The following is a 72,089-nucleotide window of genomic DNA, read 5'->3' as shown; positions in this document are numbered from 1 at the left end:
TCAATAGTGTTTGAAGAAAGAGTATGGTTATTAAAAATGAGAATTTAACAGCAAAGAGAATAAAGCAATCAAAGGAAAGAATAGAGTGATCGCAAGCAAGAAATTTGTAGCATAATAAGCGAGATTGCAAATTGAAAAAGAAGCATCGACAAAGTTGGATTAAGCCGTGGTTGCATGCCTGTCGACATATTTGATCATATCTAGAAGACGATCGACCTCTAATATTTCAAAAGTACATACCGTTAAAGAAATTACCAAGAGCACTCGTGGAGAGTGTTGCTAATAGTCCACCATACCTCTCGAAGCCAGTAACAGAAACGAGGAAGGCACAGAGGAATAAGGTACTCCACTGGGTATTTTCCCAATTGAAAATACGTCTGATTCTAACAAGACTGGTTCTGAAGATCGACATAAATCACTTGTCAATAAAGACCAATTCAGAGTATATCAAAACCTATCGCTTTCACCTCATATCCAACTAGTAAAATTATTTGGAGATAACAATAGTCAATTGGAAGTCCGAAAAAGACTTTTGCGGGAGACAATTTTTATTTTAATAAGAAATTCAGCAAAATACCGACATCTTTAATGACGTCCGGAGGACCAACAGTTCCGATTGCAGTTCAAATGGGTGCAGTGGGGGGATCGAACGACTAGCGGCGTGCCATTACCTACTTTTCAGGATTTGCCAGGTGCGGATCCAGATCAATATTTGTCTCAATTCTTGACAGCGTGTGTAGCCAATAATGGCAGAACTGAAGATATTTGGTTAAGATGGCTACCAACGACATTGAAAGACAGAGCATTTGAGTGGTATAACCGCCAACCTGTGGGACAATTTATCAATTGGGAGGCATTAAAAAATACATTTTTAGTCCATTTTTGACCAATTGGTTTTGAAGAGCGTCTTAAAGAAAAATTAATGAAAAGCAGAATGGAATTAAGGGAAGTGGTACAATCATATTATGGTCGCGTAGCAGATATACTTTGAAAATGGCCAAATAACCAAATGCCAAAATCATTTGTATTGTCCATATTGGTTAATAGACTACATCCACTAAAATTGAAGATATTTGTAAAAGAGGCCCAATCAGCCACTATTGCATCATCTCTTGAGCGAGCAAGAGTATGGAAGGAATGTCACTATGACCAGAACTTAACACCTAGAGCCACGATGATTCCATCTCAAAGAGGTTATCAAATGATAAATTGGAATGGCGCATCGGAAGGTTATCTGGAAAGGAATGATTAGGGTACAATTCCATAGGGAATCGTAGATGTCGTTCTACTGGAGGCTATGACACCATCATCATCACATCCGTTGTCGTATTATGTGCTTTCTTGCTCGAGAACGCACCGGGCGTCTCGCTGTAGAAGGTAGTATGGAGATTCACTAATATTCAAACAGTCTATCGGTTTTTGACTGTTGGAATATAAACAACTGCAAGAATACATCGTAAATCTATACGGATGCCCTTCGACTACTCGCCGAAGTCCTTTTTGTCCCAGCCGGTAGGTCTCTAGACGTTACATAGAACCCCGAACAATTCAAACTACTAATCTTTGATATCGCTTTATACTCACGATCTTGTATCCACTGATTGTCTCCTTAGATTAACCCAACAATTTTCATTCACTCCGCATACTCAATCCTATAGACACCCTTTTAATTCTTCATCACAGACGTAACTCGATTTCACAAAACAATCAAGAGTAATCAAACCCACTTCATTAAAAATCCCGATTCACCATTACAACACTGACTTCAGCAACGATTGCCTCAGTCTTCCCAAAACCCTATGAAGAAAAAAAAACCCCAATTCTCTGTCTTTTTTCCCCGCCCGAAGCATAAAGCTAGTTCTCTCGATCCTTCAAAAAACCCTCCAAAAACTTATTCTCTCCTCTCATTTCTTCAATCTTCCGTCTTGGATCTGAAATTGGCTCCCACTGTCAGAGCTTGGATCCAAAATTGGCTCTCGCCGTCAGAGCTTTCTCCTCCATTTTTACCTTTAAGAGATCTTTTTACCAAAAGGCCGTTCTTAGAAAGGCACAAAGGACGAAACAGCCTGAAACGGAATCGGAGCCCCGTAATCAAGACTACATTGAGTCGCCCGACCAATTCAAGTCTAATATTGGGTAAGAGTCCAATAGTAAGACCCGGATATTTTCGTAATTGGATCAAATTGGTCCTTTGCATCAAATTGGTTGAGGCCCGTAGTAAGACAAGGATTTCCTTGTAATTAGAGTGCATTGGGTTGCCTGACCAATTCAGGTCTCATATTGGGTAAGAGGACCCAGATTGGATGTCTTGAAATTGGATCCAATTGGCTCTTCGAACCAAGCTCACCTGTCGTGTGAATTGGTCCTTTCCCTTCCTACTGACTCCCGTTATTGGAATCGAATGGAGCATTTCAGTATGCCTCGGGTGACTGTAACGGGGTGACTGAACCTGGCCACTGAGTATTTGCACTGGAGTTGGTCGTTGCTCCCAATATTCGAGGTAACTGAATACTAATAAAAGCCCCCTTATTTAATATTTTTACGGTATACTCATGTTACAACACGACATCCACCCCCTCTGAACTTGTGCATCCTACGGTATGCACCAATTTATCCAATTGCTGTTTGATTTAGAATATATCCTCTACGTGTTTGTCCAGTTCGTCTTCGTCACCTTCATCATCCAAATCACTTTCATCTTCTTGTTGTATATCTAACTTGCGTAATTCTCCTTCAATATCATATAATCTTTTTCTTTCTTTTCTTTTAAAATTATCAACTTTCTTATACATAATATTTCCATTCTCCAAAATACCAATAAAACTCACATCAAAGGCACCTTCATTTCATGAAAGTACTTCCTCTTTTGTATCTCCATAATCTTGCTTTATAGTGGTACCTCCCCAAAATCCTTAAATCTTTCAACAATCTTTGGCAATGGTTTCTTCCTCAACCTATCTTGATTCCGTTTATGCTTAGGAGGTACTGTTAGAAATTGTACAGCTTCCCTCTCATCTTCGCTACATACCCTTGCATAAGCACAACCATCGTCAAGTACTTTTATTTCCATCCGTATTGCCGTAGTATAAGGTTGTCCTAAAATCAACGGATAAGACGTTGTATCTTGAACAGAGAAATGTTGCTCCATCGCAACATTCCCAATCCGAATTTTGACATCTGGACAAGCTCCATATAATTCGTCCCATGTGTTATTAGCTGCTCGAATTGCCCATCCATATTCCATATCAATTGGCCATTTTTGCTTCTTATAAAGATCTTTAGACATGAGATTTATTTCAGAACTATGGTCGACTAAAGCAACAATTGGTTCTTCTATATCTCCTACTTTTACCAATACCTCAGTAGTTGTCCTTGCCTAATTCTTTCGAGTATAATGGCTCAAAGTTTCTATTTCTTTGTCACTATAATCTTCAAAACGTACTCGTTGATTATACCCATTCTTTTCATTTGTTGGTTGCTTGTAACCAATATCAACCTCTTCTTCATCTTTATATATTCTTGCATGAATAGTATGATTCATTCCAGTTTTGCCCATTAATTACCTTTTTCGCTTAATGCTGTCAATGATAACATCATGAAACTCTTTCTTTGCAATTCCCAAGACTTATTTCAATGTGAATTCCACCTTAGCGTTTAATATACATTCTTCCAACACCCCTTTCAAATTTGTTGCCACTTCAATGTCAGAAAGTAGCTTATAAGCAATTGATTTGCCCTTATCTTTTGTCTCCTTTGTTTTTTCTCCCAATGATGTTGAGGTATCCTTTACAGGCAATTCTTGTGAATCTGCCTCCCGAGCCTTGTCTCCTCGAGTTTGCCTCTTAGAAGAATTTCCTTCTCTCATATCATCAAAATTTCCTCGTCTCTTTTCTTCCATCAAAGCTTCATGTTGGCTCTTAGCAATATATGCATGAACTGAAAGAGACTCAACAGGATCCTCCCAACCTGTTCTACCTCGTATTGTAGCTGCAGTTCTCAATAACGCTTCTCGAGGTAATTTTCCTTCTTGAATTGTAGAAACGGCAGAAGCCCAAAACTCACTAGTTTCCATACTTCCACCAAGGTCATCATCTACTCTAGCACCATAACTTGCACTTTCTCGTGCTACTGTTTCATGCTCTTTTAAGTAATCTTGAACCAATGCTCTCATTCCTCCCTTGCCAAAATTGGTTTGAAGAAGATCTTCCCTATCTTTTAATGCTATCTTCCCATCTTTCCAGCAAATAATTTCTTGCCGTATCATATTATTAAATTCATTGCAATCTTTTCTAGTGTGTGAAGCGTCATCACACCAAATGCATCTTTGTACATATCCTTATTTTGAAACACTCTTCGAATTGTTTGTAGAAGTATTCTCTTCAAGTCTTGCTAATTTGATTTGAAGATCTCGCATTCCTTGTATAATTTCTTCTATCTCCATATCTGCTTTCTTTGATAAGGATGCCGAAGGTTGAACTGTAGGCATTGTTGGTCGTGTTGTACGTACTGGAGCTTTCGGGGCTTGTACTGTTTTCAGAATATTGCTCCTATCCTTCCTCCTTTCTCTTTTTGTAAGCAACCCCACCGTATCTTCAACGTTCTTCCACTTTGTTGTCAATCCTTCATCTTCTTCTTTGTCTTCAAGAAGGAGTTCTAATTTCCCTTCCAATTCTCCATCAGCAGCTTGAAGAAATAGATTAACTGTGTTTGGCACCAATGTCAATTTTTCTACCTTCAATAATTGAGAGTACTGCCTCTCAAATTCCCTTAGTAGCTCTATTGCTTGCAAATTCGTATTGAGCCGTTCAATCCATTCCAGAAACAACTTCTTAGTAACGCGATCAACATCTTCCAAGAAATATTCATCTTTCAATGCATGTGAAAAAACCTCCCATGAATTCCCATAACGATCCGTAATCGATGTAATATGGTCTTTTATCTCCGATATCGTGGTAAATCCAAATAGTTCAACCATTTTCTTCTCAAAAACCCGACTTAATTCCATTTCACGAACATAACATCTTAAATACCTTGAAATATTCCTTCCATCAAATTGATCAATTTTATTAACCACTGCTTGCAATGCTTTGGTTGCCAAAGCTTCTTTTCGATCATTGCTTTGCTGTTGCTGCATTGATAATGAGAAGGCTTGAAACATACTAGCAATAGATGGATCCATGTGCATACCTTGTCCTTTAGAAGAACCTCTACCAGAAACTCCTGCCAAAAATCCTCAAAATTTTTATTTTTGTTTTCCATAAAATAAAAATAAAAATAAAATCAAAAGAAATCAAATACCTTCCACCTCAAGCTTTCACGTCGGGTTCACCACTTATGTCGTATTACGTGCTTTCTTGCTCGAGAACACACCGAGCATCTGGCTATAGAAGGTAGTATGGAGATTCGCTAATATTCAAACAGTCTATCGATTTTTGACTGTTGGAATATAAACAACTGCAAGCATACACCGTAAATCTATACGGATGCCCTTTGACTGCTCGCCGAGGTCCTTTTTGTCCCAGCCGGTAGGTCTCTAGACGTTACACAGAACCCCGAACAATCCAAATTGCTATTCTTTAATACCGCTTTATACTCACGATCTTGTATCCACTGACTGTCTCCTTAGATTAATCTTATAAATTTCATTCACCCCGCATACTCAATCCTATAGACACCTTTTTAATTCTTCAATCACAGACATAATTCGATTTCACAAAACAATCAAGAGTAATCAAACCCACTTCATTAAAAATCCCGATTCACCATTACAACACTGACTTCAGCAACAATTGCCTCAGTCTTCCCAAAACCCTATGAAGAAAAAAAAACCCAATTCTCTGTCTTTTTTTCCCGCCCGAAGCATAAAGCTAGCTCTCTCGATCCTTCAAAAAACCCTCCAAAAACTTATTCTCTCCTCTCATTTCTTCAATCTTCCGTCTTGGATCTGAAATTGGCTCCCACCGTTCGAGCTTGGATCCAAAATTGGCTCTCGCCATCAGAGCTTTCTCCTCCATTTTTACCTTTAAGAGATCCTTTTACCGAAAGGACGTTCCCGGAAAGGCACAAAGGACGGAACAGCCTGAAACGGAATCGGAGCCCCGTAATCGGGACCACATTAAGTCGCCCGACCAATTCAAGTCTCTTATTGGGTAAGAGTCCAGTAGTAAGACCCGGATGTTTCCGTAATTGGATCAAATTGGTCCTTCGCGTCAAATTGGCTGAGGCCCGTAGTAAGACCTGGATTTCCTCGTAATTAGAGTGCATTGGGTTGCCTGACCAATTCAGGTCTCATATTGGATAAGAGGACCTGGATTGGATGTCTTGAAATTGGATCCAATTGACTCTTCGAACCAGGCTCACCCGTCGTGTGAATTGGTCCTTTCCCTTCCTGCTGACTCCCATTATTGGAATCGAACGGAGCATTTCAGTATGCCCCGGGTGACTGTAACGGGGTGACTGAACCTGGCCACTGAGTATTTGCACTGGAGTTGGTCGTTGCTCCCAATATTCGAGGTAACTGAATATTAATAAAAGTCCCCTTACTTTATATTTTCACGGTATACTCGTGTTACAACATATACCATATGCACCTTATTCAGCGTATCAAAAACCAACACCTACGAAGGAATTGCCAAATGCATTGGTATCAAGGGATCCCAATGAGTCATTGTTGTAAACATTGACAAAAAAAATGGATGAAATGGCCGTCAATATGGCCAAAGATAAGGAGAAGAGGCATAAACCAACCAATATGCGTTCCAATGTCTGGTGCAACAATTGTAAGGAGCAAGGTTATTTAGTAACAGAATGTCTTTTACCTCCTCAAATGACTGTACAATGTACCTTTTGCGGGGGCAAGCATATTACCACCAACTATTGGAATTTACAGAAGCAACAACAACTCAGTAACCAAATAATGACTCAACCCACCCAATGGGATGTCAATCAAGTACAAACGAATAATAGGTTTGGCTGGAATGGAAATCGAGCGAATAAACAAAATAGGAATTATTCAAATTTTTTATACTCTGAATTTCACCAAGAAAGTGTATCCAATACTCACGGATTGGCAATGAACTAATCAAGATACTATTAATATCCACCCATGACAAAGCCAATGTGACACTCTACAGTAACAATGGGTCAACCAAGATCCTTTACTCATCCGACATGGAACAGACCTAGCCGTTATATACCAATAGAGACACTCAATATCCCTGAAGGAGTTGGCAGGAGACCACTTCGTTGCTATCGTTGTAGACAAATCAGAAATTATGCGAGTGAATGTCCTAATCCAAGGGCCAGTGATGATTATGCTCCAATATATAGAAATTGTAAGCAGTCTGGTCACACTTATCAGTAGTGCAATGCGCCCTTTAATTATAATAACCAGCACCAGCAAATAAAAACAAGCCAACCAATAGAGGACAAAGGCCTTGTTCAATGAGACGCACCAATACATCGTGTCGAGGTAATAAATGCAGTACTTACAAGAGGCCAACAAAAAGACAAGAATCTAATTCAGGACATGGATGAACCAATCGTAGGAGAGCAAGTAGCGCCGTCCATTGGGCTAAACGAACCAATATCAGTATTCGGACGTATCCCAATATTGAGACCTCAACAGATTGAGGAACCTAATTTGGTTCTACGTGCCAATTTGCCAGGACCATCCAATCCAGGTCTTGTTATAGGCTTCGTACCCAGTATGAGACCTGAATCGATGGCACAACCCAATGAGGTCTCAATTACGGAGGCTTTGGTTCTGTTCCAAGTAGTTCCAATCTATATGCAGTTTTGAAAAATGTCCTATCCGTTGAAAGATCCTCTCGGGGGCGAGAATTCCAAGGAAGCCCTGGCTGCTGTTCCAATTCCAAGTCCAAGGTGGAAGAATATTTTACCTCACAGAGTAAAATCGAAACCAATAAAATGCAAAAGAGCATTGGAAATTACTCTCAATATGGAATCCTATGACATTCTGATGGATTTGGATGTTATTCAGCCTTCAATTCTAATGAAGCAACTTTTGGCTGTAGCACCAAAATGTCAATCTATATTGAATTCAGCGCTAATACAACAAAGATCTCACACTAAAGAAATTCATGAAGTTAGCTTAAACCCAGATCCTGAAGTACTAACAATCGATATATCAATCAATGGCATTTTAATCCAAGGGATATAAGTCGATGGTGGCTCTAGTGTGAATTTAACGAACGCGGATACAATAGAGGACTTGGATCTAAAGCAATTGCTACCTACGACATTAGTCTTGCGAATGGCAGATCATAGTCGGGTAAAGCCAATAGGAATCTTATAAAATATTACCACTGTAATCATGGGATTGACATACAAAATCGATTATATTGTATTTCGATTATAGAGTTTTACATTATTGTATCCCATTTTATTGGGCAGACCTTGGCTTTATCAAGCCAAAGCTAAGAACAATTGAGGTCGAGGTACATTGACAATTGGAAAAGGTCGTGACCAGATTGTTTTACAGATGTATCCGGTACAATATTATGGAGAATCTCAAATGTCAGAATTAGAATTTACATCGGACAATGAGAGTCAATCGATTGAGGAAGATGTCGATGTTATACGTTCACCACAATTTGAGGTAGGACAAAATACTTCAACAGCAAAGGTAGGAGTCTACCAATGTGGAGGTCCCGACAAATATTTACTGCATCAGGAAGATGCGACTAACTCGGATCATACTATTGCCGAATGGATGAACAATTCCGCAGTCAATAGAGTCAGCACATTGGAACTAGATTTGGGTGGTTTCCATATGTCGAATAATACAAGATATTCAAATCAGAGAAGACAATTAAATCAGAGGTTGTTAAAGACCATGTGTGTCAATTTATTAACCTGGGCACCAATGAAATACCACAACTAATTAAAATATATGTCGGTATTATCGGTACAGAATTGGATGCTTGGAAACAATTTTTTGTCCATCACAAATCTGTCTTTGCGTGGTCGTATGCGGATTTGAAAGGGATTCCAGTTGACATGTGTGAACACTAGATTATTTTGGATGAAGATGTTATGCCAATTCATCAAAGACAACACTAGCTTAATCTAAAATATTCCCTTTTAGTGAAAGAGGAATTGGATAAACTTCTCGACGTGGGTTTTATTTATCCTGTTCCGCATAATGTATGGGTGTCACCAATCGTGATGGTACCAAAGAAAAATGGAAAAATCCGAATATGTCAGGATTTCTGGAAACTAAATGCGGCCACCAAGAAAGATTACTTCTTATTACCTTTCACGGACAGTATGGATAACATGTTGTCATTATCACCAGGTAGTAAAAGAATAGGAGTGGGACACCAGTTAAAGTCATTATGTGGTGTTGTTTTGAATTGGCTAGAGTGCCATTTTCTTGTATTTCTTGTATTTTTGATAGTAGTAGTTCCACTTAAGAGTTAACAGTGAGGAGCCGGTCACAAGTGTCGATTGAAGATATTCCAGAATGGATGAATCAGCAGCAAAAATTGGAACTTCGGGATGTCCAGATCTTGAAACTGGAAGCTTAAGTCTGTAAATTGGGAGAGTATAATAAAGATCTATCAAACCAGTTGAGGGAAGAGTCGATGGACTGAAGGAAAAAAAAGAAGATGTGCAATTGGAACTAAATTTGGTCGAACTTACATTCGATAATGTAGCAATTGATTAATTAGATAGGCCAGAGTGATCGCAATTTTTGTAGAGTTTTGTAAGATAATTTTTAGATAGGTATCAATTGAGTGTTTGCGAAGACGCTGCACAGATAGGAGTGGAGCTATGTAGAATAAATATTAATTTATTTTTGAAAGATATTGATAAAATATATTAATAGTCCATATAATAGGAAATTTAGGAAGATGGATGAGTGATTTAGTTCTTAAAAGTGGTTAATTACAAAATTACGATTAGAATCTAAAAAATCGAGAGAAAGTATATAGGAGTTGTAGAAGTTAATTAAGGTGCCAGACTGTGATAGTCATGAGCCAAGGGCCATCGCTGTGATAGTTGTGAGCCGGGGTAAGCTTGGTGCTACCTCTTTATTCTAGTGATTGAAATGAGAATAATTGTGTGCTAAAAGCTGTGAGGGTGCAGTATTACAGTTGGAGATTATGAAGGTAAATATATTGGTAGAAATAGCAGTTATTGGTATGATTGAATTGCTATAAAGAAGAAACCGATAAGGTGAAGGAGGAGATTATAGTTTCCTTGTGTATTCAGATATTGAAAATAGAGACGATATATTTAGGAGGTAATTGATTGTGTGACCCTAACGTGAACGCTTAAGCAACTAGTCATTCCCCATGTTTGAATCCCCCTATACGGGTTTATTCTGGGAGGTTTTTTCCGGAATAAGTAAAACAAGCAATCACAATCACCATCAAAAATAGGTATCCTTTGCCTTTGATTTTAGGACTTCTTGATCAACTCAATCAAGCAAAGATCTATACCAAAATAGATCTATAAAGAGCATACAACTTAGTTCGTATTAAAGAAAGAAATGAATGGAAGACTGCTTTTCAAACTAGGTATGGATATTTTGAATATAATGCCATGCCTTTTGGACTCACGAATGCATTGGCTACTTTTCAACATCTTATGAATGATGTTTTTTGTGAGTTTTTAGATAATTTCATTGTCTACTATTTAGACGACATTCTAATCTACTCTAAGCATACAGAAGAACATGAGCTTCATGTTTGTTGTGTTTTATAGAAACTTAGAGATGCATGATTATATGCCAAGTTAGAAAAGTGTGTATTCCACACTACTCAAGTTGACTTTTTAGGATACATCATCTTCAATGAACGTCTTATGATGGATTCCAAGAAGGTTCAAACTATCGTAGATTGAAAGATTCTAAAAATAGTACAAGATGTGCAATGCTTTTTGAGCTTTGTTAATTACTATCAAATCTTCATCAAGAATTTTTCTCAAGTTGCAGCTCCACTTACATGTTTGAGTTATAAAGACAAACTTGAGTAGAATAAAGAAACAAAAGCATCATTTGATGCTTTAAAGAAGAAATTTATTTCTGCACCAATCTTATATTACGTTGACTTCTCCAAGGTATTTTTTATAGAAACAAACGCGTCGGATTTTACTATAAGTGCTGTGTTGTCATATTTGGGAACAGATAACAAATTCCATCCAATATCTTTCTATTTGAGGAAAATTTCAGCAACGGAGATTAATTATGAAATCCATGACAAAGAGCTCCTTGCAATTGTGGATTCATTTCAAGAATGGCATCATTATGTAGAAAGCACCTCAAGTCCAATTACCGTGTATACAGACCATAAGAACCTTGAATACTTCATGTAAGCACGTGTCTTAAATTGTCGTCAAGCCCATTGGAGCATGTCTTTATCTAGATTCAATTTCAAGATCAATTATCGACCCAAAAAACAACAGGGTCTATTAGACGCTCTTTCTAAATATTCTTATCTTGCACCAAAAGAATGAGATGCATCTTTTGATCAACAAAGATCAATTCTCTTGAAGTCCGAGCATTTCTATCTTCAAGCTATAAAATCAACATTGATTGTTGATTCAACATTTGTGAAGCAAATTCAATCAAGTATGTCCTTTGATCTTGTTGTTCAGGAAATCAAGGATACTTCTTTTAAGTCTCATGATACTTCCAAGTTTGAATTCAAGAATAATCTATTATATTTTGAAGGATGCCTATATGTAATAAAAGGTGAAGCTCGATTACGTATTCTTCAAGCTCATCATGATTTTCTAACAACACGACATTTTGGGTAGAATAAAACTTTGGAATTAATATCCAAGGATTTTTGGTGGCCGCAAATATGGTGCCAATCAAAGATTTTGTACAAACTTGTGATGTCTAATCAAGATCAAAAAGTCCTCGTCATCAACCTTATGGACTTCTTCAACCGTTACCTATTCTAGAACAACCATGGTCTTTTGTTTCTATGGATTTTATCATTGATCTTTCAATCTCAGATTCTTATGACTCTATATTTGTGATAGTAGATTATTTTATTAAGATGGTACATTCTATATCATATATAAAATCTATCACAGGTGAAGAAACAGCTAAGCTTTTCATTGACAATATCTATCGCTATCATGGATTATCAAAGGATATTATATCGGATAGGAAGACTTAATTTGTATTAAGATTTTGAAGAACCCTATTCAAGATTCTAAAGGTAGATATAAAGCTTTCTTCAGCTTTTCATCCTCAAATTGATAGACAAACGAAATGGATAAATCAAGTTCTGGTAGTATTTGAGATGTACCATCAATTATCATCAAGATGATAAGGCAACTCTTTTATCACTGGCAGAGTTTGCATATAATAATTTGGTACATTCTTCTACTCAATAAACACCTTTCTTTATCAATTATGGTTATCATCCACATCTTGATACTTTTGACTTTTCAAAAGTTGATAATCCTACGATGGAAGAATTAGCAAATCGCTTGTCAGAGCTACATACAACAATGAAGAGACACTTAAAGGAAGCTCAAGAACGACAAAAGACCAATGTAGATGCCTATCATAAGAAGCAACCACAATATAATATGAGTAACAAGAAATGGTTACTTTGTTGTAATATCAAGATTACTCATCTTTGTGTTAAATTAAATTATTGTAGGCTGCGACCTTTTCCTATTTGTAAATAAATCAATCTTGTTACCTATCAATTACATCTACCAGAATCTATGAAGATCCACCCTGTATTTCACATATCTCTTTTGGAGCCATATAAGACAGTGAATATTTTGGGAAGAAGACAAATGCCACCTCCTCCTATAGAAGTGGATAATAACCAAGAGTTTGAGATTGAAGAAGTCTTAGACTCAAGGTGGCACCGAAATAGGTTGAATTATCTTGTTCATTGGTGCGGATATTATATTAGTGAATGCACATGGGATCTATCAAAGAATCTTGTAAATGCAGCAAAGAAAGTTGAAGTCTTTCATGAATGACATCCATTAAAATCAAGATAAAGAATAGCAAACCTTTGCTATAAAAGAAATAAGGTCGAAGAAAAATAACATTCTACCTTCTATCTTATATTGTAGCTTCTGTGTGTTTGTAATGAGATAAAGTACGAACAACTAGTAGATTCAACTCAAGAGCTTTCATTTGCAGACTTATTAGACGAGACATTGCGATTGTCACAACCTTCAAGACGACTGAATCGAGATGAAGATCCTCAAAAATGACATGTCCTTCCTTGAATAGATGGCGAGATACAACGTGTTTGGTATCACGACCTTGGAAGAGACATTCGATGTTTAGTGATTTTATTAGAGGTATAAACAACTCCTAATAGTGTTCCAAGTGTTTTATTTGAACGAAGTTATGAAGGCCTCAACAATGACCAAATAATAGGGTGGTCTTCTCGCCCTGGTATGGGACACTATAGATGGTTGAGAGGACCTATTAACCATCTTCAAAGAGAGCAAAGATCGAAGTATATAGCAAATACAATTCGCCACATCTTGGACTTCCTCAATATATGAAGACCACTCCTCATGGAACTAGTCCTTAGAAGGAGCGGTAATATCATAGACATGTACATTTACTTCAATAGTTACTTATATAATTAAGTAGAAGTATGTTAATATTAAATAATTTCATAAAGTCTTCTAGAGAAGCTTCTTAGAAGGTTTATAGATGCAATTTTGACTTTAGATGTATTTGTAGGTTAGAAACTTGGCCAAAAAGCTAACCATGTAATGATAGCTTATGGAACAAGTTATCTCCATGTAGTAGCTTGTGGGACAAGCGAACTACGTGGCGCATACATAGATAACTTACCTTGTAAGATAAGACATGTGGCTAGCAAAGTCAATACATGTTGGAAGTCCTATAGGACATCGCCACGTAGCTCTTAGTTAGATAGTATATATAAAGGCAAGAGTAAAGCCTTCTTCACTCTTATCAATGCCTTTCTAGTCTTAGTCTTGTTTCAAGACTTTCTACTCTTCTTATTTTTGGCAATAGTCATTCTAGTTCTCTTTAGTGATGGAAGAATGTATTAAGGAATCTCTTTTTTTCGAGATTCATGCCCTTGATATTTTGTGCCTTAAAATCTAATTTCAATCCAAGTTCACAATTTACCTTCTCTAGGTATGAATTTTTGATAATTTTAAGTAATTTTATCTTTAATCTATTTTCAACTCTCTTTTAAACATTTCTGTATCAATTTCTTATCTCATTTACTTTTATTTGGCTCATTTATGTTTCTATAAAGTAAATAGAAGTTCCTCCTACAAAAGACAATATTAAGACTAAATTTTTTATTATCTTTTTATAATTATTTTTATTTTTTATTATATCTTTTTACTCGGTTCTTCTATAATAATATCTTTTTTATTTTTATTTTTTATTACATATTTTTACTAGGTTCTTCTATAATAATATCTTTTTTATTTTTATTCTTTATTATAAAATTTTCTTACTTTACAACAACGTGAACCAAATTTTTAGAGCAATATTTGAGATATACCATCAACAATCAATAAGATGATTAGACAACTCTTTTTCATTGAAAAAGTTTTCTTAAAATAACATAATATATTCTTCTATTCAATAAACATCTTTGTTTATTAATTATAGTTATTATCCATAATTCAATGTTTTTGACTTTTCAAAAGTTAATAATCTTATAGCAAAGTTTTGACAAATCATTTATTTGAATTCTATAAAAAAATAAAGGCATAATTAAAAAAAAAAAATTAAGAACAACAAAAGACTAGTGCAGATGCTTGCCACAAGGAAGAGCTTTAATTCCATATTAGAGACAAGGTATGATTACTATATTACAATATCAAGACTAGCAACCTTTGTGATAAGTTGGATTACTATAGGCTTAAACCATTTTCTATTTGTAAATAGATCAATCTTCTTACTTATTGATTACATCTACTAAAGTCTATAAAAATCCATTCTATATTCCATGCATCTCTTTTTGAGCCATATAAGACAGTTAATATCTTAAAAAAAAAGAAAAATGCCACCTCTTCCTATAGAAATAGATAATAATAAAGAATTTAAGATGGAAGAAGTCTTAGACTAAAAGTAGCTCCGAAATAGGTTGGAATATCTTATTCATTGGCACAAATATAATATTAGTGAATGCACATGGGAGTTGGCAAAGAATCTTGTAAATACAATAAAGAAGGTAAATGCTTTTCATCAATAATAATTACCAAAAGCAAAATAAAGAATAGAAAATCTTTGCTATAAAATAAAATAAAATAAAATAAAATTGAGCTTTCAAGATAACATAATCAAGATGAAGATCCTCAAAAACAACATGTTTGTCGTTGAATAGATGGCGGAATATAATGCATTTGGTATTACAACCTTAGAAGAGATTTTTGATCTTTGATGATATTATTAGATATAGAAACGACTTTTGATGGTCTTATAAATATATTATTTTAAAAAAGTTATAAAAGCCTCAATAATAATTAAATAATAAGATGGTCTTCTCACCCTAAAATGAAATGTTATTAATGGCTAAGACAACTTATCAACTACCTTCAAAAAGAAAAAAGATCAAAATATGTAGTAAATGTAATTTGTCGTATTTTAGACTTCATCAACATGTAATCACCATTCATCATAGAACTTGTTCCTAAAAAAAAGGACATAATGTCACTAACATTCATATTTATTCTAATAATTACCTATACAATTAGATAGAAGTAAATTAAAATAAATTAATTAGATGATATCTTATGAAGAAGCTTTGTAGACGTGGCTTTGACTTTACATATGTTTGTAATTGATTAATAGTTTAGAAACTTGATCAACAAGTTAGTCATGTGTTGCACGTGTTGGTTGCTATGGAATAAGCTAACTATATGATGCATATATAAAAAACTTACCTTATAGGTTAAAACATGTGTTTTATAATTTAGACATATGTTAGAGATCCTATAGAATGTCACTATGTAGCTCCTAATTAGATATTATATATGGAGGCAAGAGTAAAACCTTCACTCTTGTCAATGCTTTTTTAGTCTTTAATCTTATTTCAAGACCTTGTAGTTTTTTGGTCTTTGGCAATAGTCATTCAAGTTTAATATTATACCATCTTTGAGTGATTATTTAGTCTTATTGAATAATACAAGAATGACTTGATCTTTTGGTTCTTCAAGATTCATGTCCTTGACATATTGTTAAGTTTAATTAATATTGCATTATTCTTTTATAGTCTCTAATCTATAATATAATATAAAATAAAAAATTATAAAATTAATATTAAAAATAGTAAAGCCTTAAGTTCCAATTTACCTTCTTTATTATTTTAAATGTAAGATTTAATAATGTTTTTTTAAAATGATCAAGAATTTCATAATATACATAATTAATATTACAAAAAAAAATTAATTATTTTAAATATTAAAACACTTAAAATATATAAAAATAGTTGATATAAACTTATTTTTATATTAATTTATCTTTAAATATATTATATAATTCAAAGATTTAATTTGATAATCAAAAATCATATATATTTTTTTCAAATAAAACACTACAGAAATATATCTCATTTTTATCTACAATGTTAACTATGATGTATGGTGGTTATCATCACAAGAGACTTTTTTTAATATATGTTTAAAATCTAAAATATCTTCATTAAGTAAGTATTTAGATAATTTAAATAAATTTTCATATTAATTATAAGTTAGAAGTATAAAAAACATTGCTTAAATATATGCAATTTTAATCAAATCAAGAACTTGTTTTAATTGTATTAATAAAAATATCAAAGATTTAGATTTCAAAATCATTTGTATTTTTTTAATGGTATATAATTTATCATATTACTAGATATCTTATAATAAAAAAATTAACATTATATATATATATATATATATATATATATTTATTTATTTTTGTAAATAGATCTAAATTTAGCTAATAAAGTATAAATAATTCTATTGGTTTTTTATTTAAATTAAATAATATATTCAATTGGTATTTTATTTAGATTATTGTATATTGAATCTTAATTTATTTTAGTATTAATAAATTTATATAATTTTTTTAAATGATTATAAAACAAAAATTAGTTTTAAAAGCACTTCAGACAATCAAATAGAGCGGTACTAGAAAAAAAAGTTCTGAATAAGCAATATAACAGTAAATTTGGCCTATGTCTTGAATATACAAAAGTAAAATGTTAAAAATATAGTTAATAATATTAAATTTTATATGATAGAAATTTGAATATCATATAAATTGCTAAAAAAAATAGTTCAATATTTGTTGCTAGCTTTCTATTTTTGTTAATATGCCATAATATTTTTTTAAAATCAATATAAAATTTTAATAAAATAAATAAATAAACAAATAAAACATAAGTTGTTGTAAAAACATCAAAAGACTTTGTTTAGATCATAGTGGCTAATTGTTTTGAAAAATCAATTATATGAATTGATTAAGATTAGTGGTTGTGAATTAAAAATTACAAATAATTATCATTTATTTAATTTATTTTTTAAATTATTTCTATATGTTTACATATTTTTGAATTATAAATATTTTTTTAACTAAAATTTTAAAACTAATAAATTTTTTAGTCTACAAAATTAGCATGTATTTAAAAGAAATTCATCAAATAAAGAGATTGTTTTTACTTAAACCAATTGATTTAATATGTATTAGACTTACATAAAGCTATTTTTGTTTGGTAGAAAACATTCAAATAGATTAGATATAGCTCTTGGATTAAGGTTTAGTTAGGGTTTATTATCCAAAAGTAAAGAGATTACGGATGGACTCAATTGTTGTTAATAAGTAATAACTTGTTATTTTTTGTTCAAAAGTAGTTACAAGGTAATTAATAAAATTTTGATAATAAGATAATAGTTAAACTTATATATAAGCATATAAAATCAATATACAAGGAGTTAAATTTTGTATATTTTTTGCATCAACCATTAAGTATAATTCGGATATATACAATATACAAGAGTTAAAACATTTAGATAGGGAATCTTTTTTTAAAAAATAGAACAATTTAAGTCAAGTGATTTTTTAAAAAAATAAATAAAACAACATTTGGATTATAGTATGTTAGTAGTAGATAATATTTAAATAAAATCTATATAAGATGAATTTCTTCTAAATTAACAGTTAGCAACTATTTTCATATTATAAAAAAAAACTAAATACAATTGATTCAATGTGGTCTAATAACATTCCATTGCTTTGTTTAGGGTTGTTTTTATAATTTAAAAAGTAAAAATTTAAAATAAAAATCATTTATATTTTTATAAAATAATTTATTCTTCTTTTAGAATGTATAATTTCTTAAATGACTTATTCTTCATAAGATGTTTCTATTCACTTGAAGCATCTTGTTCTTCATTGTATAAATATTTTTATATCAAAAAATATATTATTTGATTTTAATAATCATTTAAGTACATTTAATGACTACAAGTAATAATAGATATAAATATTTTATATTTTTATTTTGAATAATTATATTATTAATAATAATTAATTAATATAAGATAAATATAATTTAAATTTAATATTATTTAATTAAAATATATGAAACTATATTATATATATTTAAATCTAAAATAAAAACCAAAAATTACAAGTATATAATATTAATAATTATTGCCTTCAAATATTTTTTTATAAAACAAACAAAAATTAATTTATCTGATTATAATATATGGTTTTAAAATAAATTTGATAAGAAAATAAGAAGAAACACATTCATATTCAAAAGAATCAAGATTTAGTATGAACTTTTTTATTTTATCATTAAAAATAAGTTCTAAATCCTTAGTAACATGCATTTTTAATGACTAGATGAAATACAATTTATCTATAAGAATATTTTTAGATTGCTTGGTTTTAGGTGTGTTGTATTTGATATATTCCTAAAAATATTGCTACATACTACAAGTCATCTTCTATATTTTATGTAATATGTAAGTTATATGCACCAAGACTTAATAAAAAAAAAAAGTATTATGGTTTTTTTTATTTCTTTAACATGAATGTAAACATCATAGATAGAACCACCATGTGGTCTTTTTTATATAAAATATTCTTCTATCTCTTAATTATTGTCTAAAATATCCTATTCATTGATAAAACTATAAAAGCAAGTCATTTTCTTAAACAAGTTTTCTTCCATCAATATATTATCATCATTGGCATTTTCTTTGTTATCATCTTCCTTAACACTATTACATCTTCATTGTCATAATCACTAAGATGATATTTTACAAGAAAAATAAATTCTTAAGCAACTATGTGTTTTGTCTAGCTCAACTTAAAGGTCTCTATTGCTCTAAATAGGTGTTGTTTTGCTCCAACTACTTTCAATTTAATTAGACATAACACAAGTATTTTTCTAATGTCTTCAAAAACTAAAGTGAGTTTTTTAGTAATTAAATACAAAAAAGGCTCATAACAAATATCTAAATCAGATATTTTAGGAAAAGTTGGAAAAACTAGAGAATAATTAATCTTTTTTGTTCTTGTTGTTTATAAATACAATCTCACAATACAAGTCTTTAAGTAAAGAACAAGTAACACAAGAGTGTAGGTCCATGTTTATGATTGCCTAAGTATGGTATTAGAAACAACCCAAAATGAATCATTAAGTGTAATTGTATGTAATTGCATTCACAGACATCAACATTGGCATTATCAATTAGGAGAATAAGAGGAATTAGGTAGAAGTAAAAATAAGAAAAAAAATCTAAATAATTTTTGTTTGTGAATTTTTTACATAATTTATTCATTGTGTGTTAGTGGCATAAATCACACCCGAATTCTGCAGTATGTTTCATGTGTAAGAATACATTATGTTGTGGATTTAACTTTCCAAAACCACATTGCCAAAGTTCAACAACAATTTTGTTGTGGTCATGATTCTTTTCCTACAAATGAGGACTGATTGAATCCCTTGCTCATAGGCCTCTCCTTTAAATTATAATCATTTATTTTATTCATATAATTATATAATAAAAAGACAAAAAATGGACTTTTGTAGAAGTGGGTTTGGTGAAGGTTGTGGCTGGTCCTGATTGGATGATTCGGGTGAACAGTTATTTGGAAGTTTGAGCTTCAGACAAGAAGGTATAAAAGCTTAAAGCAGGACTATTTTCTATTCACATTTTTTTAATATAAAAGAGTAATTAATTAATTAATTAATTAATTGGTGATTTCTTACTGTCTTCTCATCCCCTTTGGCTCAAATTCATCCGTATTTTCGTACATTCATTCCCACTTCTTCAGTATCACTGTAATGTCATGTTTCTTACTCCCAGCAAAATCAGGCTTGGTCCTGCTTCAATTATTCTGTCCTGAGAGGTATTTGCAAATCCCTCTTTAAACAATGTTTGGTTTTAAGTTATTTTTTAATTCTTTATTTATTTAATTATTTAAAAGTTTTTGGACTTCCTTTCATCTCATTTGAGGCCGGAAATTCTAGGTTTTAAAGCTTATTTCTTCTTTCAAGGGTGAGGCTCTGTCAAGGTTTTTATTCAAATTCCAGTCACTGAACACACAAAACTCTACGTACCCCAAAGTTCAGAAAAGATGAAAATGGTTTTGTTTATTAATTTTTATGATAGGATTCTGTCCATTGTGTGTTTATGCATTCTTTGCCTCCTCACATGCATTTGGATAATTCTTAGCATCAAATCATGAGTTGCCAACTTTGACTATATTGGGCAACACCCCTTAACCATTACATATGGAATTGTCACACTTGACTCATAAAACACAAAGTGTAAAGCGATGAATTTCAATCTATAAAGTTGGTGGATGAGGAAATGACTTGGAATCCTGCATTGTGACAACTATTGTAAAATAAATTTGTTCCATTAACATTTTTGGAAGTGATCCTGAATAGGACATCCAAGAAGTCACTCCAGGAGTGTTTTTATTTTGTCTGTAAAATTTGAAAATTATTTTTGAAAATATTAACATAAAACTATTATATTTCTACACTGTTGGATTTTGAGTTTTTGATTTATATTCAATTTTAAAGCATCAAAAAATGAAAAATGGTGGCTAGGGATACTTCAATGAGAAAGTCTAGATTGTTTTTACAATCTAATTTTCCAGAGTAAATATGTTCTCATGTAAAATTCTAAAAAACCACACATTCAAATACAAACATGTATCAAAATTTGGTTCCATTTGGTTAGATTTGCAATATATATTAACACCTACTCTTTAATCCTCATCCATGAGGTCCTCTATCACCTTCCCATGCTTGTGGTTACACTCAGGGCCTTACAAAAAAAATAAAAAAATAAAAAGGCAGCAACTTCTTATCATAATTTGCATTGGAACAGTAATAGCTGAGCAATTTCCCTGCATTAGAGGTTGTGTGCAGAACAGCAGGGCCACAGCACCAGATTCTGTATGCAACTGCTTGAGCAACTACAAGCACAGCAGTTGCAAAGAGAGACAAAGATGCAAAGGCTTTGCTTGTCATGCACATTTTGCAAAGGATTCTTCCACAGGCCCCACTCAACCCACAATTGCAAATGCAGTTTATGGCCAGATCAGGACAAAATAAAAAGAGAAAGAGCATAATTGTGTACATATAAACATATAAATATATATCGTATTTGTATCATGCATGGATAGAGGGTACCCATCTTTTAAACATATCTGATTTGCCTTTCACTCATGAGCCTTGGATTCAGCATTACAGAACCCAATGCAGAAGATAATAGCTTGAGAGAGAGTGTGTGTATGTTTATTTATTTATTTATTTATTTCCCTGTAGCAAAATGGTGAGAATTTTGATATAAAGCTTATCAAGTATTGTGAGCATAGCCCCAAAGGTGGGGGGCTTCAATGGGAAGCCATGATGTGGAAGCACGCAATAAGCACTTGAGGAATGATGTTGTGTATACAGTTACTTCAGAAATGGGCAATTGGGGGACCGTGGAGAGAGGGTCATGGGAGGAACTCCCGGGGGCCTCTCTAATGGCATGAGTTTTGGGGTTCTTCATTGTTCTCCTCCTCCTCCTCCTCCTCTTCCCTTGTGTAACAGTTGAAAGAAAGTTTCATTGTTTTTCTTATAGTAAGGTGCTCCATCTAAAAATGAGCTTTGGTGGCCATTGTGTTACCACATTGCAGCTTGTGGATGAATGAAAAAAATACATTCATTCAGTATTAATTATGAACATACTCCTCCTCCTCCTCCCTTTCCTTCTTTCTTCAAGTTAAAGTCATGGATCACAGGGCAATATTTGGCAGAATACAATGACTAGTTAAGAAAGACAATTGCAAGAAGATAAGAATATATCATTGGGGTATTGATTTATTTTTTAGTAATATAGGCATGGAAGTTGCACAAGAGCCAATTAGTTGACTACAACCCAAGTAAAACATTCCATTGTCCTGTAAGATAAATGATAAGGAGCAGCAGGAGGAGTGGGCGTACAAACAGGAAACACACAAGGCTTTAGAAAGGTGTCTCCATGGGCCAGGATTTTGAGCCTGTTTGAAGGAAAGAGCAATACCCCCATCATGGAATTGCTTTGTAGTCATGGGCTCAATTTGATTGGGTTCAGAAGAAACAAAAAACTATTGATGAGAGCATCCTGTTACTTTCAGTTTTCCAGTTCTTTTTTCTTATTTTGCCTTCTTCCTGCACTCTCTCTTCATAGTAAGTGGTAAATCAATGTGCCCTTAATGGATTTTGAGCCCCACATGTTAGTGTACTCTATAGTGTGTGTATTTTTATTGATTTATTTATTTATATTTCGATTTGATTATTTTGGAGGAAAAAAAGAGAAAGAATAGTAGTAGTTCCATTTCACAACATTAAATTGAAGAGTGTTTAGATAGTATCTGAGTTCTTAGATAGTAAAGAAAATATGAAGATTGCATTGATCTACAGTCAGAACTTAGTAAATTAAGTTAAATAGAAATTGATCATTTAATGATTAGTGATTCAAGAGGATAAATTATTTATTTTTATTTCTTATTATGCAAATGAAAAATTCAATGAAATGAACTTTTTAGTGCAAAAATACTCCTCATCCCTTCACATGTTAACAAGGATGGAAGGATGGAATCTCACCTTTCACAAAGCCTGACACATAGACTTGGCAAAGAAGTAGTGTACCTCCAAACCATGTCACAAAACAGAGACTACTCAACAATAAATAAGTAATTCATGCATCTTTCTTGATATATGCTAACCTTGATTTAGAAGAAATACAATACAATTCAAACCTCATGCCTCTCTATCTATCTATCTATCTATCTATCTATATATATATAAGAATGGACTGGTGTAAGGGTTCTGGACTTTTGCTAAGCCACTGAACATTTATTTTTACGAGTTTTATTTTTTATTTTTTTTATTAATAAGTTGAATGTATTAATAAAAGAATAGTTAGATTGTGATTTGTTGACGTTTAGTGCTATGTTATCCTGGCAAGGTCATTCAACTTGAGTCTATGTTAAACATGGATGTATTCTCAACTTATTGAAACACATTGACTCCAGAAACAATTTCTTTTTTCCACAAAGATGTTTGTTAACTTTTTGATGTCACTTAGCCCAGAGAATCTAGGTTTGTCTCTTTGCCTTCAACAACTTTGTCACGGCTTTCAACTCACCTGCAAGGCTCCAACATCGCCAGGATATCAAATAAAACTTCTGTGTGTGCAAAGGAGGTGAAATCACACTACTTCAGTTACAAACACAACAAGCGAAGAGTGAAGAAAGGCTCACTCACTTCCCCTCACAGAACACACACATCCACCGCTTCCTCCCTTTTTCGGTAAGTCAAGCTTTTCAAAGCCTCTCATGCAGGTTCCAGGTTCACAATTTCTGAGTCTGTACAGCTCTCCAATTATATATGTTTTATTACAAGGGCAGTAACGACAGACAGATCTAGTCAAACTCTGCTCATGACTCCCTCACTCAAATTCAGCAGAATCAGAACAATAAACCACCCTGCTACTGTAGTACGCTGCAAAATCTTAAAGCTCTTCAAAAAATATCATATCACGTTTAAATACTCAACCATTTTTTATTAAATATACAATAAAAGGAAAAACCCACCTTAATCTCATCATTGGGTCCACACAGATTACAACGACAAAAACAATTCCTCGAACCCCAACTAAACAAACCATATTGTTCTCAACCTAATCATGACCTCCGGGTCCCACACAAGGGGGATCTACTCCGGGTGCTGTTGTTAGTTGTAGCCGTGATTATACGCCAGTGTGAACATGCTTGCTTGTAAGGCAAAGCCCATAGCAAGCTACACACACAACACTAAACCCTCGGAGCAGACAGAGAAAATAGCATCTTTACAAAAAAAGTAAGTAAGACCAAAGCCACGACGTTCGCTACCGCAAAGCCAAAATCTCAAACCCCAAGGCAAACAAGTAAGCAGATGACAGGTGACATATGCCGGGCATGCACCGAGCGCAACGTGGCAGTCTGCAAGCAAGCACCTTATCTGCGTTTCCCGCCATGTATCTGACCTGGCCCCACCACGAAACAAAAAGGGACAATCGTTCAAAGCAAGGATGAAGCTTCCATCGTTCACGTAACATCCATCCATAATCGTTTCCTGAGCTGGACACTTCCAAGTTGACGTGGCAAACCGCCATACGTCGCCCACCCAGTAAAAATCGAGCTGGCGTCGATGAAGTGCGGATGAAGAAGTGAACGAAGGTGAGGATGAAGGCCACGAGGTGGGGGCGGGAGACTTGCGATGGACGACGGAGGGTCGGGACATTTCCCTTTGGCGGCTGCGGGACCTTGGATGGATGGATGGATGATAACATGGGCAACGAGGGGAGTCAGTGTGGGGGGGGGATTGCTTGAGGGATGAGAAATGGGGTTGGGGTTGAGGGGTATGAGCCCGGGTTGTTCCTATTTATCAGTTGTTTAGAGTTAATGCCCTCTGAAGGGATTCCACGTGGCGTAATCTTTAGGGTCATCATATCTGGCGCTGTGGGGGTGGGAATCCCCGAACTGGGCGCGATAACAGGCTCTCTCCGTGGTGATCATGATGGAGGTAAAGGCGGCGCCCTCGGTTTTCGCATGGATGAATGAAATAATTTCGACGATCGTGGCCCATGGATGGATGATATCTTTGCGAAGGTTCGGCTACGTGTCCCCACTTTTTTCCCTCAAATTAAATTTTACTGTGTCAGAGTACTGTGGTTGAAATCAATGAGATTATTATTATTATTATTTTAGATGGGTGAATAGCATTCTGCATTAGTTACAGGAGAGCACATGGAGGCGTTTGATTCCAATTGATTGTAAGTGTTATGCACAATGAGATTTTTGAACCTTGAAAACATTGTTTGAAAGAGATTTTTCCTTCTTGATACAGATAGTTGAGACTCACAATAAATGCCAAAAGAACCAAGAGAGTATTTCATTAGAAACATGATGATTCTACAAAAACTGACAGACAATTTAATATTAAAAAATAAAAAAAAGGAAGACGGCCAATAGGACATCCAAAAAATAAGAAGGTATAGCATTGCAATGGAAGTCATGAAGTAGTACTAATCTAATAGGTATGTATGTATGTGCTTGTCATTATATTTATGATGGTAAAATTGCCATGCATGAAAATTTTCATTGTTAGACAAGAGTTCAAGAGCTAATGTGATGTAAATAATAAAATTATAAATCAGTTTCTTCTCTTGGTTTTAACAAAAAAAATATAAAATAATTTTGCTTTTATACTTCATCTCAAAAAAAAAAAAAAACAAAACAAAACAAAAAAAAAATATTAAAATTATTATTATTATTATTATTATTATTATCCTATCAATTTTCAGTATATATAAGCAAAAAGAATCAAGAAAAAAATATATGAAAGGAGCAATGTTTTCACCCTTCTTGGTAATATTCTACTTTGGACACAAAGGAATAATGAGTCAAAAGAGGACATGTCAAATAGTCCACACTAAATAAATAGCCTGCAAAGAGGGCGATGCGGGGGGCCAAGGGACATGAGAAGATCACCACAGGACATGGCGTGAGCTGGAGCCATTCATTCCCGGAATGGAGCTCAGACATGGTGCATGCGTGGCCTGGGGATGGATGGATGGATGAATGAGTAGATTCAATGAACTTTGGCTGGCATCCCGCGTGGCTTGGAAGCCAGGAAACACGAACACATCCATCCTCCGTACACTGCCCTTGGATGTGGCCAAAAAGGAACAGAGTGTATGCATGCATGGATGGATGAATAGTTGGATGGATGCCGCTGTGGATGGATAAGATACATTGGTTAGTTTACAAACACTGGGTGTTACATAGTTGTGATATGAGTTAGAATTGAACTTCTTTGATATAAAACTATGAGGCAGTGAAACAAGGTGATCACTCTAAATGAAAATGATTTGGTCACTGAAGCATGATCTTGTAACCATAACTAATCAATTTTGGATTTTCTTCTTAGTAATGTTTCTGAAACAATCGTAATCAATTTTTGTAACATCAAAAGAATAAAAATGGACAAGTATGACTGCAAACAACAAAAACGAGGGAAAAAAATGAACACAAAAGGAAAAGGAATAAATAAATAAATAAAATCAAGTCTCTTGAAGTCATCATTTTATATAAAGAGGCTTCAACTCCATTTCAAATTGTTTACTTACTTATGATGAAAGATATGGAATTTTGACTGTAGAACTGTGGATCCCTTGTGGTCAGGGCTAAGATGGTCACCAATTTTCACAAAGAGGCAATAAAAATAATAAAAACAATTAAAACCACTTGCAATTTGCTCAACTATCTTCTACTGTTATGAAGTGGGGAAAATGTCACATTATCTTGTGGTTTTCTTCATTGACATTATCACAAAATAGTGCAACTTCATGTGCATGTTCATATAATGATTATTATCACTTGGACTTTAAATCCCATACTTTTAAACTGTAATAGATGTAGAAAATTTTCAAAAGAAATAATTGGTATAAAATTTAGTATTGCATTATTATTTGAACCATGGAGTTGAGACCAACACAACAAGGCTCAATCTGCAAGGGACCATGCTCTTTGAAGTTCATTGAGGGGCATGCTTGCGTGTGTGAGTCAAAAGCACCACCACCACCTCTGAGGCAGAGAGAAGCACCTCATGTGCACCCCACATCACATTACAATAGCTGCAAACACTTCCTGTTTGCCAAATAAAACGCCGAAAACTATGCTTTCTCGACCTTGTTGGAGAATGTTATGGCAATTGTGATGGGCCACCAAACAATTATAGGCCATTTCTTGCAAGTAAGGTACATGTGTAAGTTATGCAAAATCTTACGTGGCATTCATTCAACCCTACCTCATGAGGAAGAAAAAGGGAGTAAAATAAATAAATAAACCAAAACTCATTCACAAATTGATACATAGAATGGATTCATTGTATCTAGGAATCTATTGTAATTGGACACAAACAAGGTAAAGCAAATGCAGTTGTGTGGATCATTGCAAGAGAAACATTTGTTTGTTTGTTTGTTTGTTTGTTTGTTTGTTTGTCTTTTGTTTTCCCCTTCACATATATAGACATAATTCTTTGATGAGTTGTAATAGACATCATTGTCTAATGACGGAGAAACCCAATTGGGTTTGTTCTTTCAAAGCAATGAAAAAGCATCCATCCTAACCTACTTGACATGGAAGATCCTTCCTTCAAAGCACACAAGGGTTTCGTGTGGAGGCATCTGACCCGAGCTTTGTTGGTTGCAACCATGAAGTGGGTTGCCTATCTGATGGTGTCACCAGAGCTTGACCTCAACCATCCTTCGTGAATATGTGGGGGCTGCTTTTGTGACCTTGACAGCTTGTTTGTTACAACAAGAGTGTATGTGCCCCTACCTTTTGTTCCTATTCTACTGATGGAGATATGATGGATTTCACACATACATGTACCCACGTATACTTCCTTCTCAAGGCAGACTCACTCACTCTCTCTCTCTCACACACACACACACACTCACCTATTTCAGCTCCTTTATGTATTGCAGAAAAGGGCTTCTGACAGTGGGCTCTTTGGTTCCAGAACAGGAACCAAAGCAAACTCTCTCTTTGAGTCGTATTGTGCCTTGACCAAGAACCATAACACACATGTGGTGAAAGAATACAAAGCTTCAACTTTGAGCTCTCTCCATTTCATTGAAGAAAGAGGAGTGGGTCCTTTCTTCTACTTCTTTTTGTTTTGGATGCTGGGTCCTCAACAAAGAACAAGTGGTAGAAGAGCATCATATATGCCTCTCTTGTGAAGAGGTTCAGGGGTTTGAATGTTGTTGGATATATTGTGTCCATCTGGAGTGTGATAAAAAATGAAAAAAATGGAAAAAAAAAAAAAAAAAAAAAAAACTTTGGTTTAGGAACTTTGGAGCCCCTTGTTTTAGAAACAACAATAACAAATATGAAGAAGAAGACAAGCAGCCAACAAATTATTAATGGTTGAATAACTAAGGAAATAGACACTTGCAGTACACACAAAATAAAAACTAAAAAACTCAAAGCACAAGAATCTTTCAATGCTCAAGCATGAAAGTTTCATATTTGAAATTGAATTTCAATGTGTTTGGTGATTCAAATATCAAAATGAGATGATTATTCCTTTTATTTGTAGGTGTAATTAAAATTATTGTCATCACCATCATCATCATTATCGTTTCTTTTGTGTGCAGAAGACAAAAAGCCATTCATTTGTAATGATCAAGAATATGAAGGCACACAATTAAATAATCTCAAAAGGGGGGGGGTCTGATACTTAGAGGAATACTTACCAAGTGTAGAAGAAGAAAAAGAATATGCTTCCAAGTTGGTGTATATGTGAAGCCAAACCCATGATCCCAAGGTACTCATGGCCATGATCACGGACACCATTAAAACACGGGTTAGCAGCTAACTAATTTCCCAATCACACAAATGTTGGGATTAGGTGTGTATTACTCTAAAACTCATGAGACTCACGCAACTTAATCATCAGTTTATTGCAAACCTGCTGGAAGCCCCACACAAGCCTAGCATGGCATGCAAGAGCTTCACAGCTTATTACAGAGAAGAGAACCATGTGACAATAAACTTCACATTTTGAACCATTAGCAATGAAAATTTTCTTATTGCTCTTGATTTCAAGGGTGTAAATCCTTGGAAATCATTATGTTATTTTCTTAGTTCTAATTTAAAATTTATATTTAAAATTTAAAAATACATATAAACAAACAAACAGTAATTACCAATGGGAAGTATGAAGGTTTGTGACACCAGTGTGCCTTGGTGCCACTGACATAATAGTCTTTTTGACATTGTTGATGAGTAGATTTTTTTGTTTTTCCTTCTTCTTCTTCTTTTTACATAGTTTTGAAATATCTTTGAATGTTGCCAATTTGAATGTATAAATAGTATTATTATATCTTTGGTGGGTGTGGGAGTTGGGTTTGGTCCACCCATAAAAGGTGTGGGAGTTGGATTCAGTCACCATCACCAAGGTTTATGGCAATCCTTGCTACCAACTCTATCCCAGCAGGTGGCACTGGAAGGCGCCTTAATTTTGCTTCTTCCTCTTCTCCATATAGAATTCTTGCATATATCTTTAACTCCATAGTTGAAGGGCATCTGTCCCCGTGCACTTAAAACTTATGTTGATTTTGTTTAATTGCCAAGCTTCATGAAGAAATAATATAAGACAATGCTAAACTCTCTGCAGGTTAATTGAGTATGTTCCCTGCCATATAAAAACTTGCAAGTTTTCAGTTATTAACACAAATGGCACATATGTCTCAAATAGCACAATGCAATTATCAATCTGTGGAAGGGTTGTTTTAACTTCTTTAATCTTGTAATCTGAAATCTTATTACAGGAGTTTTGAAAAAGTCTTGTGTTAAAAAAACCAACATTTTCAGGATGGAATGTTTGTTTGTCTATTATATCTAAATATATAAATGAGACAATCTTGATTGATAAATATATTTCATAAGTTGATTGAAAATAGATGCACTCATTATTATTTTTTATTTATTTGTTTTTTACACAGCCAGAGGAGTATACCCAATACATTGATTAGGGTGTGTATGTGTGTTAAGTACAAGGCATAAAGATGCACTCATCTCAAACTCTATATCTAGATCCTCCAACAATGTTTTATTATTATTATTATTATTATTTTATTTTATCAGTTTGTGCTAAATAGTTATTCAACTGTCAATTAATATTTCTTTTATTCTGCTCTAACAGAGAAAGGGAAAAAGAAAAAAAAAGAATGGTGTATATATATATATATATATATATATTCCATCACATATATGACAGATTTGTGGAGTTTCATATCTTTACAATTGTGCAGGACTTTATCCAGAAATAAAAGTATACATCTCATCAATATTTGCATTTGATGCCCATCAATCATTCATACACACTCCCAGGCAGGTCAAATTTGTATAAGATGCCCCTCTCTTTGTTTTCGGAATTTTTTTAAAGAATTAAAATAATTTAACTCATTTATTCCACCTGGTGCATATTGTTTGCATCAAGTAAGGCAAGGCTTGTGGTACCAGACCACAGAATACAAATAAATAAATAAATATATATATATATATATATATATAAAAACGTGCATAGAAGTTCATATGCAGCAATATGTCAATCTCTCTGCCTTGGGGAAAAGGAAGAGTGAGGAGTAAAAGGAAACTACTTGACGATTGTGGAATTTACTTATATATTAGTAGATAAGAGAAGTTGGTGGCACAGACTCTGTTGAGCCTTGTTATGTGTGTGAGAAAGAGCAACCAAGAAAAGAAAAGAAGGGACGCAGCTCTTCCAATCGCATGCACTCCCATGGAGACCAAGTGAGCTGGCAGATGAGTTGGCAAGTGATGAGTGGAACCTTCGAGCATGAGCTGATGTGGCAAGGCAATCTCTTTCCAGTGGAGCTGGGCTTGCTTGGTCATTGTATGCAGGCTGGACACACAGAGACTTTGAACCCATAAATGCGATCCTGAATTCCATTAAGCATCGTTCCTCGAAGTAAAAATATAGGAAAAAAAGATGGTTCTAAGGGCAAAAGAATGAGTAGATCTTCTCCAAGCGTGACAAGAATGTCTCCTAAATAGAGAAGAGAGAATTGTAGTATTTTCATCTGTTGAATGTGTGATTGTGAGGCCCATTTCCCATCGTGGGGTTTCTTTCCTTTTAGGTGTGAGCAGGGCTTGCTGGCCACTGTCTGACTGCCAGGGCATTTGTGCACGTCCAGTTGAGCCAGGCAGGCGGTAGCCAGCAGCTGACAGAAAGGATGCAAATTGACTGATTGGAAGTGCCAACCCAGACACCTCTCTCGGCACACCAAAATACTAGGAAATCCTAAATAACACAAAACAACAATACGAGTAATAACGCTCCCATTCCACACGCCTCCCAATCAACAAAGTGGGTATCACGTTGACCATCTTTTTCCCATTAATACTTAAAAGCTCGTGCATTCCAAAAAGTATTATATACGCATATTTATCTAAACAAACACACAAGCAGTTATACAAATATAAATTTTAATGATCAGAAACAGCTGTAGTTCCTCGGACTAATATTCCTTCTTGATGGGAGAAAAAAGACAAAATGAACCTCCAATGCTGTGCACATGAATGGTGAATATTAAAAATGTGACATTATCAACATTAAAAAATAAACCACAAAAGCCAAGGATCAGAAAATACAAATAAAGAAAGAAGAGATTAATCCTATCTCCACGTCCCTTTGATCCAAATGGGTCAATCTGACTGCATGCAATAGTCAGACCCAATTCCGCATCGTAAGTGAATCTTAATCACCAAGGTTTGTGAGTGGCCTTGGAAATAGGGCAGTGGGAGGAAATATATGGGCGCTGCTGTGAGTAAAGGGCCTGCCGGGTATCTTGCGGCAGTGACAAGGATGAGACATGTGCTAATGACCGACTGGCATCTGGCTTTCCTACAGCTTGCGTCTTTCGTTACCCACCTTCCGACCTACCCACAAGGCCTGCTGCCCACTCAAGACATGCGTTGCGGCTATAAGAAAGGGAGGAGTGAGTGTGTGTGTGGGCTACTACTGCCACTGCTACTGCTACAAGGTACACTTAGAATCCTATGCCTCCACCCTCTAGATTCGATAGCCCTTTTTCCCCACATGCTAGATTTAGCGTTTTGTTTTGTTTGTTTGTTTTTTTTTTTTCAGCTTTCGGGCAAGTCCACGTCGACGCTGGTCTTCTTCCTGAGGGGTCGTGACGGACGTGTCCTTCTGTTTCCTCCTCCCACCTGCTTGCTAGCTCTATCCAGGACATTCTGAATGTGCTGCTGTTTAACTAGAAAGATAAAAGCTACTGTGGACCTCCAATGAAACTTATGCTCACGATTTCACAACCCACCTCCCCTCCATTCCTCCAAGCTTTTGGGAAGGAGAGTAGAATTTCTATTCAATTTTGATGCAGATGGGGACAAGCTCTACGTCGCTCTCTCTCATCCTGGTGATGAAAAACTTGCATGGAACATGTGATGAAAGAAGACCAGACTCATATTACTTGTCAGAGGAATGGATGGAGCTTTTATGCTTATATATATATATATATATATATGTGTGTGTGTGTGTGTGTTGTGTGTAGCTCCAGGCTAGGGACTTGTGTTCATCATCATATTCTCTGCACAAGTAAATAAATTGCACAGTGTCTTTTATTATTATTATTATCTTAAGAGCAGTGTATCTATATTACTTTCTTTTATTCAACATATATTCATTTTTTCATAAGTATTCATACACAATGATTCCAAACTACCTAAAGATGAAACATTTTTTAAGATCAATGAAAACAAAGGGTGTCATCTTCTCATCCCCCCCTCTTAGTTGAGGAGAACCTAACAAAAGCAACATCAAGTCTAAGAGAATAAAAACGTCATTTCAAATAGTTGGACAAAGATTGACAAAAATTGTGGGTAGTGCCGACACACACTGCCATGATCCCACGTGTTGGAAGCACCACACATAGCTCGTTGATGGTGATGCTGGAGCAGGGATGAATTCCAAAACCACATGATATACAAACAAGGAAACAAACATGTCACCTTTCTTAAATACACAAAAAGGGGAGATGCTTAACACAAACTCTAAAGAGGAAGAAGAGTGCATAAGCCTACATCTTATTATGTCCTCTAGTTGAAGTCTCCACAAGTTGGAAAAAAGATTAAACAAAATTAATCAAAATAAAAGGACTGTTCAGATGAATGAGGGTAATTGTTTAGTTGTTGAATTCTTCTCCTGATCCCAACTTCAACATCCTCGTAAGGTTTTTTCATGAATTTTTATTTATACATGAGAGTGGAATCATATTCAACAGATGTACATTTAAAAAATAAAATAAAATAAAATAAAAACACACACACACACACACACACACACTACAAGCATGTTCTGCAAAGTACTCCTCTCTGCTGACCCAATTTTAACACAAACCTTTCAAATCCAGAATTTCATTCATTCAATTTTAAAGAAGTGGATGGATAGATGTAAATAATGTCCATATGCCACTGGGTTCTCATACATGTGAGATGAAGGAAAAACAAAAATAAAATAAAATAAAAAACAACAGAAAAAAAAAACAAACAAACAAACAAAAAACAAAAACAGGAAGGGTGAAGCATCTTCCACCTTGGAGTTTGTAACCACAAGTTATGTCTTTAGGACATTCTTTTGCATCGAGTCCAAGGCAAATTTGAAGCAGTGTGGTACTCCTCCTTGACTGGAGGAATGCAGATACTGCAATCAAACCTCAATCAAAGGGGAACAATTAGTGGCACAAACTCTCACATGATCCACCAACCTTTTAAATATAACACTAAGAATGTACAACATCCAAGGAAAAGATGTGGATCATATGTCATGATCTCAACTCTTTGAGGGTCATGTGAAATTTCCTCCATAGTTTCATAGACAATGGTAATGATCATTATTATTATTATTATTATTTTTTTTTCAAAGCCATTTTATGCAATCAGAAACCTCACTATTACCTTTAAAAGAGCCAGGGACACTTTGGAAAACAGGGCTATAAATACAAGATGGAACACTAGATTTCCACAGCAGTTTTTAAAGTTCATTAACTTGAAGGGAATTGGCAAACCAACTGATGTAGGTATAACACTCAACACATGGTAAATTGCTCCACAATTCACCTCAAGAACTTAGTGGGGTTTTACAATCCTGGATGCTAATGTACTTTACTCCACTTTTTAATCATTGTGGCAGGTATACCTCTTATGTGCCCAATAACATAATAGTGAAAAAACCACACACAGGGATATTGATGGACAAAATCTACCAGGATTCCTCTGTGATGCCATTCATAACAAAAGGCTCCTTCACAGGTTCTCTGTTGTGGGGACCATTTCCAACACTCAATTTTACTTTACGAAGGACACTTTGTGGCTCCAGATGATGCACACTTGTGTTTACGAACACAAGAAGGAACAGAACATAACACAGGAAAGGGAAAAGCAGAAGCAGAAGCAGAAGTACAAGTAGAAGAGACCAAGGTGGAGATCATGCTTATGATGTGGCTTTCTGCAGGAGGAGAGGACTGAATGAGTGTGGTGCCTGAAGCCCACAGCAAAGGCTTGGGGGGGGGGTAGGGAGGGGGGTGGTAAAAGGAAATCCGTGTAAAAAAGCAAGCGATGGAGTAAAATACATGGCAATCAGGAACAACTAAAAAAACAATTTATTTTTTATTCACCTGGATGAAGAGAAAGTGGTGAGGTCACCGGAGGCTTGTAAGTGAATGAACGTGTGGGCTACGGTCGTAGGGCCCACGGAGGAAAGGAAATGACGGCACCACAGCATAGCTGGAACTCGGGCGGGCAGGCAGGCATGGCGGATGATGATGCTTAGTCGGAGGAATTTTCCCGTCCGGTCCGGTCAAGTCCCGGCGGAGTAAGACCACGGCAGCAAACCCCCCCCCCCATTGGGCAGCTAAAGTCCGGGCAGCAGACCCCCTCCCCTCCCCTTCCAGGGGCCATTAGTTGGTGTCTAGGGAGGCGTGTTGGCCGACAAGACGGCTCTACCAGCTTTTGAGCACTCCCCCCCCCCCCCGCGCGGCCCCTTTTATAATCCTCGCCACCTTGCAACCTCTAATCTTCCCCTTTCCTTCAATTGCCCCCTTTCCCTCCTCATCGCACCACCGCGCTTCCCCTCCCCTCCCCTCGCCATCGCCTCCCGTCTCGTCTCGTCCTTCTCTTGCCTCCACCTGCATCTCTACTTAGACACGCGCGCAGGCAGACGCAGGAACGCGCGAACGCACAAGGAAGAAGTGAGCGCATCCTCCTCCAGCAGTCATCATCAGCAGCAGGCTTGCTGAGGCAGTTCTTGCTGGATCGTGGTTGTTGCGCCTAAAGCCCTACGATTCCCCTTTGCTGTTGCTTTCTGCAGGGCTGTGGAGTTTCTGATTGCGGATCAAGACCTTCAGGTACTTGACTGATACTGTTGAGCCATGCGAGAGGGCTCAATCTGTCTCTTTTACGTACATCTTGCATTGGTGATGGATGATGATGTGTGTGTGTGTGTGTGTGTTAGGTGTGTGGTTTTTTGCCTCCAGGGGATGTTCCATGGGAGGGATTGTCCCGTCTGCTCTTCTGTTTTTTTTTTGTAACTTTTTTTTGTTTTTTTGTGTTTTTTTTGTGTTTTGTGTTTTTTTTGTGTTTTTTTGTGTTTTTTTTTGTGTTTTTTTTTTTTTTTTTTTTTTTTTTTTTTTTTTTTTTCTTCTGGTAACTGTGATTGCGGCAGGTTGCGGTGCGAAAGATGAATTGTGGACGGTCTTTTTTTATAAAAAAAATTAGTTTAGTTTTTGAATTTGTTTTTGGATTTTATAGAACCAGTAAGTGTCAGGGTCATTGGTCATGCGTCGATCAGTCTCGGTACTGAACATGAACGATCATGTATTGGAATATTCGTGCCTTTTCGGGACTGGTAAGTGAGAGAAGTCGACTGTGTGTCGTTGCGTTGATGTTTGGAGTTTGATTTTGTCGTTCCTAGCGATGAATTTGAGTTCAAGGTAAATCGAGAGTCTTGCTGTGGAACGGGAGGATCAGGAATGTCTGTCTGAAGTGATTTTGGGTTACATGAAGTCATTGGAGTCATGGAATCATGGGTGGTGTTCCTCTTGATCAGTACTTGAATAACTGTGACTGTAATGCTCAATTTAAGGGCCCTAGATATCTTAGCCAACAAATGTTTTCCCTGCCTGCAATATTCATCTAATTTTTCGTTCCTGTGATTTTCCTGAATTTTTCTGTATTTGACTTCCTTATTAACTGTAGCATCCATGCTCCGGGGTTTCGATCGAGTATCCAGTTCCGCACTGTTGACTCTGCAGTTTCTTTCCTGTTCATGGCATTCTTGTAGCAAGCTTGAGTGATTTTTGACGCATGCTCCGGTTGGCTGCTTTCTGAGCTGTCAAAAAGCGGCTGCTCTCTTGACTTCCCATGTCCGAATCAATTTGCCTTCCAGCGATTCTTTTTGAATTACTCAGCGTTGCTCCAGGGTAATCCACAGATATTTTGAAGCATGACTTCTGTCATACACTGCTTGTGCTAGCTTAGGGCTAGAACCATCTGGAAATCACATCATAGTCTTGGGTTGGTGACATTTTCGGTATAAAACAGTTCTTATTCACTTGACAACGCTGTGAATAGTTTCAGGCAGCGAGTAGTTCCAGTATACACTTGGATCGGTAATGAAGGGTATGTTGTAATCGAATACGTGTCTCTTGGAATCGAGCCGAACTGCAGGTCTCTCGCCGAGATTGAGGAGGTTTTCAGTCTGTTTTTTTCGCCAATCTTCAATCGGGTTCAGGTCTTGTCGCCGTGGTTAACCTAACCTCCCGCTTAGACATGGGATACGACCCAGTGATAATGCGATTTTCAAGTCGGAGTTTATGCTTACACACAAGTTTAGGATGTCAGATGAATGCATCATCAATCGATCTCACATGGAGAGGTTGCAAATGCATTCATCATTTTCAGGTCCCAGGAGTGGGGTCGGCAGCTCTTGGTCAGTGGCGCATGATTACGGGCGGAATTCGGATCTGATATTTTCGTCGATTTTCAATACTTTTAGTAGATCTGTCAGTCATTCTGCGTTTTCCCGGTATTTCTTGTTTTCCGTTATCTTCTTTCCGTTTTCCCACTCTGTCATGAAGTCTGGTGTTATGCACAAGCAACCTCGTGACTCCGAATTCTTTCCCCTCGTCCGCCCCTTTCGATCTGACACAGGATCCAGAGTAGCTAATGACCCAGTACGTATTTCTGAGTTCTGGCACCAGCGTAGTTGCCGGTACACTGTCAAAAATGGAACAGTATGTAGGAGCTTAGGTTGATACTGCTGTACTTCTTTTCAACGCGCGTAGCCGCAGGATCTGCTGTCTGGCCCTTGGGTTGCCCATTAGAGTTGTCTGTAGAGCACTGATTGTCGGTCTTTGACGCGTAGCTTCTGGGCGTGGCAGCGCTGAACTGCTTATCTCGTACCTGAAATGCTTACCTTTCGTACAGCCCAGTGTTAGTCGTCACAGACCGAACACGCTGCCACTCACCCAAGGAATCTTCGTAGTGTACAGTACTTCAGAAGTAACAGCATTTAAGAGTGGTCATGACCAGGGAGCATTGTGAACGAACTTGGAAACTTGCAGGAATCTAGGTGTCGTAGATGTTGCAGATCAGTTCCCGGCGCGTAGTGCGGCGTCGCTCCCGGAAGTTCTGTGAAGTATGCACTCATCCAGTCACTTTCTGACTCACATGGAATTCGCGTACTGGACAAGATGAAGTTGATTTACCACAGCAGGTCCTATGGGCTCAGTTGTTGTAATCGATACTTCTCACATGCTTACCTGTGTTGAGCTGTTGGTGCAATTTTGAAAACGATCTTATAGCCCCGGGATCTGTGCCATCTTCATGCTCTGTTCGCCTTGGTTGGTCTCCAGACTTGCGAGTTAGAGAAAACATTGATTGCTTGTGATTCATCTGCTGGAGTTGTCTCGATTGTTACGCAAGTCCCGATTGTGGCATGAAGCCGCAACATCTTCGGCTGAATCGAAAGCGAGTTCTGATGCTGGCCAAAGCTGAGCAGCCTGCAAGGCTCCGGTAAAGATGGTGTTGTAGGATATGAACACTGACCCGTTCCTCTCGGAGCATCACAGGAAAGTACACATACCGGACATGATGTGCGAGAGTCTCCTTTACAGGCTCTGGGACGCGTTCGACCTTCCTGCTTCCGCGTTCCCACCCACATGAAACCCCTACAAAGCCGGGTCGTAGAGTCCAACTTGGCCAGTCAGAAAGGTTGGGGAAAAGTTACTTTGAAAAGCTTCGTCAAAAGTTTTTGTGAAGTTTCCGCATTCTTTTTCCTGTGCCCTTGCAAGGGTCATGAAAGTAATGTGATTTTGTCTTCGCCAAATTAGACGTCTCCGGGTGGTTCTGTCATCAAAGTGTCTGATTTACTTCGCGCTTATGATAGAGTTATTAATAGCCCCCCGGTAGCTCGGGGTACCTTCCTTGACCGGATGATGACGCAGCTCTAAATCTGTAGGTATTGGTCTGCAGTTTGTCTGCACAGAGGACACTACGATTATAAATGACGAGTACCACTTTCTCCAGAAGCTTTCCTCATTCAATTGTTTGTGTCGCGGAAGTTAATCAATGTGTCTGCTTGCTCTCTGAAAGTTTCTAAAGAGCTTTCTGAATACTACATAGACGCACAGTTACAAGTTGAATTGGATATTTTTGGGAGACAGTCTCGTATGATGATTTGTAGGATTCCCTACATAGGTTTGGCCTCGGGATTAAACGTTTCGTTTGAAACTTGTCGGGTCAGTTGGAGTTTGGGATTCAAGTTTTCTGATCTGATTTTGTGCACGGTCTCTGATGAAGGATGGGTTGATTGGTTTGGTATTGTATCATTCTACAGGTCATTGTTAAGTTGGCAACAGCGTGAGAGTAACTAGCTGACTAGTTGTGTGCTTCTGTTGACAGTTCCCAAGACAGGTCAAAGGGGAGTGATCATATCGAGATGACTCAGCCAACTACCAAAGTTCCAGTAGGCTTTAGGTTCCATCCCACGGACGAAGAACTAGTGGGCTATTACCTTCCTAAGAAAGTCACAGCCCGGAAGATCGACCTTGATCTCATTCGCGACCTAGATCTTTACAAGCTTGAGCCGTGGGATCTTCAAGGTCAGTACAAACTCATTGCAGTTTTTTTTTTGTTTTTGTTTTTTTAAAGCAATTTACTCGTTGAAAGATATCAATAGATTCAGAAGTCAGAACAGAGTATAGGATTTGATCAAAAACCCCACAACCTGACATTGAATTCGACTCTGTTCATCCTCATCTAAACATCCGATGGTCTCTTTCATGGAACAGAGCTCTGCAAGATCCAGGCCGATTCAAATGAGAAGCAAACCGACTACTACTTCTTCAGTCGCAAGGACAAGAAGTATCCAACTGGCAACCGAGCCAACCGTGCTACCACGAAGGGCTTCTGGAAGGCAACCGGGCGGGATAAACCCATCCACACCAAGCTCCAGACTTTGATCGGCATGCGCAAAACCCTCGTGTTCTACCAAGGCCGAGCTCCACATGGCGTTAAGACCGACTGGATCATGCACGAGTTCCGCCTCGATGACGGACCCGGCCGACCGGCGCACGAGGACGGTGGCTGGGTGGTCTGCCGCGTTTTTAAAAAGAACAAAAACCTGAAGCTGAAGTTGCAAGAAAAGGCGGTTTCTTACGAGGAGCAGTTGGGGCTTCCATCGGAGCACATGGGCTCTCCGGACATCCTCTCCGGAGGTGCACGGTTTGCGTATCCTGAACAGACTCGTTACGCCGACCAGCCCCAATACGGGTCCATCAAGCAGGAGATTATCAACCTGGACGAGTATCAGTCGCGTCACTCGGACATGTACGTGAACCAGTTCTCTGCGCAGATGGAAATGCCGACCAAGGTGGAGAACCAGAGCCATTCTATGCCGTCCTCCAGCATTTCGGATCAAGCCCGGTCGTATCTGTGCCGCGTCTTAAGTTTCCGGCGACCAGACGACTATCTGAACTTAAACCCCTACCCCGAGACCCCAGCCAACCCAGAGAATTCCACGGAATACACTGAGCCTCAAACCAGTGGAAGCGGAAGCGATGGCGATACTCACGAAGAGGAGTCAATTCTTGGTAACTTGGACAGCGTGGACTGGAGTGCGTTGTTGCAAGAGCCGACGTCTGGGAAGGACTTGCGGTGCCCTACTCCGGTATCGACAAAGGCCAACGCCGACGACATGACAGCGCTAATTCAGCTCAGACGGCAGAACTCGGATATCTTTTCGTCTCTCGATCTTTGGAATTATGCGCATGTCGCCCAGCAGACGTTGTGAGGCTCCTGGAGCGAACGTGTTCATCGATGATTCAAACACACTGATTCAGGTGGAGTGATCAATCAGCTTGCAAAGGTGACACGTCTTGCTAGCTTAATTGAACTCCACCGCAACCAGCTCTTTGAAATCACTGGTCATGGTGATTCAAAGGGTTGGGGGCATTGTACATGAAGATCGATGTAGCCCTTAGAGGCCGGGGCTTTAGCGAGCGCCGAGTTTGACCGAGAGACAGGGACGATCATATGCAGATAGATCTGTACAGATTCAGTCAGTCGAGCTAGAGATCAGACCATGGAGACCGAGAGCACCTTTCAAACCGCCGCACGTGGATCTCCACTCTGGGATATCTGTGCAGGAACTCAAACTGAAGGGTCTCCATTCTTGTTCGGTGGTCGTATGGAGTACATTGAAGCGGTCATTTGAAATCATTATATGATCAGCGGTCTCTCCTTTAAACTCATGGATAGAATGATTGCGCGCAGGGTGAAGAAAGAGCAGGATACATTGTCATAGTTTCCAGTTGCAGAGTCGAGAGAAGTCTTGCACATAACCCTTGCATTGATAGGTTCAAAGTTGCATTGAGAATGTTCAGGTCGAGTGGGGCGTGGAGTTGTACATGGTTACAGAGTCAGATTGCACACAGGATATTGTGAATAATTTGTACACGGAATTTAAGAGATTATCAGCATCACGCCTCGTGATGTGAGGAGTCATGTTTATTAGCAGCATTTTCCACACATTGTGGAAGTTACATTTGTATCAATATATCATCGATTTCTTATTTCATAATGGATTTACATTTTCCTATTTGTGTGAACTCATGCGTTGTTAGACTTTGTGCAGTTTCAACTGTCTGCAAGAGTGTCGGGGTTATCTTTATTGCAATGTCTGAAGTCTGTGAGCTCTGATGCCATTCGGATGTCGGTTGACATGCATTGATATGGTTCCAGGCACGTAAGTTGTTTCTTCAGTGTCTACTAAACTTTATTGACGTAAGTTTCTAGGGGTGTACTTCTCAGTTTGTTTCTATTCCTTAGATACTTATTTAAATTGAAATCATCCCGAGAAATATGACATACCATTCGTCGAAGACTGGGTAAATCCTACACACAAATCAGGGCCTCTCAGTTGCCTCGCTGTTTTCTGTCCGCACTTCACAGTTTTAATGCTACACGTGAATGTCTGCTTCATTTCAATTGATCGCAGCTTGTATTCCACTAGAAGGTAGTTTCGCTAACTATGCCCTAAACATTCAGTTCTGTAAGATCCGATCGACTCGCGGTCTCTGTAAAACTTTGAACTGAAGTTATATCAAAATAATAAGAGTTATGGAAAAACAAAAACAGCACTCGCAAACAAATTTGAAAATTGTAATGGTGCTGAAGAGGAACATTTTGTTCTTTTCTTCATCGATTCCAAGTTTCCTTTTTATAGTGTTTGTCAAATTTGAACATAAAAAAATAAAATACATATAAAAATATTGCAGGTTTCTCATGTTAAATCACTTCACAATTTTTACATAATTGAAGGCTTGTGCAAAGCATTGGCAGCATTGTTTTCTTCGCCTTCGAATTTTAAAGGATTGAGGTTATGTGAGTTGGTAGAGGGTACTAAGTGTTGGAGATGACAGTCAAAGATAGTGTGTCCAAATCTGAGTTCACATTCTACAATCTTATGCCATGTTCATCGACGGTTGGTTATACTTTTGCAGATGTAGTGGTTAGCTATACCCATTTGAATCTCTTTTGCAGTCATCAAAGTCACTAGCAAACTGGGAGACGCTTCTACTTCACAATATATTAGGGCTTGGAAGCTGTCGATTACCGTTCTTTAATTGACAGCCTCTTGATTTCTCAGGATTGTAATGGAGCTACTCAAGTGTGCCCAGGTAGATCAATTGAATAGAACTACAAACTCAATTATTAAGGCAAGACAAAAAGAAAGCTGGCGTTTGCAACTGTATCTGCATTTTAAATTGCACACACGCATCCATTGTGACCTTGGACTAATTTTGCAGAGGGCAAACTCTGCTCATACTAACTTATTCAAATACACCACGCAGTTTTGATGGGCATGCATATACTAGCATCAAACACATCTTCACGCTTTCCTTGGTTCTACTCTTTGAGGAAGGACCTTGCTAATTCCTTAAGCTTTAAAGCAGACGCATTAAATTTTTTGCTTCAATACCTGCTATCCAGAACATCGTCAGGACATGCAACCAGTCCTAACTCTCAGATTCATCGCAAGATGGACCAGCTGCTGTTGACCCAACTAAGAATCACTCAAAGACCATCCAGTGGCTGCCACGTTGGGAAAAGTCCGTGTGTGAGATTTTGCAAAGAAACTTCTGCGTGAATGACAGGCAATAGACTCGCACGTTAGTATCCAAATTCAGTTGCAAAAGCGGTGGCAATCTATGTTTTTCTTAGACCAACTGAAACTAGGAGGTGGTTCGCTCGAAGCTACCGTCACTAGAAAGCAAGTCGGCACAGCGAGGGTTATCTTGGAGCTTATCATCAGAACATGTCATTTCTTCTGTAAAACGCGTGTATTCCCTGTTGGTGAGAGTTTGCCTGTCCTAGTCTAGCACAAACTCTAGTCCACTTTTACAGTCAATTGTGGGATATGGCTCAGGAGCGTAGAAATTCAAAGAAGAATAGCCGCCTTTGATTGTTAATCACGATTGGCGCCTGTAAGCACCCTTGAGACAGTCTATCAAGAGAGATTTCCTGCTGGAATGTGCAGTTCATGCATGATTGATGGGGCTTTAATAGAACCGAAATTATTCGCCTTTAGCCCAATTCGAGGTGCATGGGCTCTAAACTTTTGCCGTTCATACCGCCGCCTTTGTCATCCTCAGCGCGAGATACTGAATTCACATCCACAGTTGCATCAGCATAGGGGTCGCCGAAAATCAATTCTAAGTCGTCGCTAATTCTGTAGTCTCCTTCGAAGACTGCACAGACGTACAGCACAAAGCCGTTCATTGCAACTCTTCCACACAATTATGTTCACAAAAGATTGTTTTTAATACCAGTTACAAATGATGCGGAGAAGGCGAAAGCTTCCAAAGATTTTATGATTGTTGACGCTTTGCAAGAAGATATGTAACCACTTGCAATACCTTTAGAAGTGCTCCTCTCGATGATAGAAAACCTGATAATCTGGAACAGGAAATGGTTAGGATCACACACCACCGTTGATGGCTAATACGGGCAACAATAATAGGTTCTCAAAAGGAGCAGTCATTAGATTTGCTGTCGACGTACCAAACGCAATTAACGGTAGCGTTGAACGTTCCTCTGGTACCATCCACAACCCTGATGCATGTAGAGCTGTTACCTTGTTTCGGCTCAATTGTTCCCACTAAAAACCATGTCCGATCGCTAGGGGAGATTCAAAGAACTAGCTGCCAAAAGGCAGACCAATGAAGCTCACGCGGACTCATAAGCAGGTGCCAACCGCACTAGTCACCAAGAAGCAAATAGTGCAAATACGCAGTAAAAGCCTACAAAACCGACAAACAGTACAATCAAGCTTTCCTGATTCGATTCTGTCTATGTTTTTGTTGCCTTCCTGTTTTGAAGCGGGCATAGAAGGTTTCCAAGCTCCACTTGCATGACGGAACCTCACAAGGAGCGAAGCTCGAGGGCGGAAGAAAGAGAGCTTGGCTGGCACACTGGCCGCTTTCACCCTCCACCCAGAAGCACGAAAAACAAAAACCTGCGACCTGTTTGTTTGTGACCCTCTCCATGCTTTCATGTGTCCCTTTACTCGACACTCTCCGGGGAGCTTGAAACCTGTGCAGCTGGAGCGGACGCTACCACCATGGCAATGGCGCTGCCCAGGGGCTGCACACGCTTGTGGGATTGTGGACATTGTAACGCCTCTGCAACAAATTCAGGTAGATTCTCAACCAGTCTTCTCTCAGCGAATCGCCAACCAAAATTAGATTTAAAACTCGGTGTTTGTGACTGTTATCTGTTGCGAACCTCCACCAGCCATTAATGACTCATCCTACAATCTATTTCAAGCCACCATTTCGAAGCATCGACAGATATTCACTTGAAGCTTTCTGCAAAACCACAACACAGTTCAGCCTGGAATGCGATTCTTCACGTAATGAGCCTTTTCAGTTGGAGACACTCCTCTGTGATGTAGCGAATTGAGGAGTTGTTTTACTTTGCTTTTGTTTGTTATTTGTTCTTTGAAACAGGAGGGGGTATACCCTTTCGCTGGTTGTGAGGTGGAAAGCACGAAGTAAGCACAAGTTCAATTCAAGAAGAGTGCTGTAAAGTACATACATAACACTGTTCTGATGAGGGCTATGTGTCTAATTCACTGTTAAATATTCCTGAAGCACCAACCATGAGTTAAATCAATGGGATAAACCACAGAACAAATTGGCCTTTTGATTGGCTGTCCTAGGTAAGCCCCATACACAATGCGCCATAATAGTTGCTGCTAGAGGGGGGTCTTTTGGTAAAGTACACAGTGATGAGGCTGTCTCTCTTGGTGATTACATTGTTTACAATGTGTTTATTAATTATGGTGTCTCCCTTGCTGTGACTCTAGTCTTATTTGCACTTGCAGTTTGAGTACTCCATGGTTTTGTAACTTGCACTATGTTGATTTTCAAGCAAGCATTGATTTCTGGGCAACAACTATCTGTATATAAATCTCTATATAAATCACATGATTGAATAACTTAGCAAAATTTTTGCTTTCTAATAGTTAAACTTTAAGAATAGTTCCTTGATTAACTTTTTGCACATTTTCCATGACAATGGCATGGATTCAACTAGTGTTCTACAAGGCTTAGATTTTATACTTTTGAGATATTATGCAAGGTTTGTTCATCATGTTGAATTATATAATTCTATCTAAATGACATCTTCCTTCTAATACTTATTATGTTGGTCATTTATACTCTATTCCAAAGTTTTAAAATGTTCATTAAAGTTTTTAGTTATTTCTTAATTTGTTTTTGAATAGCTCTTTACATAATTTTGATGTGTTCTTAGATGTTTGACCAAATCAATTATTGTGTGTATTTGTAAAGTGTTGTTACATTTTCATTAGTCCACATTCCTCATACACAAATGCCTCTAAGCAAAGACCAAAAACTCAATCTATTATATAATGCAAGGAATCTTTCAACAAAAATTGTTTGTTTTCAAGTATTTTTTTTCTTCTAAAGACCTTATTTATAATTGTTTAATATGTATTCTTTTTATACAAATATGTAATTAAAATCCGACTTTTCTTTATACATTCTTATTTCTAAAATTTATAAATATAAATATAAATATATATATATTTAAAAGACCACAAAATTTTTAAAAAATTTTGATTTTTTGATTTTTTTAAGCTTGGTATATTTCTATAGTTATTATACTATAATTCTACATTAAATTCTTTCATGCCATATAAATTATACTAAGATTTTATTTTCTTTACTTAATTTTTTAATTATGCTTCAATATATAAACATAAAAAATTAAAACCATATCTTTGAGCTATTTTGTGCTTCTTTAGTTCTATGTCTATTTTTAAAATTTTGATAGTTATTTACCTATTAGTATTTTGTATATTATATAATTCAAATTTATTTTTTTATTCATAAAATAGAACTTACTTATTTTTTTATAATATAACTTTAGAATTTATATTCAAAATAAAAATAACATCTATTTTGATATTAAAGCTATTCAAGATTTATTGCATGGTATTCTTATAAGTAGTTGTATATACATACATACATACGAATTATAAAGTGTCTTTTATTTTTTTATATGTATTTTAAAAAAATATATAAAGATAAAAAATATATTTTATAAAAAAATAAAAAAATTTACTATCACATTTTTATTTTTAATTTTTTTTATTGTGTGTTTTGGACACAATTATTTTTTGGTGAAAAAAATAAAATATACCTCAAAGAAAATGAGATCACATATTTTTTTAATAATGTGATTAGTTATTTCTTATCAAATATTTATTTTTTTTCCATTTTTAAATTAGAATATTTTTCTTTAAAAAAACATTTTTTGTAAAGGGATTGGTATTTGTGATAATTTTATTACTTTAAATAATATCTTCCTACTATATTCTAATTGCATTAAAAAATCAAAAATTATCCTATCTAATTTTAAAGATACCTTTTAAAGTCATTTTAATGACCAATTTTACTGATTATTATAAAAATAATTAGATAAAGAATTGTTTTTTAAAAAAGAAGACTTTACATATAATATAATTTTTTAATAATGGATATATTTTAGGTGATTTATGAAGATAGTCATGTAGCTTAGAGTAGAATTTAATGTAGAATAATTTCATAAATTCCTAATTTAAAAAAAAATAGCATAGGTTTTGATTTCTTATTACTAAAAAGTCTAAAAAAAGTTCTTTTGTGCATCATCTATCTTATGCCTTCATATTTTATATCCTAAGTTTTTGTCCATCTAATTATTATTCTTTAATTCTCTTTAGTTTAATTTTTATATCACTTAATATCTTTTGATTGACATATAATGTTATATTTTTTTATAATACTATTTGTTTTTTTAAGTACTTCTTTAGTACCATCTTTTGAATTATTTTTTTATATTGATTTGTAAAATTCAAAATGTCTCAAAATATTAAATATATATTTTAAATCTCATAAAAATTTGATTTTATTTTTCTTATTATTTTAATTTCTAACTTAAGTATATATCATAAATACTTATTTTAAAAATAATTTTTAAAGTTGGTACATAGTTCTTTTTTTATTGATGGTACAACAGTTTTTTATTTTTTAAAATTTTCATAAGAAGAATTTTATTTTTAAAGATGTCAATTAATTTTTGTTTTTATTATTATCTAGATAGAAAAAATTTCAAAAACTTACGATTCTAAATTCATTCTTTAAGTTTTCTTACAAAAAATGTTAATAGGTTTTTTAATAAAAAATAAAAAATTGATTAAAAATTTATTATAAAATTATTCAAGTATTTTCTTTTTTTAATTATTACTTCATTATAAGAAAAAAGACTTATGCATATTGATATTTATTATATAATATTTTTTTCTAATAATCTACAGAAGCTACTATAAAATTTTAAAATTGATATTAATCTATAAATAAATTATTTATAATCATAAATTACTATATAAATTGTAGATATGTCCAAAAAATTTAAACATACTTTTAAATAAGATAAGTAATATCTACTTACATAGTAATGCCTCTACATTTATTACTAGATTTTAAATATATCAATAGATAGATTGATATACATATTTATCTAGTACTTGTTTTTTTTGTATCATTGCCATATCTTAGGATTTCTTTTGAGAAGCTAAATAATATTTTTGACCATAAATTTTTATTTAAAGTGTGTTTCTTCTACATATTTTTTATTCATATAATATTAATATGTTACTATATAATTACTTTTTACTCAAATATTTTTTATATTTAAATCTATTTATGATTTTTTAAAATATTTTAATATAGTATAAGATTATATTCTATCTTATATGAAAAAATTGAAGTAGAAAAACATTTAGTTATAAAAAAATTGAAAAGGATAGATAATCATAATTTTAATAATCATTTGCTATAAGATACAAGAAATCTCTTTACATTTTATTTTATGTATGTAGAATAAATAGGATTGAGAACTTATCATTTACAATTCAATTTTAAGATTTTATATTTAAAATTGGATAAGAGATTATTAAAATCTAACTTAAATATAGAATCTTGAACCATATGACATATTTGATTCTTTTCAATTAGCTTAAAAAGATCCAAATATAAAGTTAATTTAGAATTTAAGTTTATTTAGAATAATAATTAGTATAGCTCTAAAGAACATATCATAACAACTTTTATGTAGTCTAACTCTATACAATTTGGCAATATTTCTCTTGGTTAATAAAAACCCTATATTTGTAGTTATGATTCAATAGGCCATTTTATTTTAAAACCAATAATTTAAAAAGTACATGTATATAAGTAGTTTATTTTAAAACCAATAATTTAAAAAGTACATGTATATAAGTAGTTTAGTATAAGCATTTTGTGGTCACAATAAATATTAGATAAAATATAATTAAATAAAATACCACTAACAGGTATAATTTTATAAGATAATTTTTTTTTTTAAACTAAAAAAATATCCTCAAGTAATCATATGGATGTTTCGATCTTTATTTAAGTTAAGTTGAAACTATGTTTTGAATTTAATTTTGCTTTGATTTTTTTCTTATTTTCAATCAATTGTGGTATTATCCTACTATGTCAAGAATATTTACATTTCAAATTATAATCTTTATTTTTTATTTAAGAATTTACCTAAAGACTAAATTATTGAAATGTTGTTGTACCTGGTACTAATAATTTGGAATGTTGTATCACATTTCAAATTGGCTATAGTGGTAGATTAAATTATTAATCTATACTCTATGTATTATGCATGTAGTATTACTTATATAGCATCCAAACTTATACAATAATTATTTTTAGTACCAAAACCATCTCACTTGGTTGGAAGTTTTTATACATATATTATTTTTTTGCATCATTGCTAAACTTAGTATTGTACATGCTAATTCATTTTAAAGAAAATTTCTTCTTTTATTAAATTATGATTATAAAGCTATTAAAAAACTTAATTTCTTCTAGAAAAACTAAAATTAATAGCAAAATTTGACAAGTGCTCTATGATAATGTTATTTCACATCAAAAATCTTAATTTTGTGTGGTTTGAGATAGAAATTGTCTACCAACCATTTATTCTTGGTTAACAAATCTATATGCTATAATAATTATTGTTGTATAATTTTTATTTTTATTTATTTTTATTATATTTTATTTTGTTTACTCTAAAAAAACCATTATTTTAAGGCAACACCACATCTTAAATAATTCCAACTACTATCTCTGAACTAAAACATGAGGTCTTATTTCTAATTATAAGTTCTAGGCTTATAATTAGAAACAGTTCACCTTATAATTAAATAATTTTATTTTGTCTTATAATTGATGATTTTTCATATTTTTTTGCATGCCACTAACAAGAAATAATTATTTGATTTAATAATATAAAACCAATTTTTAAATTTTTATTTAATAAATATTTTTATAGTAAACCAAAATAGTTTAATAAATCATAGATTAATTTATATTAATATTAGTAACGTTTACAGTTTTCTTTTATTCTTCTCTAGAATCAAATACAATGAAATATATGTGTATATATATATATATATATATATATTTACAAATTTTTTTAAAAAATCTTGTCATATTAAGAAATACCAATATTTTCAAATATATATTTGATTCTTTGTATATTTATATTATTTAAAAGAATCAAATATATATTTGAAAATATTAGTATTTCTTAATATGACAAGATTTTTGAAAATATATATTTGAAAATATTGAAAACTTTTAATATATATATTTTAATCTTTCTATAATACTGAAATTCTAATATAAGATAGAAAAAACATTGTTATTAATGAAAATATTGTGTTCGGTTTTGGAAATATACTCAATAATAGTTTTTTAAAATTTTAGAAATAATTTTTTAGAGATATTTTTTTTTATAATTTAGGTGGATTTTTTTTTTTTTTTTTTTTTTTTTTTTTTTTTTTTTTTGTGTGTGTGTGTGTGTATTTAGAAAGGTATTTGTGTCAATTTCTTGAATTGAATATAAATTTCCAATTGTAGATTATGCAATTATCTTGTTAGTTTTTATAGACTATATTATAGTTATTTGTAGACTTTTTATTTATTTTGGTAATAGTAGAATATTTTGCATTCGAAGTAGTAACCTGAATTTGCTAAATTTGATTAATGAAGAAGAATTAACACTAAATTGGATTTTTAGGATAACCATTATTAAAATACACAAGAATAGCACTTATAAGAAATAGGTACCCAATTGGTAATGCATTTCATTCTTGAACAAATCCATCCATTTGGGGTACCAATTTGGGTTCTCTCAAGCCCACTACCCACTAGCTGCCTAAGGATAGCACTCAGATTGGAATAAAAATTGAGATTTAAACTCTTTAGATACCATGGTAAAAGCAAGGTACCTAATCCTGTGAGGCCCAAGAGTTTGTAGTTGACAATCCTTATTCAAAACTTGTAAAAAATAGAATAGGGTGAAAAGGTGGAGAGAGGAGAAAAATCACATCATGTACATTGTGTAAGATATCAAGAATGTAAAATGAATTACCATTAAACAAGTTTTCTGTTGGTATTTTTAATTTATTTAATTTACAAAAGAATAATGTGGTCAAAATCTACCCGATGAGAGTAAATGCCTCAAGACGTTTGAAAATTGAAAAGAAATGTTTACACCATTGCAATGGCTTGTTACAAATGAGTTATTTAATTTTCAGGCTGGGAGCAAATGTCTATTCCTTCATATGGAAATATAACTCCAGATTTAAATCAGTTTACTTCAAGTTTGTCATGTGTATCTCTAGAAATTACACATGTAACATGCAACGAAGTATGGTTTTATACAACTCTACTGATCAGACATGCACTATTTGCACCAAAGTAGGGTGCAGGTTACAGTCATTCCACTTTAATTCTTAGGGTGTACAGTCAGCATGGAAAACAACAAGGAATTTCCTTGTCGCCGGAGCTTAGATGTATTCGTCACATATGATTTCCCCCTCCATTCAAGCTTGCCAGAAATTTTCACTGCTCTCGCTACATGGTAAGTCTCCAGATTGTACAAACATAGTCGTATGAAATAGTCTATGTAAAAGAGTAAAGATCCGTACAATTCGTGTTTTTCATGTCCATTGTCCTCCAAAGATAACAATCAGATCTTCTAAGTTTTGAATTTCACAACAATTTCTAGCTTTTCCTACTACCAGAGCCAAATCGTCAACGACAACAAGAAATTGCTTTAGAACATTGATCCAATAATGGAGAACCTGAGGGGGTTAATATTAGGACATATGATTTACAATTTTCGAAGTATCTTTGCTATGAGTTGGTGCGTCAAACCAGAAACAATTGCAAAGGTTTAAGAAAAGCTCTTGACACTCTAGACGAGAAGGGATGCTCAAAAAGTACAATGTACAAATGCTCGCTTCAGTATGTTACAATGTAAGAGTTTCATACTGTTACCTCAGCAAACTTCAGTGAACGATTTAAACTAGGACAAATCTCACAAGCAGGTTTCTTAGTTTTGAGCCAAAGCATATGTCTTCCTTACATACTCAACAATGTCGTGACTTTCGAACATTGCTGCTCCAGTGTTAGGATCCTCCAGGTATGGCACCTGTATCAAAAGCCGAGAACAAAATTACATTAGTTCCTTCTAATTTAAAATAGACACTCATTACTAAATGATCAGTGCAAGAGATTTACTTCTCAAGACAATCCGAAACAAACACATGCACTTGACTACAGAGCTTGTCATTGTACGTACCTGAAACTTGCCGGTCTTCTGTTTCAGTAGGTCCCTCTTGGCACTTCCTCGAGCACAGCTGCCATAGCCACCCACATACCAACAGAGATTAAATCTACGAGAACTTTACTAGTAAAATTTACACGCAAAACCACACAGTAGCTGTTAATGATATTATAGCATTCGCTTCAAGTACTAATGATATTATAATGTTCAGAACAGCATACAGATAGCCTGACTTGCGCCCACCTGCGATAAACGTGAGGAATCTCGAGCTCACACAAGGCTTCCCTCGCAATCTTACAGAATGGAGAAGACTGCAATTTAAACCCACTGAACCGGTTAAATTTAAGTTTGGATATGCAGTATATGAGATATTTGTAAGATATTCAAATATTTAAGAGAATTCGTAGTTTATGGTGCACAGCTCTTGAACCGAAATCATACAGAGAGACACGTAACACCAAGTTAGGCACTAGAGAGTTTATTGAACTGAAATGTAGTTCTTCCGAAATTTCTGCTGATGATTGAAGAATACAAATCCGTTGTTACATACATTTAAGACACGGTTAATTGGTGCTCCGAGAAAACTGGATAAGATAGATACTCATAAAAGGTCACTAAACGTGAAGGATAAAAGTAACATACCTCATAAGCCCACAGTACTAATGGTTTCTCAGGCAATTTAGCGGGTACATATGTGGAGCCCTGCAAACGGAACAGCAAACCAGTAAGGAATACTTGGATAATCTTCAATATAACGCAGGTTGCAACACGCTTGAATCCAGGTGTAGACATTAATTACCTAGGACATAACATCACAATACAATGTATGATCATTAAAACCTCATTGAGATTAGGAGGGATAGTCACCTTTCCCGCACGCCCAATTAGAGCAAGGCCAGCTGTTATTGTCTGCAATCACAAAGGATCCACTACACCAGTTACACATGAGACATCGATTTCCACATAGGAAATACCACCAACTTCCATTAACACTTCATCTACACTCCAATTTGTACCAATCGGAGATATCTGAACAAATATCTATGTTGGACATGTGAAATGTAACGGTGTTCATTCCTTTACGATCACACCAGTTTCCAAGTATAATAATGTGACTCAAGGGTAAACATAAGTAGGAAGGCCAAGCTGATGCTGCTTAGGGTGTTCGGACTCAATACCGTCAATGCACCGAGGTTGAGCATAATTGGCACTTGTCCGTCACCTGCACAAAAATCCAGCCGCTAAGATCCAACCCCGGGTGTTCATTCGAAGGATAATATCTTCTACTGGTGACAGCAAGCAGTTAACTTCGACGCAACAAAATAAAGATTGTGTTGCATACCGTATTTTTCAACTAAATATTTGATGATGTCGTCAGATTCGTACATGGCAACATTTGTGTTGGGGTCAACCTGACATTCATTCAAGTACCCTTTTTAAAAAAACTATCTAGTGCAAGTGCACCACTTTTCTGTGTAGACACATAAAAGCCAAGGATAGAACTAATAGTCCTCAATGTATAACAGCAATACTGCAACACATAAATAATGAGCACAGTCTGATCCATAGAATCCCGACCTCCGACGAAAAATGAACGCAGACAAACTAATTCTTACTGGAGATTCACGTTTAAACATCTACATAGCAACAGTAGGTAACTTCAGGTTTCGATTCAGACCATGTAAGGAAATTGCTTCTTTCCGCCCATCTCATTAGCCTTTGGACGGAAGTTAGGACCATTCTTCGGACATGGGTAGAAGATCACATCGATGTCCAAGATGGAAACTATCTCCCTCACCTGTTCGTGAATCATTCTAGTAAGGTCAATCAAGCCTTTCTTCCCAGCACATTCTGCAGTTCTACAAGAATTACTAATGCAACTGCTAGAAGAGCTCAGGACTACGAGTACTGTAAAGATAACAGCTCCTTCTACTCACGAACCGATCAGGGGTCACAGGTGTAAAGATACTCGAATAATAATGCTCGATGAAAATCAAATCTAATAGAATTTACAGAAATGTGCCCGAAGAAAAACCCAAATGTTTGAAGGAAATCAATGATTTTATGACAGCGATAAATACCTTTCGGCAAAAAGGACAACTGGAGTAGGTCAAGCACCGGTCAGTGGGCGATGATCATGCATTCAAACACCCAATAATCAAGAACAGTCAATAGATATACCAATTCGTGAAACTACTGCGATAGATACATTTAACAAGATCCTCAATACTTGAAGGTAGGGTTTCCATCCTCTCAGGTTTGATGTAGATGTCACTAGAAATGGAATTATCCATAGAAAACATAGGAAAGAATCTCAGCCTTATATAAAACAATTTTAATAATAAAAGCTGTCGCATAGTCAACAAACAAAAATCAGATGGCTTGAGAACTAGGGATAGAAATCATACCCTTCAAACTCGTAAATCTCAATGGGTTTTTCAGGCCTAGGCCCTGGATTGGCGACCTCCACAAACTTGCGCCCTAGAGAACAATCAAACTTTTAATCAGGTCAATTGGGTTTCAAGTTCGGACATCTTACTTTCAATGGCGACGTCAATGCCGTTAGCACTTTAGTAAGACAACTTGTTTCTCTAGGCAATTTAAAGTAATATTTGATACTCCATTTGAACAAATGTAAGGAGCAAGAAGATGCTCGATTCAGAGTGGCAGCGATCGTATTAAAGCCAAACGTCAGAAGTCTTTCAGTGATGTGTAATTCAGATACGCTTAAAAAACTACACATAGCCTGATCCGAGGAGATATTCACAGAATCATGAATTTTTCACAACAGGTTTCCGGCACCAGACAGGGGAATTCAACCATGAAAAACACAAATATTACAGAATTATACTAATTTCAGTTGTACACAGAATATCAGGGATCGTAACTATACCTGCAAATGGAATAGCATATTTGTCATCTCCAACTTCTGCTGCAGGTTTATTCTCTACTTTGTATCTGCAACGTTCAGGAAGTGCAGCCATTCCAACAAAAAAAAACCGATTCTCAGGACTTCCTCTTTACCCAACAATCAAAGTCCTTAGACGACTCTAATTCCTCACATAATTCAAAAAAAAAAAAAAAAAAAAAAAAAAAGAGACGAGAAGGAAAATTGTAGCCGTCCAAGATTGAGAAAAATCCACAATGCAAGTTCCAAGAGCATCACCAACACCAACAGTAAACGCAGCGCTTACCCTTTGACAAGTGCGCCAGAACCCAATCGAAAAGGCACATTTAACGAGCCCCCCAATACAGCACCAATCATGTCAGACCGAACAGTGAACGGCCCACCCTTAAAATCAGAGTTCACAGTCGTCTCCGACGCAGGAGATGGCGCTGGTGCCGGAGTCTCCGCCTCAGATTCTGCAGTACTGAGGTTAGAGTCTTTCTGCTCGGCCCTCACAACGCTCACAGACTTCCTGAAGCTTGATGTGCACTGCTTGCGGGGTAATGCAGACACAAGCGACGGCACAGACGTCTTTGCGGAATGCAACCACGATGTCGAAGTAGCGCCCGCCATGGCTCCAATTCAGAATCAATGGATAATAATTCAGCAACAAGTGTGTCTCAATTAACTCGATCAAGCTTCCTCTGAGTGAAAAGCCCAGCGTTCTGCCCTGCAATACAAAGCACAAAACCTCATCTTTGACGAACTCAAACGAGCTCGTGCTTCATCAGCCCACAACCCACACAACCACAGTCCGCGGTAGACGTGGCGTGACTCGAGACGCTCTGACAGGTAAAAGATCATAGTTGGCATCGAACTCTGCGGGGGTGGCATCCCATTCGCTAAAAGCTCGGGTTGTGTACCCTATTTGGACCTCAGATTTCTGTACTACGTGGTCTCCTGGGATTAGTTCGAACACTTCGCTGTTGATAGAGGACGGATTGCATCGTCCTCCGAAGGTGGTGATCTTTCTTCCGCAACGTTCTGAGAAGAAATTGGGCTGACAAAAATTGACGCCTAATTCTCAATTGAGCTAACAAGCCAAAAGTCATATTCATTATATTTTAATAACTTCTGCATTGGCTTTTTGCCTAATTTCAAGTGGAGTTGTACAAGATCCGCTTGACCAAACAACCATAGAGTGAAGAGTGTGATTGTGAAGTGGACAAAGGATACTAGCTATATAATTGGTGGAGACAAAAAACTAATTAATCTCTCAGCTTTCACACTAGATACAAACAACCAACAAACATTTTGGTCGAAAGTGCTAAACCAAATGACCAAAATTATTCCCATTTGGGAATACTTTCCTGAATTCCCGTTACTGCACACATGTGCAATGCAGGAAAGAATCCACAGAAAACTCTCAAACTAAAGAAAAAATGGATTCACTTTGTACAACTTGCAGTTGCCTGTATACTCATCAATCTGCAGGATGAAGTTGCTCTGCTTCCCACCGCATGTGTAGTTCGTGTTGAAACACGACAGGTCCCGTCAAGTTTCGAAGACAAAGATCTCATGAACGTGTCACAATGCTATGTGGAAATCCAAACCTCCTGCCTCCTGAACAAACGTAAGGCAAACGATCTCACCAAGAGTCCATTCGTCATTGCATAGAGATTCAACCTATACAAGTGGCACATGTTTTTCCATTATCTTCATTATTTATTTTATTCTAGAAATTTTCCTAATCTACAATGCCAAGTTTTGGAGTTGTTGAGAGCATTAAATGGAGTTGTTGAGAGCATTAAATGGAGTTGTTGAGAGCATTAAATGTAGTCAAAGCTCTCCACAATATTTACTATAGTTTACAATAAATATTATAGCTATAATATTTGAAATGTAGTGGAGAGAAACTATTTATCCTCTCCCCTTCTCCTTTTGTATACTAGAGACAATCAGATCAATAGATTTTTTGTAAAGCTCTCTCTTTCCTTAAAAACTCTTTGTATGTGTATTACTTACTACTATTCTTGTGTCTTTCTAAACATTCTCTACACATTATCAGCACGATTTGCTCCTATATACTATTGCAATTTTTTGCTGCAATCTTGACTCTTAAAACCTATTGCTATTCTTGCTCTTTACATGATTTTTACTACTTTAGTATATGTCTCATGATCTTGTTGTACTTTTGGTTAGCCCCTCACATCTTAGTTGCTTGCTAGACTGCCTTGCCTTACCTGCTTGCTCAGAGTACTTGCTCCAACCCTGCCTCCCCGTTGTACCCCGTGCCTACTGTTGCTTGTTGCTGACACTGCTTGCTGATGCCATCACTACTGAGTGCTATTATTGCCATGTTGCTACTGCTCCGGTGCCACAAACTACAATCTTGTTAAAAAATAAAATAAAATAATTAATTAATATTTTTGATTTCAAGTTCAACTTTATCATTTTACTTGAGTTTGTATTTTAAGGTACATTTTATTCAACTTTTTTACTTGATCTTATATTTTCTTTACAGATTTATTTATAATAAGTACTTCAATATCTTCAACTGCTTCTAATATAGTTCTAAGTATTATCACTGCATCACAATATTTTCAAGCTCTTCTATTTCCACCTTTGACTGTGGATGGAAACAATTATCTATTATGGATAAAAATGCATGTCATAATTGGACACATTTATGTATTTTAGATTTTCTAAATTTAAATACTTTCAAGAGTGAAATATATAGTATTGTCTCACAATTATGATTATGTGGACAAAACATCTCTAAAGAAGAAATAATTGAAATAACTCTCTCTACATTTCCTCCTATATCTACTAAGTTTGCACAACAATATAGGAATATGAAATTTCAGAGTCATTTTGATCTCATGTCCTATCTACTTTTTGTGGGGAAGTAAAATGAGCTATTCTTGCGTAATGTGGAAGCTCATCCTATTGGAACCATAGTTCGAGAATTTCATGCACTTAATATTTCAAAGTCTAAGAAAAAATTATATAAACATGGAAAAGATGCTCATAAGCATCAAGGCAATCATAGTCATGACCATTTCTATCCATATGAAAAGAATAAATATTCTACTATTAATTATAATAAAAAAAAATTAAAGATACATTCTTATCATAAATATGGAATGATTGGACATTTAACACATGCATGTTGTACTTCAAAATATTTTATTAAAATATTCCAAATAATAAGAAACTACGAGTTGAGGCTTATGAAGTTCATACCATGGATGCATCCATGGATTCAATTGGTGTTAATGATTTAGAGGCTTATATGAATGACAAAACCTCTAATGATGAATCAAATGATGTACTCATTGATTCTGCAACAACATATATTCTCTTGCGAGATAGTGAATTTTTTACTAAAAAATCTTCAACTTGGCAAACTAAAAATATGATGACCATGGCTAGAGCAAATACATTTTGTTTCCAACAGGGAACAACGATGGTAAAATTCCATTATAAAATATAAACATATGATGTTTATACCTTCAACATCTCGAAGTTTGATCAGCTATCGAAATAAGCATATCAATGGTTATCACTTCTTGATTGCCATTTTAAATTAAAAAGAGATTTTGGTTCTTGTGAAGAACCATAAAGTTATTAAAAAAGCTTTTTTTTACAGAAAATGATTTATATCGAATTGCCATTCCACCTCCCATTATATTTAATTTTGCATCATCTATCATAGTAAGTCATGCTTCCCTCTAGCATAGACGATTGACACATCCAAGATCTACATTATTTAGAAAGATCATTCCATATATAACTAGGCACAATTTAAAGCCTGTAGATGTAGACTCTATAGAATTATGTCATGCATGCGTACAAGGCAAGATGATTATTTGGCTTTCAATTTGATAACTCCCACAAGAATTACCACCAATGCTTGAAAGGTTGCATGGTGATATTTGTGGTCCTATTAATCCAATATCAAAACCATTTCATTATTTTTTGGTCTTTCTTGATGCATCAGGTAAACAATCATATGTTTCATTATTATCAATCTAAAATATGGTGTTTGCCAATCTTATATATATGTTTTTCTTAATTATTCTATAAAAAAATTGCATATGGATAATACAAAAGAATTTGCATCAGAGTCTTTTGAAGACTATAGTACTGTAACAAGAATTGAATTGACATATTGTGTTCCATATGAACATGCTCAAAATGGACTTGCAGAGTCATTTATAAAGCATATATAACTCATTACCTGGCCACTCCTCCCTCATACAAATTTACCTACATCTATGTAGGGTCATGTAGTTTTACATACTACAGCATTAATACACTATGGTGTTGTAGTTTGGCTACTATATGAAAATAATGTGATTATGTATTTAATATATAATTTATTAAGTAACATGGTGAAAGCCATGTTAATAGATTTTAGTTGGTTGTAGAATATAATTTGATTATTACCTTGAGAAGAGGTTGTTTAAAAAGATTATTATAAAATTTGTATAACTTTAATTTCCTTTTGATAGTGGCTTTTAAGATTGGTTTTGGTTGATAGTAACTTCTAAATATTTAGAGTCACCTTTGTTAGACATTGGTGAGATTTAAAAACTTATTTTGGTTCTTTTATTTGGTGTTTAGAGCATACATTATGTAAATCTTATAAGAAAAAAGATTGAAGAAGGATTTTGGTAGCAAAGGGAGTAATTAGGGCACCAATATAGATGAATGGAGATGAATGATGAAAATCTCCATTCCTATTGGTCAAAAATCATGACCAATGGGCTTTGAGGAGGCTACCCGAGGCCATATTAGGGATTAGGGTTAGTTTTTTGGACCCATTTGAACTTTGAAGACTAAGGTCAGTAATTTTAGATTTTTGGCTATAGTTTTGGTACAAATCTTGTATGGTTTGGAATTTATATGAAGGAGATATAGGCGCTCAAAGTTAAGGTGTTGATTTGGGAGCTACTATTACTCTTTTTGGCATAACGCACGCGTACGGACAACAATTGAGGATCAGTGATTGTGACTGGATAGAGCAATTTTGTGGCTATACTTTTTATATACTGCTTGCTGGATTCCAAGTTGGAATGAAGGATTTATTAAATTTTGAAGGCACCACATGCAATCTAAGCGTAGTAAGTGACCCGATTTACTAGTGGTTGTGTCTTGAGCTATATCTTAAGCAATTTGACAAGGTTTTCACTCAAAATTTCAGTAAATATGTAATTTTATGTTTGTAAACTTTGTACATAAGTTTGATGATATTTGAATATTGGATTCTTGAGATATTAAGAATATAGTGCTCAGGTGCTTGTAAATTAGGGTTTATAGTATCTGCTAGGATTTCTTAATTGCCAAAAGATTGGAAGTGAATTTATAGTTGGATTTTTTGTGATAAAATATAAAGGTGATTTCTACCTATCTTATAAATTTTAGACAAATTGAATAATTAGATCAAGAGTTATAAATTTCTAAAGTTCAGAAAGAAAAAATCCTTCACGGAAAAAATATGTTTTGAAGGGATTTTATTATATTTTGAATTTTATGCAAATCAAAGCAGTTTTGGAAGCTAAGTCAAGTTTCATACAAAGATTGAAGCTAAATTCTCTATAGCTAGATATCCACTATATTCTTAGATAGCAAATCACGCCATACGACAACGCCTCTGCCCTTCTTTTCTTAAAATTATTTCACCACATGAGCTTATTTTGGATCATATTTCAAATGTATCTCACTTATGAGTATTTGGTTGGTGTGGTTGGATTCCAGTACCAAAACCTCAATGGCGTACCATTAGAACTCATCGACAAGAAGGCATATATGTTGGTTTTGATTTACTAAGCATTATTCATATTGTTCATCTATCAACTGGCACATTATTATGTGCACGTTAACAAAATTGTCATTTTGAAGAGAATGTATTTTCATCTCTTCAAAAAAGAGTATTCAATCAATAAAGAAATAAAGTACTTACATTTGAAGCACAGAAAATTTTTACAATGAATCTTGATCCTAGAACATCTTTGAGTGAAATTGAAGTTACTAAGATTGTACATTTAAAATAGATTGCACATGAAACACCTGATGGCTTCAATGATGCACCTAGGATTACAAGAATTCCTATTCATGACACTCAGAATGCACCTACTCAGATTATAGTGCCACTAATTACAATACCTCAAGTTATAACAACAACTAAAAGAACTCATAGACTAGATAAGTAACAATGTAAGAAGAAAGCTATAATATTGACTAATCGTGGTATTATTTCTTAAGAAATTTTCATACATTCTATGGGACTACTAATTCATGATGATATATCCATACATAATGTACCTTCAATTCTTGTGAAAAACAATCTTGGAATTGGAAGAAATAAGATTGAATTGTGTAAAGAATTATCTATTCTATATTGTGCTACAAACGATATTTGGGATAGACCATCTATTACAGTAGATGAATCTTTTGCATGTATAATTTTAGAAGCTCTTTCTTGTAAGGAAGACGATCCTAAACCTCAAACTATCAAAGAAATGATTTGTTGCTCTGACTAATTAAAATGGAAAACTGCCATCAACGAGGAATAAGATTCTTTGCGTAAGAAGAAAGTTTTTGGTCCAATTGTGGACACTCTTACTTCTCATCCTATGGATTATAAGATGGTATTAATATGCAAGTGAGATGCTTAAGGTCAAATAACTTGCTATAAAACTCGTTTTGTTGTTCAAGGATTTATCTAATGGTTTGGTATTGATTATGAATCCACATATTTTTCAGTCATGGATTCAATTATGTTCCAATATATTATTGGAATGGTAGTTCATGCCACCCTTGAAATACGTCTCATAGATGTGGTAACTGAGTATTTGTATGGTTCACTTGATGCAGATATTTATATAAAAGTTTAACTTGTTTTGGAAACAAGAATTCCAAATGCACTTGCTCCAAGATAATATCGTGGTATTAAATTACAGAAGGCCCTGTATGATCTAAAATAATCTATACGCATGTGAAATCAACGTCTTTGAGATTATTTAATTACAAATAAGTTTGTAAGTAATCTACTAATCCGTTGTTTCTTTATCAAACAAGATAAATGTGGTTTTTTCATCATCACAGTATATGTTGATGATCTTAACCTAGTGGGCACTAGGTCTATATATATTGCAGCTACTAACATATTAATAAGTGAATTTGAGATAAAAATACTAGGAAAAATAACTTTTTGTATTAGTCTTAAAATTATGCATTTCACATATGGTAGCATTTTTCTTTACCAACTAATGTATATTAGACAAATCTTATGAAGATTTGGTATGATTGATGCTTATCCATTATCCACACCAATAGTTGGACATACTCAAGATGGTCATGATCCATATCATCTGTGCAAGGAGGAAGAGGTGTCAAAGACAAGAACTTGATAAAAAAAAATAAACAAGTGAGACTTCTCTCAAAGAAAGATGAAAAAATAGAAATAACTCAATATGTATATTAAGAAAGAAATTGGAATGGCTATTGCCAAAAGACAAGAAAACTAAAGACCCTTGAAACTAGACTAGAAGCAAGAAAAGAGTTGACAAGAGTGAAGATGGCTTCACTCTTGTCTCTATATATACTATCTAACTAGGGGCTACGTGGCGATGTTCTATAGGACCTCCAATAAGTGTTGACTTTGTAGGACACATGCCTTGACTTACAAGACAAGTTTTTCTACGTGTGGGCCACATAGTTAGCTTGGTCTTCAAGCTAACAACATGTGTGGCACATGGCCAACTTGTTGACTACGTTTCTAATCCAAAAAGTCAATTAAAGACACCTATAAAGTCAAAGCAACATCTATGAAGCTTTTAGGAAGCTTCTATAGTAAATATTATAGAATTAATTTATTTTTATCTACTTTTACTTACTTCTACTTATTTATACATGTAATTACAAGCTTACATGCATATGTCCATGTCATTACCCCCTCTTTTAGGGACGAGTTCCATGAGGAGCGGTCATCATATGTTGAGAAAATCTATGATGCGACGAATTATATTCGACACATAATCTGATCTTTGTTTTCTTCAAAAATGATTGATAAGGCTTTTCAACCATCAATAGTGTCCCATACCAAGGCGAAAAGACCATCCAATTATTTGATCAATATTGATGCCTTCATAACTTCCTTCAAATAAAATAATTGGAACACCGTCAGGAGTTGTTCCTAGATGTAATAAAATTACCAAATATTGGGAGTCCCTTCCAAAGTTGTGATACCAAACACATTGTATCTCGCCATATATTCAAGGAAAAATATGTCATTCTTGAAGATCTTCATCTCGATTGCATCGTCTTGAAGATAATGATAATCATAATGAATCATCCGACAAGTCAACAAATGAAGGCTCTTGAGTTGAATCCGTTGGTTGTAGGTTCTCCATCTCCTCAGTATCACAACTATAAAGAAGCTACAAATAAGGATTGAAAGTAGAATGTTATCTTGCCTAGACCTTATTTCTTTTATAAGGAAGGTTTTCATCTTGATTCTGATGGATGTTGTCGATGAAAAGCCTCCATTGCCTTTGCTGTATTTGCAAGATTCTTTACTGGCTCTCATGTGCGTTCATTAATATCATATCCACTGTCATACTGTAATTGCTTATAGTATGTAAAAATTAATTAAGACATATAATATGTTTAAAAGTCTTGATGTAGATTAGAGTAGTTAGTAAATAAATTTAAAGAGAATTGATATAGAAAAATTTATTTGGAGATTTATCTATTTTGATTATAATATTTATATTATGTAAGATTTAGATATTTAGTATAAAATTAAAAGGAAGGTTGGAATCTAAAGATGAAATTCTAAACTATTAGGAGGCTTATTGGGAGGGATGAAAGTAAGGCATAGTTGAATGAAGGCAAGGAATGGAGATCTTCATTCCTATTGATTGAAGGCCATCTCCAATAGGCTTCAAGGAGGCTGCCTGAGGCCTTATTAAAAATTAGGATTTTTCTTTCGAAGTCATTAAAACTTTGGAAGCTAGGATCAGAAAGTTGAGGATTTTGGGTATAATTTGGGTGAAGAATTTGTGAGATTTCGAGTTTTTGTAAAAGAGATATAGGTATTCAAAGTTAAGGTGTCAAATTTATATGTACTGTCATTCTATGAAGCATAACAAATGTATGTCGAGAGCAATGAAAAATCGACGACTAGAGTTGGAGATGGTTCGATTGAGGCATATGTTGTCTTGAGTGTTGATCTTTGTAATGTTGGAATAGGCAGTTATCGCACTTCATAGCTTGGCTTATGGCTTTGTTGAGCATTCACAGATTGGAAAGATATAATAACAAATCCTTCACATTATCGTACTGTAAATGCTTACAGTATATAAAAATTAGTTAGAACATATTATATGTTAATAAATCTAGATGTGTGTTAGAGTGGCTAGTAGATTAAATTAAAAGGAGTTGGTAAAAGAAACTTTACTTTGTTTCTTTATTTATTTTGATTTCGACATAATATATATATATATATATATATATATATATATAAGACCTAAATGTTTATTATGAAGCTTTGGGAGAATGTGGAAGCCTAAGGATGAAAATCTAAAGAAATTGGAGGCTAATTGGGAGGGATAAAAGCAAAGCATGGTTGAATGAAGGCAAGGAATGGAGAACTTTATCCTATTGGTCGAATACCATGCCTAATGGGCTTCAAAGAGGCTGTCCGAGGCCTTATTAGGGATTAGGGTTCTTCTTTCGAAGGCATTCGGAGATTACAAGCTAGGATTGTAAAGTTTAGGATTTGGGGTACAATTTGTGTACAAAAATTAGAAGATTTGGAGTTAGGGTGAAAAAGTTATAGCCGTTTGAAGTTAAGGTATATATTTAAGACATACTGTTATTCTTTTGAGAGTACGAGGAGTTTTACAGTAGCTTTTGAAGATCGGAAAGTGCGACTGGAACGGCGATTTCAAGGCCTACATCTTTTATAAAAGAATTATTGCTTTTGGAGTTTATATGAAGGAGTTGTAAGGAGTTGAAGGCGGCGCTTTCAAATCAAAAGCAGTAAGTAAGCAGTTTTGTTTGTAGTAATGGTTGGAGCCATAACTTGAGTATTCGGATGAATTTTTGGCTCAAATTTTTGGAGAATGTAAATTTTTGTGTTAAAAAGCTATATGTATAAATTTCGTGGCATTTGAGCTTATATTTTGTGAGATATAAAGAAAATTACACGTAGATGTATAAAGACAAGGGTTTGAAGCGACTACTAGGATTTTCAAGATATCTCAAGATCTGCAACGAATTTGCAGTTGAAAGTTGTTGTAGAAGTTAATAAAAATACATCAGTATCTCATGTAAAATTTGAGTTTTTTTGGACGGTTGGATTAGGATATATGAGGTGTTGAAGTTCGGAAAAATCTCCACATAAGAATAAACAAGGTTTTAGAAGATTTTATCATATTTTGGAAGTTGTGGGTTATTTGAGGATTGTGTATTTGGTGTAATTACTCAAAAGAGAAAAATTATATATAAACTTAGGGCTTCCCTTATTTTCAAGCTTGATTGAATAATTAGTGATAGCTAGAAGCCCAGCGTTTTTTTGAGGTAAACTCTCTCTACCCCGACAACGTTGTCCCTCAAGCTCCAATAAAATTGACTCATCAATGCTTCCTTATTTCAGTTGATATCGCAAGCTAATTTTTTGAAATCTATTGCATAGACTGACGTGGAGTGTTATCGTATTACGTGCTTTCCTGCTCAAGAACGCACCGGGCATCTGACTATAGAAGGTAGTATGGAAATTCGCCAATATTCAAGCAGTTTATCGGTTTTTGACTGTTGGAATATAAACGACTGCAAGAATACATCATAAATCTATATGGATGCCCTTCGACTGCTTGTCGAAGTCCTTTTTGCACCAGCCGGTGTCGTATTGTAACACGAGTATACAGTGAAAATAAAAAGAAAGGGGAATTTTATTAATATTCAGTTACCTCGAATATTGGGAGCATCAACCAACTCCAGTACAAATACTGAGTGGTCAGGTTCAGTCACTCCGTTACAGTCAGCCGAGGCATACTGAAATGCTCCATTCGATTCCAATAACGGGAGTCAGCAGGAAGAGAAGGACTAATTCACACGACGGGTTCGAGGAGCCAATTGGATCCAATTTCGATAATCCAATCCGGGTCCTCTTATCCAATATGAGACCTGAATTGGTCGGGCGACTCAATGTGGTCTAATTACGGGAAATCTAGGTCTTACTACGGGTCTTAGCCAATCTGACGCGAGGACCAATTTGACCCAAGTAGAGGAACATCCAGGTTACTATGGGCATCTTTCCCAATATGGGACCTGAATTGGTCGGGCGACTCAATGTGGTCTCGATTACGGGGTTCGATTCTGTTTCAGGCTGTCCTGTTCTCTGTGCCGTTTCAGGGAACGTTGTTTTCGGTAAATGGATTTCTTAAAGGTAAAAACAGAGGAGATAGCTTGACGGCGAGAGCTAATTTCGGATCCAAGCTTGAGGTGGGAGCCAATTCCGGATCTAAGACGGAAGATTGAAGAAATTCAGAGGATAAGGTTAGGGGGGATATAGTTTTGAGGGGGGAGGTTTTTTTTCGGGGGAATCGGGGGGGGAGCGAGTTTTCAAGCTTTTGCAAGGTTACCAGTTCGGTTTTTCATTGGAGGTTTTTGGAAGATCAAGGGAATTAGAGAGAGGAGCTTCATGCTTTGGGTCGGGGAAGGAAAGACATAGAATTTGGATTTTTCTTCTTCGTAGAGTTTTGGGAAGACTGAGGCAATCGCTACTGAAGTCAGTGTTGTAATGGTGAATCGGGATTTTTAAATGAAGTGGGTTTGAATACTCTTGACTGTTTTGTAAAATCGAGTTACGTCTGTGATTGAAGGATTAAAGGGGTGTCTATAGGATTGAGTATGTGGAGTGAATGAAATTTATTGGGTTAATCTAACAAGACAGTGAGTGGATACAAGATCGTAAGTACAAAGCGGTATTGAAGATTAACAGTTTGGGTTGTTCGGGGTTCTCTGTAACATCTAGAGACCTACCGGCTGGGACAAAAAGGACTTCGACAAGTAGTCGAAGAGCATCCGTATAGATTTACGATATATTATTGCAATCGTTTATATTCCAGCAGTCACAATTGATAGACTGCTTGACTATCGACGAATCTCCATACTACCTTCTACAGCCAGACGCCCGGCACGTTCTCGAGCAGGAAAGCACGTAATACGACATAAGTGGTGAATCCGACATGAAAGCTTGAGGTAGAAGGTATTGGATTTCGGTTGATTTTATCTTTATTTTTATGGAAAACGAAAATAAAAATTTTGAAGGATTTTTGGGAGAAGTTCCTGGTGGGGAGTCTTCTAAAGGACAAGGTATGCACATGGATCCGTCTATTGCTAGTTTGTTTCAAGCCTTCTCATTGTCAATGCAGCAACAGCAAAGCAATGATCGAAAGGAAGCTTTGGCAACCAAAGCATTGCAAGCAGTGGTCAATAAAATTGATCAATTTGATGGGAGGAATATTTCAAGGTATTTAAGATGTTATGTTCGTGAAATGGAATTAAATCGGGTTTCTGAGAAGAAAATGGTTGAAATATTTGGACTTGCCACGATACCGGAGATAAAAGACCATATTACATCGATTACGGATCGTTATGGGAATTCATGGGAGGATTTTTTACATGCATTGAAAGACGAATATTTCTTGGAAGATGCTGATCGCGTTACTAAGAAGCTGTGTCTAGGATGGATTGAAGGGCTCAATAAGAATTTGCAAGCAACAGAGCTACTAAGGGAATTTGAAGGGCAGTACTCTCAATTATCGAAGGTAGAAAAATTGACATTGGAGCCGAACAAAGTTGATCTATTTCTTCAAGCTGCTGATAGAGAATTGCAAGAGAAATTAGAACCCCTTCTTGAAGACAAAGAAGAAGATGAAGGATTGACAACGAAGTGGAAGAACGTTGAAGATGCGGTGGGGTTGCTTACAAAAAGAGAAAGGAGGAAGGATAGAAGTAATATTCCGAAAACAATATAAGCACCCAAAGCTCTAATACGTACAACACCACCAACAATGCCTACAGTTCAACCTTCGACATCCTTATCAAAGAAAGCAGATATGGGGATGGAAGAAATTATACGAGGAATGCGAGATCTTCAAATCAAATTGGCAAGACTTGAAGAGAATACTTCTATAAAAAATTCGAAGATTGTTTCAAAACAAGGATATGTACAAAGATGCATTTGGTGTGATGATGCTTCACACACTAGAAAAGATTGCAATGAATTTAATAATATGATACGGCAGGGAATTATTTGCTGGAAAGATGAGAAGATAGCATTGAACGATAGGGAGGATCTTCTTCAAACCAATTTTGGCAAGGGAGGAATGAGAGCATTGGTTCAAGATTACTTAAAAGAGCATGAAACAGTAGCACGAGAAAGTGCAAATTATGGTGCTAGAGTAGATGATGAAATTGGTGGAAGTACGAAAACTAGTGAGTTTTGGGCTTCTACCGTTTCTACAATGCAAGAAGGGAAATTACCTCGAGAAGCGTTATTGAGAACTGCAGCTACAATACGAGGAAGAATAGGTTGGGAGGATGCTGTTGAGTCTCTTTCAGTTCATGCATATATTGCTAAAAGCCAACATGAAGCTTTGATGGAAGAAAAAAGACGAGGAAATTTTGATGATACTAGAGAAGGAAATTCTTTTAAGAGGCAAACTCGAGGAGACAAGGCTCGGGAGGCAGCTTCACAAGAATTGCGTGTAAAAGATACCTCAGCATCATTGGGAGAAAAAACAACAGAGACAAAAGATACGGGCAAATCAATTGCTTATAAGCTACTTTCTGACATTGAAGCAGCAACAAATTTGAAAGGGGTGTTGGAAGAATGTATATTAAACGCTAAGGTGGAATTCACATTGAAAGAAGTCTTGGGAATTGCAAAGAAGGAGTTTCATGATGTTATCATTGACAGCATTAAGCGAAAGAGGCAATTAATAAGCGAAACTGGAATGAGTCATGCTATTGATGCAAGAATATGTAGAGATGAAGAAGAAGTTGATATTGGTTACAAGCAACCAACAAATGAAAAGAATGGGTATAATCAGCGAGTATGTTTCGAAGATTCTAGTGATAAGGAAATGGAAACTTTGAGCCATTATACTCGAAAGCATTAGGCAAGGGCAACTACTGAGGTATTGGTGAAAGTAGGAGATATAGAAGAACCAATTGTTGCTTTAGTCGACCATGGTTCTGAAATAAATCTCATGTCTAAAGATCTTTATAAGAAGCAAAAATGGCCAATTGATATGGAACATGGATTGGCAATATGAACAGCTAATAACACATGAGGCGAATTATATGGAGCTTGTCCAAATGTCAAAATTTGGATTGCGGATGTTGCGACAGAGCAACATTTCTTTGTTCAAGATACAACGTCTTATCCGTTGATTTTAGGACAACCTTATATCACGAGAACACGGATGGAAACAAAAGTATTTGACGATGGTTCTGCTTATGCAAGGGTACGTAGCGAAGATGGGAGGAAAGTTGTACAATTTCTAACAGTACCTCCTAACCATGAACGGAATCGAGATAGGTTGAGGGAGAAACCATTGCCAAAGATTGTTGAAGGATTTAAGGATTTTGGGGAGGTACCACTGTAAAGCGAGATTATGGAGGTACAAAAGAGGAGGTACTCTCGCGAGATGAAGGTGCCTTTGATGCGAGTTTTATTGGTATTTTGGAGAATGGAAATATTATGTATAAGAAAGTTGATGATTTTAAAAGAAAAGAAAAAAAAAAGATTATATAATATTGAAGGAGAATTATGCAAGTTAGGTACATTGTAAGATGATGAGAGGATTTTAGGTATTTATGAAGAAAATGGAGTGGAAGATTCATTGAAATTGATTACATCTATTGGGTTAGGGGATAATGATAAGATTGTTGAGATTCATTCGAGAGAGGTTTATACCATGCTTGAATCTTTTCAAGCACCAGAAGTCAAAGTAGAGACAAGATATAAAACGGTAGATAAGAAGGTAAAGCCTGTTGCCAGACCATTACCAGAGGATTCTAAAGAACAAATGGGAGAAGCATCAAAAGAAGCAAGTTTAAGAGATCCAATGAGTATTGGACATCAGTTTGCTGAAGAGACTTTTGAAGAATTGAAGATTGATTTTGATGGTTCTTTATTGTCGGAGGAAATTACTTGCTTCAAAAAGATGTTGGCTAAACAAGGTAGATCGATTGCCTTCGAATCTCATGAAATTGGGTGTGTGGATCCAAATATTATAACACCTATGGTTATCTTCACTGTACCGCATGTACCTTAGAATCTAAGACCGATTCCAGTACCGAGGGCACATTTACCTAAATTGGTGGAACTATTGAAAGAAAAGATAAAGATGAAAATATTAGAACCTTCATTTGGGCCGTATTCTAGTCGATGGTTTATGGTACCTAAGAAGAATGAGTCACTACGGTTTATTCAAGATATGCAGCCGGTGAATGCTGTAATTATCAGGAATGCAGGAATTGGACCTATTGTGGATGAATTTGTTGAGGCGTTTGCTGGAAGGGCGATCTATTCAATGGGTGATTTGTATTCAGGTTATGATCAATTTCAACTTGTCAAAGGAAGTAGAGATATGACAACAATGAGGACACCACTTGGATTGGTTAGAATGTGCACTCTTCCTCAAGGCGCGACCAACTCAGTTGCACATATGATGAATGGGATGAATAAGGTATTGAGAGATTTTATTCCAGAAAAGACTATGCCTTTTCTGGATGATGTTCCTATAAAGGGGTGTAGAGAAGGAGATAAGGATGAAACTTTAGATACGAGGGGGTGTCGCAGATATGTTGTTGATCATATACAAGATTGTGAAAAGATTATAACTTGGCTTGGAGAAGTTCATCTTACATTATCGGGTATGAAGTCCGTATTTGGAGTGCGAGAGGTTGTAATTGTTGGACATTTATGTGGATCTTACGGAAGAAAACCAGATCCGACTAAAGTTGATGCAATTGGAAGGATGAAAGAGGATTGTGGTTCTTTAATAGAGGTTCGCAGGTTTTTGGGTGCATGTGTATTTTATCGAATCTGGATCCCTCATTTTGCTCACATAGCGGATCCATTATATGAACTGTTACGCAAGGGTTACCGATTTAAATGGGAAGAAAGGCATATTCAGGCAATGCAAAGATTGAAGAAATTATTGATGTCACCTCCAATATTGAGGAAGGTTGATTATAAGTGCAATAGACCAGTGATTCTTACTGTAGACGCTAGTCCAATTGCTGTTGGATGGGCTGTGGGTCAAGATGATTCAAATGGGAGTAGATTTGCCGTTCGATTTGGGGCTAAAGTTTTAAGTATTGGTCAGCGTGCATATTCGTAAGTCAAAAGAGAACTTTGGGGAGTTGTTTCGGCTATGAAAGCTGAAAAGGACTATTTGATTGGGGCAGTAGTAGTAATTAAATTAGATTGCTTGCCATTGCTTGGAATGATTATTAACTGTTCAACGCCAGATATTGCAATGTTGAGATAGATTGCTTATATTAAGTCACTAAATCCAGAATTTAAGCATGTTATTGAGAAGGACAATTTAGTAGCAGACATGCTATCTCGAGCAAGATACGAGAGGGAGGACAAAATGGTTGAAGACATTGATGATGTCGGATTGAAATTCTATTCAATATCAAATCTCAACAAAGAAGACAAGCTATTTCTTGAAGAATCTTATGAAGGAGAATTATTGGATATTGGTCATTATTTGAATACCTTATCTAAGCAGGGGAATTGGTCTACAGAAAAATTCAAACAAATAAAAAAAAAAGCATATGGATTTTTACTTCGAGATGGATTCTTATGGAAGAGACCGAAGAAAGGAATTGGAATGCCACAACGAGTGATAGGCAAAAGGGAAGAAAAACTAAAATTATTAAAGGAATTTCATGATAGTTTATGGGCAGGGCATAGAGGAATCTGGGCTACTTTTGCTAAACTCAAGGAACGATATTGGTGGAAAAATATGTATCGAGATGTGCTCTCATTTGTAGAATCATGTGAAATCTGTCAATCGTATTCTAATATCCGACATCGAGATGGTCTTCATCCTACGTATCCTCTGGCTATTCATTTTAAATGGGTTGTTGATTTGGTTATTATGCCAGTTGGGTTATGGGAGATGAGATATTTGGTTTTAGCTCATGAAGATTTATCAAATCTAGTGGAAGGAAGAGCATTGAGGACAAAATCTATAGAGGGGATTTGTA

The 72,089-nt window shown here is 35.5% G+C and overlaps 2 protein-coding genes and 2 long non-coding RNA genes across 8 annotated transcripts; 1 reads left to right on the top strand and 3 right to left on the bottom strand.

Moving 5' to 3' along the window:
- Nucleotides 1-27,472: 27,472 nt before the first annotated feature.
- On the bottom strand, nt 27,473-30,792 carry LOC112279357 (uncharacterized). Of its 2 annotated transcripts, XR_012217273.2 has the most exons (5): nt 30,715-30,792; nt 30,357-30,530; nt 29,260-29,747; nt 28,807-28,928; nt 27,473-28,333 (listed from the first exon to the last, which is right to left on the bottom strand). It is a non-coding gene; the product is annotated as an uncharacterized LOC112279357 (long non-coding RNA). The 2 variants fall into 2 exon arrangements; XR_002969001.3 differs by having other exon boundaries at nt 28,807-29,747.
- A 4,361-nt stretch (nt 30,793-35,153) lies between these two features.
- LOC112279356 (NAC domain-containing protein 105) lies at nt 35,154-41,252 on the top strand. Of its 4 annotated transcripts, XM_024513727.3 has the most exons (4): nt 35,154-35,499; nt 38,224-38,365; nt 39,056-39,255; nt 39,445-41,252. In XM_024513727.3, the coding sequence occupies exons 3-4, from the start codon at nt 39,093-39,095 to the stop codon at nt 40,443-40,445; spliced, it is 1,164 nt and encodes a 387-aa protein (XP_024369495.1). In that variant the 5' UTR covers nt 35,154-35,499; nt 38,224-38,365; nt 39,056-39,092; the 3' UTR covers nt 40,446-41,252. The 4 variants fall into 4 exon arrangements, with proteins under 4 accessions (XP_024369495.1, XP_024369492.1, XP_024369496.1 ...); XM_024513724.3 differs by lacking the exon at nt 38,224-38,365; XM_024513728.3 differs by lacking the exons at nt 35,154-35,499; nt 38,224-38,365 and adding an exon at nt 38,379-38,851.
- On the bottom strand, nt 37,063-38,206 carry LOC149989495 (uncharacterized). The gene is made up of 2 exons (XR_016502064.1): nt 37,915-38,206; nt 37,063-37,783 (listed from the first exon to the last, which is right to left on the bottom strand). It is a non-coding gene; the product is annotated as an uncharacterized LOC149989495 (long non-coding RNA).
- Nucleotides 41,253-51,396: 10,144 nt separating the features above from the next.
- On the bottom strand, nt 51,397-55,527 carry LOC112280458 (uncharacterized). The gene is made up of 12 exons (XM_024515980.3): nt 55,087-55,527; nt 54,786-54,850; nt 54,301-54,373; nt 53,974-53,992; nt 53,571-53,690; nt 53,235-53,304; nt 53,071-53,114; nt 52,760-52,801; nt 52,535-52,594; nt 52,136-52,203; nt 51,908-51,965; nt 51,397-51,757 (listed from the first exon to the last, which is right to left on the bottom strand). Exons 1-12 carry the CDS (start codon nt 55,410-55,412, stop codon nt 51,659-51,661), a joined length of 1,044 nt encoding a protein of 347 aa, XP_024371748.1. The 5' UTR covers nt 55,413-55,527; the 3' UTR covers nt 51,397-51,658.
- Nucleotides 55,528-72,089: the final 16,562 nt, after the last annotated feature.

The sequence above is a fragment of the Physcomitrium patens genome, chromosome 3, assembly GCF_059467195.1.
Source record: "Physcomitrium patens ecotype Gransden chromosome 3, ASM5946719v1, whole genome shotgun sequence".
In the NCBI taxonomy this organism is placed as follows: domain Eukaryota; kingdom Viridiplantae; phylum Streptophyta; class Bryopsida; order Funariales; family Funariaceae; genus Physcomitrium; species Physcomitrium patens.
The sequence above is the reverse complement of the archived record's forward strand: the minus strand, read 5'-3'. Positions and strand labels throughout refer to the sequence as shown.

What these genes read in the sequence shown, in the direction of transcription:
- LOC112280458 (XM_024515980.3), bottom strand. Translation starts at nt 55,412, where the DNA reads ATGGCGGGCGCTACTTCGACATCGTGGTTGCATTCCGCAAAGACGTCT. An exon ending in AGAAGCAATTTCCTTACATG is followed by an intron (nt 53,305 to 53,570) that starts GTCTGAATCGAA and finishes AATGAATGTCAG; the next exon opens with GTTGACCCCAACACAAATGT. An exon ending in ATATTTAGTTGAAAAATACG is followed by an intron (nt 53,115 to 53,234) that starts GTATGCAACACA and finishes ATTTTTGTGCAG; the next exon opens with GTGACGGACAAGTGCCAATT.
- LOC112279356 (XM_024513724.3), top strand. Translation starts at nt 39,093, where the DNA reads ATGACTCAGCCAACTACCAAAGTTCCAGTAGGCTTTAGGTTCCATCCC. An exon ending in TGAGCCGTGGGATCTTCAAG is followed by an intron (nt 39,256 to 39,444) that starts GTCAGTACAAAC and finishes TTCATGGAACAG; the next exon opens with AGCTCTGCAAGATCCAGGCC.